Genomic DNA, 72,089 nt, shown 5'->3' on the forward strand with positions numbered 1-72,089 from the left:
TCCAGGACGAAGGCACACCTACTGGAGCAGAACAATGGACCAAGGGACGAGAGCAGCGGGTCAAAAACCACAGGAGTTCCCTACTGGAGGTCGTTGCCTCCGACAGGCTGCGAAAGACACGTGGACAAGGACAGATCCCGCACGTGAAGATTGCATTGTGTTTCAAGGACGCCAGCGACCCACCCGGGTGAACGGCAGAGTTGGGAAGGCAAGGCCAATCCTGTGGTACAAACCTTCACTAGTGAATTGGAAATAGCAAAAACAAGAAAGAGATGCATACAGCTGCTGAGTTGGCAAGTGACCTGAGAGACTGAAGTGTGTTAAAGCAAATGAAGTAGCAATATTATATCGCAAGTGGCGGCTGCACGCGTGTGGATGAGACACGAAGAACGGCAGACCTGTAAAGGAACGTCGAAGTCTTAGTTACTTACCTGTAACTGTATTTCTCCACCATTGGTATCTTTCATAGATTCAGATGCTTGAATAATTCCCGTCGTCAAACTGGGAATCCACAGTGATAAAAATAATTATTAAACATTTTTTTAATATACACACATTGCTACATAGCAATGCATGTACATAGCCCATTATGGCCTATGAGCCATTCCATTGTGTAGTCCCTCCCCCCTCACTTTGGTCCTTTATGGCCCCAACCAATGAGGTGGCAGGGCTTAAGCTCTCTCCCCGGCAGCCATCCTCGGATTTTGAACCATAGAGACTACAGTATGATGGATGCTGAGCATAGGAGCAGCTTCTCAGGGGAGGTGGGTGGGCGCATGTGAATCTATTAAAGATACCAATGCTGGAGAAATACAGTTACAGGTAAGTAACTAAGACTTCTCCAGCATTGGATATTTCATAGATTCAGATGCTTGAATAGAATACCAAGCATTTATTTCAAAATACCAAGCAGTTAAAACATGCCACCATCATATACATATATGCATAAACACAGAAAAAAACATATTTCTGATCAAACCTTTACCATGCAGAAACACAACGGTTACATACTCCGGGAAAGGTGGAAAAAGGAGGCTGGTACTACCTTATGCAAAGAGATGGCGGAGCACTGCCTGTCCAACTGCAGTTTCTTTGTTGATGTCTTCAGCCAGACAGTAGTGTTTAGCGAAGGTGTGCAGAGTGCTCCACGTGTCAGCTCTGCATATGTCCTTCAAGGCCACCCCTGCGTGGAATGCTGTTGACGCCGCTTTCCCTCTGGTAGAGTGCGCTGAGGGTGGTTTGGGAAGGGGGTCGCCTTTCGTCTGATGGCAGTGGGTGATGCAAGAGGAGACCCAGCACGCCAGACCTTTTTTCGAAATATGCTGGCCCTTTGTACGGCCTGAGAAGGTGATGAACAGCCTATTTGAAGAACGGAACTCTCCAGCCCTTTGCATATAAAACTTTAAAACTCTTGCTATGTCCAGAGAATACCATGTTCGTTCTGCTTCCGAAGAATGATTCTGGAAGAAAGTTGGTAAGACAATGCATTCTGTGAGCGTCATTTCTGATACTACTTTTGGAAGGAACTTAGGGTGTGGTCTTAAAATGACATGGTCCTTATGGAACAAGGTGAAGGGAGGTTCAGAAGATAAGGCTTGTAACTCACTGATCCTCCTGGCCGAAGTAATGGCTATTAGGAAAGCTGTTTTCCATGACAAGAACTTTATGTCGCACCTGTGGAGGGGCTTGTAAGGAGACTCCATGAGGGCTGTTAGCACCGTGTTCAAGCTCCAGGTTGGGACCGGTGTGGGCGTAGGTGGGTATGTTCGCAAAAGTCCTTTAAGGAAGACCTTAATGGCCAGAAGGGAGAGTAAGGACTGCGTCTCCGGGGCCGTCATGTATGCCGTAATGGCTGACAGGTGGACCTTGATTGAAGACAGCAAAAGACATGCTTTGGCTAAGTGTAATAAGTAGGGAAGTACTTGATCAACCGAAGCTGTGAGAGGATCAATAGCACATGTCTCACACCACTTGGAAAAACGAGTCCATTTCCTAGTGTATGTGCTGCGTGTAGAAGGCGCCCTTGAGGTCCTGATTATATCCCAGCATTCCACAGGCAGATTGAGATTCATCAGTCTACGCTGCTCAGGAACCAGGCCTTGAGAGACAGGCTCGCTGGATCGTGGTGGAGGACTTTGCGGTTCTGCTGCGTCAATAGATACTGATGCGCCTTGAGGCGAATTGGGGGCCATTGGGGCAGTTGCCGCAGGGTCGTGTACCAGACCTGCCATGCCCCATCCGGTGCAATTAGGATCATAGAACATTTCTGCTCTCTCAGTCTGCATAGTATCCTGGAGATGAGGGGAAAGGGGGGAAAGGCATATAGGAATTTCCCTGTCCAATCCACTGAGAACGCATCTGCTAGAGACTGACTCTCTGGGTACCTGGAGGCGAACCTTTTGCATTTCTTGTTGGCTTTGTTGGCAAAAAGATTGAGATGTGGATGGCCACATAAGGCGAAAATCTGTTGGGCTTCCTTCTCGTCCAGCTCCCATTTGTGAGAAGACGTGTCAGCTTGTCCGCTAGGACATTGTCCACTCCCGGAAGATGTTCCGCCTTGATTTGGACTCTGTGGTGCAGGGCCCATGCCCATAGTAGTTGAGCTTCTTGAGACAATATCTCGGACCTCGTGCCTCCTTGCTTGTTTGTGTAGTGCATGGAGGTTGTGCTGTCTGTCTGTACAGTGAGTACCTGCCCCGCTACTACTGGAAGGAAAGCTTTCAATGCCCACTGAATGGCCCTGAGTTCCAGCACGTTGATGTGGCGTTGTGACTCTTGGGGTGACCAGGAGCCCTTGGTTTGTAAGTCCGCAAGATGAGCGCCCCAACCCGAAAGAGACACGTCCGTCCTCAAGAGAAGGGTCGCCGTTGGTGCCTGAAACGGCATTCCCTGTAAAAGGTTCTGCAGAGTGTTCCACCATCAAAGAGCCCTCTGCAGGGACGTAGGAATCTGGATGATGTCCTCCCACGAACCGAGAGCTAGTTTCCATTGCTGGTCCAGTGCCTCCTGAACAGGTCTCATGCGAAGCCTGCAATTTGGTATGAGGAATATACATGAGGACATCATGCCCAGGAGGGACTTGTAAGAGCGCACCAATGTTGTTTCTCTCTTTAAGAAACAAGAAGTCACGTGGAGAATTTCTGATGCTCTTTCTGCCGACGGTCTCACTCTGGGAATGTTGGTGTCCAGATCGGCTCCCAGGAAAGAAACTGTCTTGCTGGGAACTGGACAGGACTTTGCTTCGTTTATGGTGAAACCAAACTCTCTTAGGAGATTTGTTGTCCTTGAAACTGCCAAGCGCATGCTTGAGGCAGAACTCGCTCTTATCAACCAGTCGTCCAGATATGGAAAGACTTCTGTTCCTGTCCTCCTGAGTTTTGCAGCCACTGGTGCTAGGCATTTTGTAAACACCCTTGGTGCTGATCTCAGACCGAATGGGAGCACTCGGAACTGAAAATGAAGATCGCCCACAGTGAACCTGAGGAATTTTCTTTGTGCTGGATGGATCGGTACGTGGAAGTATGCAGAGTTGTCATCTTGAATTTGATGCGCTTGATATATTTGTTTAGCGCTCTCAGGTCCAAGATGGGTCGCCATTGACCATTCTTCTTTTTGACGAGGAAGAAACGGGAGTAGAAACCCTTCCCCTTTAGAGAGTAAGGTACTGGCTCTATCGCTGCTTTGTGCAGCAGTTTCTGGATTTCGGACATTACTTGCTTTAACATATGTACCCTGCGCGGAGCCGGGGGAAACGTAGGGGGCTGGTCTAGAAATTCCAACGTGTGTCCCTCATGCACCACCTGTAACACCCATTTGTCTGATGTTATTGATTGCCAGCGTTGGTAGAACTGGCTCACCCTTCCCATCTCCGGGGTGTGACCTTGAGGGGGAGGAGCTAGACTGTCAGTTTTGCTTGCTGTGCGACTTCTTTTGAGTGGCGCCCCGCCTTCCTCTCTGGGCGTATCTATTAGAAGATTGGTATTTGGGGTCCTGGTATGGACTACCTTGCGACTTCTGGCCATAGGAAGGGCGGTTGAAACCTCTGTACTTCGAGGATGAACCTCGAAAGGGAAGAAACGACCGGCAATCTTTGTCTTTCTCTTTGAAGGAGCTGATGGCACGTGCCGTGTCCATATCCATTTCAATTCCCTTGCGGTGGTCATCGATCTTTTTACCAAAAGAGTTTTTGGCCATCAAAGAGCATATCCAAAATCTGCGCTTGGACCTCAGGTCTGAAATTGGTAGCCTTCATCCAGGCCTGTCTTCTCAGCACTGTACCGTGGGCCATCTGCCGGAAACCTAACTCCGCCACATCGACTGCAGCGTCAATCATGTTATCCAAAGCTACTTCCCCATCGGCAATAATCAACCTGGCTTCCTCCTGGAGTTCTACAGATAGCTGTTTAGCCAGCTTGGACATACAGAGCCATGGCCAGCGCATTGCCCACCCTGATGGTAAGCGATGCTGATGCGGACACTTTCCTGCCCATAGCCTCTAGTTTGCGACCGTCCTTGTCCGGTGGGGCTGATAGAGGTGATGCTGGATTGGCCAACTTTTTCCTACCTGCTACTGTGATAACCAAATCTGGTTTTGTATGACCTCGAAGACAAAGAGGAGCACACTTCGGAACCTTGTACTTTTTCTCTGGCCTGGAAACTAGAGCCAGAGTGGATAAGGGTTTAGCCAATATCTTGGAACCGGACTCCCAAATGGTGTCGAGGAGAGGAATGGTAGTAACAGTTCTCCTACGCTTGTCCCTGTGCTCATAGAGCACCGACTTCTGTGATTGGAACAATTCTGCGGCTTTGCCGATGATAGTATGAAAAGAAACTAGATCATCCGGTGGTGAAGAACCACCTGGAGAATCTTTCTTTCTGGGTTTTTCGGCAATGTAATTGTCCCATTCACTAGTGTCCGGTTCTTGCGTGATCTCGCCTTCTTCTGATTCAGAAAACTCTCTGAAAGGATCTTCTTGCCAGTCTGAGACCGAGACAGAGGATGGTACAACGTTTGGATCTCTAGCTGGAGACCTTCTTCTGTGCGATGATGCCAGGGAAGGGACCCTTGTCGGTGAAGCACTGAGTGTCCTGCTCCTAGACCTGCGCGGTGGCTCGGGTGAATGCACCCTTTTCTGTGGCCTACTCCTGGAAGGCGAATGTGTTGGCGTGCTTTGTCAAGGTGAAAACTCCCTCTGCGGAAGGTTAGACTCTCTCGGTACAGTTGTCTTGCTTTTTTCATTTTGCCGTCTTTTGGACTCTTCAATGATCCTTTGCATTGATAACATTAGCACAGGATCATAAGGATCAGCAGGCATCTCTGTAGTAGGTTGCCAAGGAGGACTGTGTTTCTTAGGTGTAAGACAGTGTTGTTCTTCAACAAACTCAGTGTCTGAAAGTTCCTCTTGCAGGATGATGTCAGGCAGCTCTGTCATTTCTCCTAAGGGAGATAATTGCGTTCCCTGTGGTTCAAGAGCGTCCACAAACTGAGGCGGCGCTTCTAAAGACTCAGGGAGACTGTCTTCATTGGTTGGCGTAACAGTGGCGTCAGCGAGGGGCGTTTTGGGCCCTACTTCCTCCGTCTGTAACGTAATTCGCGGTGCCATCGACAGAGCCGTGGTCAAAGTTTTTGTCGACGGTGGATCCGTGGGCGAGGATCTCGTGGACGGTGGCTTGCCCTTATCCATCGAAGAGTGCAAGGAATAAGATTTTGTGGACAGTAACTTCTCCGTCGACGAGTGCATCGTGGACGAATGTCTCGTGGATGATAAACTCGCTCTGACGAAGACTTAGTCGTGGACGATGCAGTTTGCCTGGTGGTCATTGATGAGGATGTGGTCAATGGCTTGGTGGACGACGGGCCTCTACCTTTACTGCCGCTCGTAGGCGGCCTCTCCGTGGACGACTGCCAACCCCCCATTTTTTTGCAAACTCCTCCTTACCTTTGAAGGTAGTTTTTGCCATAGAATGCTTCATCTTATGGCTTGTAGAGTCCAGGGAAGGAAGGAAAGGTATAATTTCCAGCTTCCTCTTGCTCTTGGGATTGGAATGGGAGAGGAGCTACTTTCCACTGAAGAAGCCCTTCTTTTAGAAGTTCGGTTCTCAGCCAACTTGCTAGACTGAACAGGGGCTGTCTTCGCAGATTCCTCATCAGAAGAAAGTCCCTTAGCTTCCAAATGTAGGAGAAGTCTTCTATGCCTGTCTTGTAGGGTTTTAGTTGAAAAAGACTTGCAAATGTGACATTTTTGGATGTCATGAGGATAAAGACAGTATATACAATGATCATGGGGATCTTTCATGTAAACCACATTTCTCTTGCACCTCGTGCAATCCCTGAAGAGGGAAGGCTTCTTGGTAGTCTGATGGTCAGCCATCTGAAGAGAAAGTTCACTTGACGAATTCTGGGTCAAAACAAGGTTTTTTTAACACTGCAAAAAGTAATGGTGATAGCCCATAGCCAGGGGAATGTGGTAGACTATATAAAAATCTACACTACTGTGAAATTTGAAGTATATTCGAAAAAAGCTCAGAGAGCTTGAGGATTCCCTGTGTCAATTAGACTGCGGTGAAAAATATGAGGATGGCTGCCGGGGGCGTAGCTTAAGCCCTGCCACCTCATTGGTTGGGGCTATAAAGGACCAAAGTGAGGTGGAGGGACTACACAATGGAATGGCTCATAGGCCATAATGGGCTATGTACATGCATTGCTATGTAGCAATGTGTGCATATTAAAAAAAAAAATAGAATTATTGTTATCACCGAGGATTCCCAGTCTAACGATGGGGACTATTCAAGCATCTGAATCTATGAAAGAGCCAATGCTGGAGAAGTAAGGACAGCTGTGAGATCAGTGATACTAAGTAACAGAGTGGTCTGGCTAAAGGAAGTAGCCCACTTGAAAGTCTCCATGAAAGGTACATTGTTTGAAGAAATAAAGCAAATGAACAGCAAAAGTGAAGTAAGCAAGAGTGAATGTGAACTTTGAGTTGAAGTGGTCCTGTGGTGATCTGTAAAGAAAGCCACGCACATTCGAAAGTCTTGTCATCAAAGCAGTCTGAGCCCGACAGAGGGAGACCCGAAGTATAATAAGGTTGGATAAGGGAGCCCCCTTGCAAGTTTGTGTTGAACTTTGACATGAGTCGAATAGGACACAAGTGACACCCTTGAGAACAGGAATCACCATCCCTAGTTAACTCAATGCCAACAACCTCCCCCACCCCATAATCGCTACCAAGTATCATACTTGTATAGAGTTGTGTGAATGTTAGCACTTGCTACACTTGAACTAAGTTGTGGGCATTGGCACGGGCACTGAACGTATTGAGTCGTGAATGAAAGCAGGTGCCGCCCCCGGACGTAATTGCAAGCGATGGCATGTGCCACGTTTCGAAGGGGATGGGAGCGATAGCCTGCAAAAATCAACTGAATAAGATGACAAATGCCAACCACCCGCCACATATGGATGGAGTAGCCTTGGCTAGTCAATGCCGTGCACTGACTGAATTGGGAATGCTCTTTGGGCCAGATTGTAAGGGACGCACAAACGCCTGCCTGCCCCGCATACAGTCAGGTGTCAAGTAGGTGGTCCAGGCCGAACTTGAGTAGGGGTATGAATGCGAGTGGATGCCATGTGTGAAAGGGACTGGGAAGACAGCCCAGATCAGGACAGAAGACGCAGAGAAGCTCCCACACCCCACCTGGAGAGAACATGGAAACTCAGCACCTCACTTCCGGAGAGCAATGCCAAGTAACCAATCTACTAACAATTTCACCCCTCTGCATACACCTCTCAAACTCTAACCAAACACAACCACAAGCCTACAACACAACAATCCGCACAAACTTCACTACGCTGCAACAACAAAACAAATCACACATAGCACACAACGATTTCTGACCGTAAAACACCCCAAGCCCAGCCAACGAACCCACCGGGCTGAGGCCACCAACAGCACCTCACTGCTCTCTTGCACTTTTCCAGCTTTTGCCCACTAACTCACCCACCACCCCTTTTTCAGAGCTACCAAAGTGCCAGGAGCCCTCTCCGGTGGTGATAGTGCGCGGTACAAATATCCTTTAACATTAACATGAGAGTTCTGAGCCTGACAGAGGGGGACCTACACGAACTGTGTGGTGAAAGGTCTGAGTCCGGCAGAGGGGGACCTTTGTGAACTTTGTGTTGAAGTACTATTTTGAAAGTCAAGAAAAGAGACTTTAACGTAGAAGGCCTGACGAGCCTCAATCCACGTTTTGGAACAGTTTATAGTGCTGGAAACCGAGCCAGAGTGTGTCATCCTGCCTACAGGGACAGCCTACTCCGTGAGGTCTAACATGGGCAGAAGAGCTGGTTCAACCACATTTATTCTTTTGAACACTGATTTTTCCTTTGCATACATTTCTCCTTTTTACACCTTTTGGACAAGAGATAGGGCAGGCATTACGTTTTATTAGCATAGGCCATTTTGATTTGACGGACTCCACCAGGACTGTTTTGTTTACCCTTTGATGGTTACTCCCATTTTAGTTACAGGACAAAGTACTAGTTTCTCCAGCGCCAACATTTTCAATGAACGTTTTACAAATTGTATCCATTGTGTCAGTGTCATACTTGTGATACCATGCCTCCCCTACAGTAGGCAGCATCTGAAACAGAAATAATAAACGCGGGAGCACATTCATCTTTAAAATCGTCATGCTACCGACGAGCAAGAACATCTGCACCAACCACCTCTTCAGGTCTCCCCTAATTGCTGCTACCAGTCGGGTATAATTCTCCGTAAACAACCTGTTGAGAGTTCCAGGTATTACAATCCCCAAATATTGTATCTTGTCCGCTACCAGTCGGATAACACAACACTCCTCCCCCCTCTAGCCTCTCCTGTGGGGGCATCCCTATGGGCATTAAAAAAAAAGACTTTGAATGTTTCAGTTTCAGCCCTTCTAGGGCTCCGTACGTTCCCAACACCTGACTAAGAACCGCAAGAGACTCCCCCGGGTCAGTTAGATAACACAGAACGTCATCCGCAGAAAGGGAAACCTTGAACTCCACCCCGTCACAACTCAAACTCAGCCCCTTCACCCTCTCGTCCATTCTAATGGCCATCGCCAGCAGCTCTATTCCCAGGGCGAATAGTAGCAGTGATAAGGGACACCCCTGTCGCGTTCCCCTATTTAACGGAAATTACCTCAACAACCCCCCATTAACTGCCACTTCCGCCATATGGCCTCTACATGTGGCTCTCAACCAGGCTCTAAAGTCCGAAACCAAATCTCTGCAGGATCACATGGAGAAACCTCCATTCCACTCTGTGAAAGGCTTTATCAGAGTCTAGCAAAATCAGGTAGGTCCCCACTCCTGTCCTAGATGCACGGTCAATAATGTTCAGAGTCTTCCTAACATTGTCCGCCCCCTGCCTTCCCCTGACAAACTCCACTTGGTCCCCATGGATGAGCGCCGGGAGGCACTTGTCCAACCTATTTGTCAACACCTTCACATCTACGCTAAGGAGTAATATTGTCCTGTAGGACGCACACCTCCTCTGGTCTTTTCCCTCCTCACGGATAACTGATAGAAGGGCCTTGAACATTATTGAGGGTAATATGCCACCCTGTAACACCTCATTGAATACTCGCACAATCACATGAGCCAAGAGCAGTTGGAACATTTTATAAAACCGGACTGTAAGCCCATCTTCCTCAGTGACTTTCCACTCTTCATTTCCTTAATTGTGGAAATCACCTCCTCCACCGTAATCGAGACATCCAATGCCTCCACGTTTGCCCTCTGCAGCCTTGGGAGCTCCAACCCCACCCCCCCCCCCGAGATAGTTCTTACCATCCTCACCTTCTCCTACCGCCGCTGAGGAATATAGTGCGGCATAGTAGTCGCCAAATTCCTCTATCATTTCCTTATTGCTCTTTAGAAGCGTTTATCCTCCCTTTCCAACACATTAACCACCCTTGAGCCAACCTGAACCCGCAGCCTCCATGCCAGTAGCTTATGCGCTTTTTCACATAGCAGCATTGTTTCAGGTGTTTCAAAGCCCAGTCCGTTTTAGGTGCCAGGAGGGCTTTAAGCTCTGCCCTACATACCCTCAGGTCCTTCAACCTCTCTGCGCTCAGTGCCCTTCCTCCACCCACCGTTGGTTGCAATTCCTCGATCCTCCTCCAGTGGGTTTTCTCCTTTCTGGGCCTCTCCTTCTTTACCCGAGACCCCCACCCAATCAATTCCCCTCTTACTGTTGCCTTAAAACCGTCCCACAGGGTCCCTATGCCTACCTCCCCTGTATTGTTGAATCAGAAATATTCATTCATTTTGTGAAGGAGGAACTCCCACACTGCCCTCTCCTTGAGCCGGAAGTAGTTGCAGCACCATCTCTCCATTCTAACCGGTTCCCTCACTCCCACCACTGCCGTCACCATATCGTGGTCTGAACATGGGACCACCCTAACCTCCACCCCCTCCACCTCCTTAAGAGAGGGCTGATCCGTCTATCCTGGAGAATGAGGCATGTACCGCCGAGTAGTATGTGAACGGTACCTGGGAAGGGGTCCTCCCCTGCCCCCAGGAGACCCCACCCGACCAAACATCCACCACCCCTAAACTTGCGTTGCTGTTTCTAAATTTGGCTGACTTCCCCCGCCCCCCAGTCCGCCTTCCCCTCTCCCTCTCTTGTCCATACCCTGTCTACTCGGGGTTCCAGCACCATGTTAAAATCACCCCCTATCACTAGAGCCCCCTCTGCAAACCATTTGAGCCATCTACTAACCTCCTCACAAAATGCTGCCTGGCCCGTATTAGGGCAATAGATTGATGCCACTGAGTTTTGCCGTATCAAAAAAAAATGTTGCTGTTACGCGCAGGGTTGGTTCACCTAGGTAAAATTATTTAGAGAAAAACTTCCTAGTCCAGCCCGTCATTGGAAAATCATTTACACATTCAGTCACATAAAACCACCTTGTCAAACACAAGTATCAAAAAATATGTGTATATATTTGTTTAAACAGCAAAACAGTGCAAAAGCGTTCAACACATCAACATAACAACAGGAGAAAAAAAGGACCAAATAAATTGTAGACACAGTAACTTGTGACAAAATCTACATACACATATGCATATTAATGAAAACTATTAGGAAACATCAAAGAAGTGAAAGAAAAATAATTATTCAAAGGAAAATTTGGCAAAAAACCCCACAACAATTCAAAAAGTGATTAAACATAAACATAAACGGCACAGACGGCACATAACCATAAGCAACCTAACCTGGCCACTTTTCAGGCCCAAAACCTGTGGTACCTATGTGTTATGCCTATTCGCCTTCCAACTATTATGAAGGCAGTCTTGTGCCAAGCCAATGTTATTGGTTCAAAGGATTGGTTTAAAGAAAAAAGAAGGGATCAAGTCCTTCTAAATGTCCCAGAATGAAAACTCCTATCCAGGATAGGGTCTGCCAATGAGTTTTGCCACCTGAACCAGACCCTTGAGAAAGAGAAACATCCCCTCTCTGTCATACTCCTTAGTCTGAATCTCAAACCTACAAGCCTCCCCCACCAGAACAGCCGCCCCACACTTTTTCCTGGGCCCGAAGTGTAAAAAATACCCCCAGGATCCTCCTCCCCATCTTCAGTTTTTCCTCAACCCTGGCGAAATGCGTTTCCTGTATTAGCAATATGTCCAAACGCGAATCCTTAAATTCCCTCACCACCACCGACCTTTTGTAGGGAGAGTTGAGGCCTCTAATGTTAACTGTCCCCACTTTCAGGACGATCCCCCATCACCTTAGCGTCCCTCACCGGTAGTCCTCTCTCTCCCTCCCTCCCTCCCTGTATACTCTCCCCGCCCGTTCTCCCTGACGGCCAGCTCGCTCTTACTCCCCCTGGAAACACAAGGAAAGGAAAAGACACAACAAAAGGACACCCCAACCCCCCTCCCATTGCCCAACAAACTCCCCAACCCTGGAGGGCTAACCATGCCCCCCTTAACAACCCCTGAGGCGTTCGACCATCAGACCATGTGTCCCCCCTGAACGGTCAAACCATCAGGCCCTCCTCCCCAGGAACAGCAAACCCCCATACCCAACTTAGTGAACTACTAAACAAACCTCAACTCCTTCCCACTTAGTCCTCTTTCCCCCCATAATCCCTCCACTCCCCCCTCCCACACTCCCCTCGACCTTCCATTCCCCACTCTCCCCCGGAAGCGTCTCTTCAGAGATCCTCACCTCACCCACCACCCCCCTTGGCTGGGCCCTGGCCCAACACCCATCCCTCCAATTTTCGATCACAAGAGCCAGTCTGTCTCTACCCCTGTCACGAGTTTGGTTTCTTTGGCGAGGGCATGTTGAGACGTCAAAATGTTCTCGCCCCCTGGACTCGCCAATGTTCAGACGTCTACTGCCCTCTAACCACCCCCTTATCCCTGCAACCCGAGGGGCAGCCAAGTCTTCATGGCCCTCCACCATTTCCTTTGTGGCCCTCAAAATATTCTCCTCTGTTACCAGGTTTTACTTCACTCCTTCCCACTCAAAAACCAAGGCAAAGGGGAATCACGTCTATATTTTGCTCCTTGTCCTACAACCATCTTATTTTATTTATTTATTTATTTATTCAGATTTATTTAAAGCGCACATCAGCCCAGGGGCATCGTGGCGCTGTTACATGAATACATACATAGTCTGGTTACAATGGAAGGAAGATGGTTACAAAGCAATTTTCATTACAGGAAGCATTTCGTATCGAACACTTTTCCTATCAGATGTGTGCGAGTTTAGGTGGGTGAAGGGAAGGTGGAGTTAGTTGAATAGCGTGGTTTTGAGGGATTTGCGAAAGAGATACAGAGATGGTTCTGCTCTAAGCGCGTTGGGGAGGGCATTCCATAGCTTAGGTGCTATGTGAGGGAAGCCAATGCCGCCGGCTTTGGCTCTTTTTACAGTGGGTACTTGGAGTTGGTTGGCGTGGTGACTTCTTCTGGGGCGGATGGAGGAGTTCTTGGTTATAGTCTCAGATAGGTAGGGGGTGCTGTGTGGTTAATGCATTTGTGTGTGAGGGTGAGGATTTTAAAGTTGATCCTTTCCTTGACTGGGAGCCAATGGACGCGTCTTCTGGCCTGTGAGATATGGTCAGTTTTGGGCATGTGTAGTGCAGCACGGAGGGCATTGTTTTGCACTATTTGGAGCTTGTTTAGGTTTTTTGATGAGGTGCCTGCCAGGAGGGCGTTACAGTAGTCCAGTCTGGCTCCTATAGTAGCTCTGGCTATGGAGAGGCAGTTGGGCGTGGTGAGGTAGGGTTTTATGGCGTAGATGAGTTTGGTAGTCAGAGCAGAAGCTGAGGCAATGGCGCTGGTTTGTCTTGTCATTGAGAGTGTCGCGTCAATGTAGACTCCTAAGGTCTTGACGGCAGAGGAGACAGGTATGCTAATACTGTCGATGATCAAGTGTGAGTAATTGGGGCTCAGTTTGGTTAGAGTTTCGTTAGGGGCTAGGATGATGATTTCGGTTTTGTCTCCGTTTAGGCAGAGGCCATTGATAGCCATCCATGTTTGGATAGTTGAGTAGATTTTGAGGAGGGCTTCTGAGTCAAGGTCGTAGTCTCCAGAGAGGGGGAGGAGGACCTGCGTGTCATCAGCGTAGTTGGTGTACTCTATGTTGAGGGAGTCCAGTAGGTCAAAGAGGGGTTTGGTGAATAGGTTGTAGAGGGTCGGTGCGGTGCAGGACCCTTGTGGGACTCCACAATTGATAGTGGTGGGGGGGCGCTATCCTGGTCAGAGTACACTTTCATGGCCCTGCCTTCAAGGAAGGATGTGATCCATGTGGTAGCCTTGTGAGAGAAGTGTGCAGCATTGGAGAGGTGCGTTGTGAGAATGCTGTGGTTGACCAAATCGAATGCTGCAGAAAGGTCGAGTAGGAGGAGGAGGGCAGGTTTGCCTGTGTCCATTATTTTAGTAATCTGATTTTTTAAATCTAGAAGAGCAGTTTCAGTCCCATGGCCTTTGCGGAAACCTGACTGTCTTTTGCCTAGGATGGTGTTTGTTTCCAGGAAGTGTTGGATTTGATTGTGTGCAGCTTTGTCCAAGATTTTAAGGAGAAAGGGGACGGTGGTGATGGGGCTGTAGTTGTTAGGGGAGGAAGGATCAAGGGAGGGTTTTTTTAGGAGCGGGCGGACCCAGGCTTCTTTTAGGCATTGTGGTACACTTCCAGATGTGAAAGAGGCATTGATAAAAGCCGTGATGATGGGGGTGAGGTATTCTGCGCTCTCTTTGATTACGGAGGGTGGGCAGGGCACACTTCTTCCTTCTGGCCAAGGTGAAGATGGACACGACCTGGTAAATAATACTGACAGAGGATAAATGGGAGAGTGGGCACAGCTTGTTTAAAATCGTTCTGTTTTATTGTGTGCTTTTATCTTGGATTTGATGATAATTAGTAGGGTGCAGCCCACTATATAGTGCCACCGTGCCGGGCACTTGAATATGTCTGAAATGAGGGAAAACCTAGCCTAAATAGCCTTTGGTGTGGGCAGCACACCCGAAAATCCCACTCAGGGTTAATTATTTCTTGACTTAATCTTGGAAATCAATGTGAGCCAACTCTGGAGTATTTCATATGAACGTGTTTTTTAATATTCTTTTGCTTATTCAAAATAATTGGTTATTCATCACCAATTTGGCTATAACTGAATTTATAGCAAACAATGACTGTCTGTCCAATGCATTTAGGATATCATCCTTCATCAGAGCCAAGTCTTAGCTTAATAATTTTCTGTTAAAGTATGTCATAATTACAATTGCCATAACATCGTATAATTCAAAACAGGTTACTCTGTTGAGAACAAACACATCACATGAAAGAAGGAACATATTTGATGTGAATAGCTTATATACAAGCATTCCTCATGACTTGGGCCAAGAAGCAGTATAGTGGCTTCTCTTGCAAGAAGATGAAATAGGATCAGTAAAGGAATTCATTTTATCATTATTGATCTTTATTTCAACAAACTCCTACTTTAAGTATAAGAATGAGTACTACATTAAAACATCTGGTACAGCCATGGGCGCGACTATGGAACCGGTATACACAAATGCTTTTATGTACCGATTTGAGACAAGCCACATGCTACACAAAGCACAATGGAAGGACAAGCTAAAAATGTGGGTACGCTACATCGATGATATTTTCGGTATATGGCAAGACACAAGAGAAACACTTGACTAATTTCTTTCATATATAAACAGCATCGACCAACAAATCCAATTTCCCTCAGAAATAGGAGATCCTGGCATACACTATTTGGATATTAAGGTAAATGTACACAACCAGCCGATCACAAATTCCTTGTTTACCAAACCCACAGACAGAAATCATTTGCTGCACCACATGAGTTTTCACCCTCAAAATACTCTGAGGAACCTACCATATGGGCAAATGTTACGTCTAAAAAGGATCATTAGTGATCAAGGAGAGTTTGAGCAAGAATTGGTAAAATTGAGCAAAAAGTTAAAAGAACGTTGGTATCCAGAAGATCTCAAAGCGGCATCGGACAAAGTGGCAACAAAGACTAGAGCAAGCACTCTGGTATCAAAAAGCAAACCAGAAGCACCAGCATTAGTATACGTGTCGAAGTTTTCGACTTAAAGCATGCAAATTAAGAGGTGCATCAACAAACAATGACCAATACTTACTAATGATGAGAGAACTAACATTTTGTTCACCGATCTATGGATTTTTGCATATCAGAGGTCAAGCAATTTGAGAGATTTACTTGTGAACACTAGAGATGATAAACCAAGGAAAACCAAATCAAAAAAGATTGGGACACACCCCTGTTTGAACTGCAGTAACTGCAAAAATGTAACGAAAGGTGGAATGGTTTTGCATCCGCAATAAGAAGCTATGCGACATGCAACACTGAGAACTGTATCTACTGCATACGTGTCATGCCCACGCCGCTGGCGCACGCATTGGCAAACATCATGGACTACTTGGTACACATTTATCCTCCTAATACTCCTTGAACAACTCCTTTTCACGCCTTGGTCTTTTATTTCCATTTGCTCAACTTTGGTTCTTTCTTATTTTATTCAGTTAACTACATTTACCATAATGCACCTGGCTGCAGTCCTCAATTCCTGGCTATTCTCATTCATCGTTATTGGGACCACAATCCCCAGAAGCCCTAGCGGCCAGTGCTGCTTCCACCTGCTCAGGACCAGAGAGGGAGGAGGCAGATTGTCTTCAGGTGTGCTGCTACTGGTGCTGTCAATTAGCCTGCCTCAGAACAGGGCAGGGCTGTATATAAGCAGCTGCCTGCAGGAGCACAGTGCCTTGCATCTTGAGATCTCCCTGCTCCTGTTTGCCTTGACCCTCTACTTTGTTTGCTGTTCCTGTTGCTGCATTTCCCTGTTTTGGATCCAGTGCCCTGCCGGGCTCTCTACTTTGCAGCTGATCACGCTCTGCTGCCTTCCAGCCTCCGCCCTTGCCCTGCCGGGCTCTCTACTTTGCAGCTGATCACGCTCTGCTGCCTTCCAGCCTCCGCCCTTGCCCTGCCGGGCTCTCTACTTTGCAGCTGATCACGCTCTGCTGTTTTCCGGCCCCCACCTGTGCCCTTTGGGGTTTCCTACCTAGCAGCCGATCACGCTCCGCTGCTTGCTACCTACCTTTTTCCGCTGGGTTCTCAGCCTGGCAGCCTACTACAGTCAGCGGCCCTGCTCCTCTGGGCTCACTCCTTGCTGCCCTGCTCTTCTTGGCTCCTTGTCTTGCAGCCTGCCTCACTCCGGCTGCCTATAGTCCTCTGCAGCCCTCTACAGTCAGCGGCCCTGCTCCTCTGGGCTCACTCCCTGCTGCCCTGCTCTTCTGGGCTCCTTGTCTTGCAGCCTGCCTCACTCCGGCTGCCTACAGTCCTTGTCCTCTGGGCTCCCTGCCCTGCAGCCTGCACCTCTTCGCTGCCTACAGCCCTTGTCCTCTGGGCTCCTTCCTTGCAGCCTGCTCCCTCCGCTGCGTACAGCCCTTGTCCTCTGGGCTACACTCCTCTGCCTTACAGCCTGATTTACACTTAGCTGTCTACAGCCCTGATCCTCTGGGCTCCCTAACTCGCTGCCCTATTCTTTTGGGCTCTCTGTCTGTCGCCTACTACTAATCTCTCTCTGTCCTGTTCTTCTAGACTCCCTGCCTTGCAGCCTACTACAGTCCTCCGCTGTCAACTACAGTTTGCCTGTACCTAGTGCCACTCTTGACTTCAGACCTGCTTCCTACTTTGCAGCCCTTCTGTTTTCCTGAATGCTGCTCCCTTGTTCTCTTCCTTGAGTCCTCTGTACTCCACCTTAGGTTATCTACTTCAGTCTAACTGCCTTTCCTTCATTTCCTTCTGCTAGATTGCTCATTGACTTCCTTTTCGCTGGATATTTCTGTTCGTGTCTTCTTATGTGTCTTATGTAATCCCTTTGTACAGAGCTTGCCCGTTGGTTTCCGGCAGGCAACCTCTGCCCCTTGTTGCGTTTTCAGTGTTACAGACACCCACTGCTGTTGTTCCCAGACATGAGCATACAGCGCGGGCCTCTGTTATAGCAATCTGTGCAGAAGGCTGGAGTTTCCTAAGGTTCGTGGAGCACTCTTTCCCATTTCAGCATACACTCCAAGAGGGAATCCAGTTTGTTTGTACCTTTGTATCTTTTGCCCCTTTTGGCTCCCAGCTACAGTTTCCTACTCTTCTTTCTTGTTGAACTTCCTGCTGTGTGTGCTTATCTGCTACCTTACTTCAGCACAGTCACCCAAGCCCTACCGGGGTGCCCTGTGCCACTCTTGACAGAGTGCCATTCCTGACAATACGTTGCCCTTGTGGCTTATACTATGTGGGAGAGTTAGGCTGGAACTCGCGAAAACGTATGAATGAGCATAAATCATGCATACGAAATAACAGCAATTCAGCTGTAGCGAGACACTTTAATGAAAAGAAGCACAACTTATCACAAGTGAAATTCCAGGCCTTAGAAACCCTCGAGACTTTGGCAACCCATATCGATATGAAAAAAATAAGATAACAAAGAGAAGCCTATTGGATCGATCGATTGGAAGCGTTATCACCACAAGGAATTAACGAGGAGTTTGACTTAAATTGCTTCTTATGATGTAATTCTATTTGATCTATGTGACCAGTATGGAGTTTGATTCAAATTATTTGTTATGATGTAATGAAGTGGCAAATGCGACTAATGTGTTGCTTCACAAGAAAATTGTGATAAGAAGTGTACTGCATTTCAACAAACCGGCCCGAAAGCAAAATACATAAAGCTAGACCTTATATAATTAACAGGTGATGCAAGTTGATGAGCAGAACTGTTTTCTGTTTAAACAAATGAGTTATGTGGGGATTATGGATATATCAGTTTAGATGTTACCTAATGCATAAGAATGGAATGAGATGTATAATAGTGGAAGACTTTATAGACCCAGCACTCTGGATCTAGTGGAACGACACTAATTAATTTCAGATAACCACAGACAATTAAGCAGCGAACAGGACAACACATAGCAATTGAGTCCATTAAATAACACTATCAACATATGCCACTAAGCTAATGTCTACATCCCCATATGTACTGATAACTAAGACAGAATTTGTAATAATAGAGGTTCGATTCAAGTTTTAGAGCTTGATTATGACTTAAGTGTACAGTATTATGATGAAAGTAAGAACCGCCTATATTTGTTTACAGAATAGAAAACTTGTGAACTACAGCTGCATTGTGTGCAGTTCTCGAGCAGGGAAGTTCCCTGCTGTCAGGTCAGTCATACAGACACGGTGCAGGGGGGTGAAAAGCTGATAATCATAATAGTGCAACACATCAAGCCACAGATTAAATGCATGCTTCTAACAGCTATGCACAGCAACTATTAATACTGAGTGCCATGAGCGAGTGCACAAGTCGAGTTGTAAACACTTGGACACTATACATCAGGCACTGGCAACCACACAAGTTTACAGCACATGGACTAAGTATCCTATACTATGGGTTAGCGGTTAAATGCACATGATATAATGACTCCACTGAGATACTTGAATGAAAGACACAGGATGCATGCAAATAGGCAGGAAAGAAACTTAAGAAAGTTTAAGCATTTTGGAAATTATGCTGATCATGTCAAATATGTTCTCTCTTTCATGTTATGTGTTTGTTCTCATACGTAGGTACCCTGTTTTGAATTATATGATGTTATGGGAATTGTAATTATGACATAATTTAACAGAAAATTATTGAGCTAAGACTTGGCTCTGATGAAGGAAGATATCCGAAATGCATTGGCCAGGCAGTCATTGTTTGCTATAAATTCAGTTATAGCCAAACTGGTGATGAATAACCAATTATTTTGAATAAGCAAAAGCATATTAAAAAACACGTTCATATGAAATACTCCAGAGTTGGCTCACATTGATTTCCAAGATTAAGTCAAGAAATAATTAACCCCGAGTGCGATTTAAGGGTGCGCGCCCCACACCGAAGGCTATTTAGCCTAGGGACCTCATTTTACGAGTTTGGAGGTAGCCATGGTGCTATTAGCGCCATGGCTGCCTCCAAACTCAGTCCAGGTCTGGGTTCCTTGAATGAGGAATTACTGGGCCATTCCAACCTTGGAGGACCCAGTAATTCCTCATTCAAAATACCCATCCCCATTCGAGCCCCCATAGAGCCCGTTACTAGCTCCTTGGTTGTTTAGCGGCTCCCACTAAGGGCGGCTGGTAAAACCAGCCGCCCTTAGCGGGACCCGCTAAGGGATCTCGTAATGTGCTGGTAAGGGGTTAACGGCACCAGCATCCTTACCGGTGCCGTTAACCCCTTACCGCTGCACTCATAACGAGGCCCAAGGTCTTTTTCTCATTTAAATCCTGGTAAATAGCCACACTTGAGTGCCCATAGTCAAAGGAGCCCAGCCTTTTAGCCTTCTCCAGGATCCTCGATTTTTTCTTGTAATAATGGAAATGCAACAACACAGAGCAGGGCCCTCTGTCCCCTCCTCCCGCCTGGTGCACTCTGTCAATCTCAATGCGTGGACTATCTGTGTCTCCGAGGACCTGCTTAAGTATCCCCTGTATGGACAGTTCCAAGCTCACCACTGAATCTCCCTCCTTTTCCCTTAGGCCAAAAAACCTCAGGTTATTACGCCACTCACTGCTCTCCATATCGTCCATTTTTAAGGCTTAATCCCTCCTCCCACCATTCCACCTCGAAGAGCCGAACTTTCATTTGCTTACCCAGCGTATCCACCAATGTCTGTCTGGCCTCCACCACCACCAGCCTCTCTTCCATCGTGTCCACCTTATTTGAGAGATCCACCACCTTGGCCCCAATGTCTGTCCGCATACCCCTGATCTCTTCCAGGATGGCCTGAATAGCAGTCTTTATTGTGCCAATTTCCGCAGTCATCGCTGAGACCCCTGGGCCCTCCCTTGCCTTCGCCATCTGCTCACTGTCTTGGTATTGGAATCTAGCTAACAAGTCCCTGCTGTTCATCCAGCTCTGCATGGGGGTCCCCTTCACCCCTGTCCCACGACCTCCCCTGAATGGGCCAGACTGTGCTTACTTCCTCTGCCTGCGATGTCCCCCAACCAGATGCAGACTCTCTACTCTCCATTTGCAAAGCTTCAAGCGCCTCCGTCACCTCCTTGCTCCCACTCCATGATGTTGTACACCCCAGGTGTCCTCCTGCAGGACATGTCCCAGTCTCCGGGGTGTCTCTGCAGTCCAGCCCAATGCTGATCACGGCAGCTCCACTGGAAACTTCCACCTCCACTCCTAGGCACCTCTGCGCCTCTCCTGATCTCGCTTGGCAGGGGTGTGGGGGCAGACCCTCCTCCTGCTTTTCACACTGCAGCCTGCGCCTCGCCAGCACCACTGTGCACCCTGACTGCCGACTGTACCTTCAGTCTTGCCCCCGTTTCCACTCCTGTACACCACCAATCTCTCGGGCAGCTGTTGTCCCTTACACTCACTGCTGGGCCTGCCAGGGCCTTGGGCATCAGGACTCCTTTGTGGTTCCCTGGGTCTCTCCACAGCCAAGGTGAAAAGCGGGACGGAGGGGCACCTTAGCCCCAGCAACGCCTTTCCCCAGTTTCAAAACCGCTCTGTTGATCTCCTTTTCCCTCCATGTTTGCCCGCTCTCTGAGCCCCTTCAGTGAAGCGCTGCTGCATGGCTCACCCTGTCTTCAGCCCTGTGTGCTTGGGCTCTGAATCGTCTCACTGCAGCTCCCTCCTTTCACCAGAGTGCGGCCGCCCAGCCACCCATGACGTTCTCTCCACTGCACCACAGCCCCGAGGTGGTATTTCTCACAGCTGTGGGTCAGGACCCCCGTCCTGGATCAACACGCTGCCGTCTTCCAGGAGTCTTTCTCTGCAGTTCCACTGCAGCCCTTGCAGCTATGCCTCACTCAGCCGCAGTCTGGGCCGCACTCCACTTTTGGCAGGCTCGCTCCAAACCTCACGGGGATCTCGCCTCCCGTGGAACATCGGGCCCCAAAACCATCGGGCAGTCCACCACTCCTTCACAATCAACTTGTGGGTTTTCTTGACCCGTTCAGCTTCGGTATCTCCATGTTATCTCTGCCAGGCCCTGGGGAAGGGGACAGAGCTATAAGCTCAGACTGCTATTTAGCCTGCACCCCCTGGTGGCCTCACAGAATTTCGCTTTTAAAGAACAAGTTACTTTCTTACCTGGTAACGTTCTTTCGATGGGATGTTCTGATGACATATTCCACATCTATGACAGGTAATCACCACAGCTGTGCTGCTTCAGAAAATTTTCGGCGACTGCAGACTGCGTCCTGCGTCTATGACGTCGATACGCTGTTGAGGGCCTCCGTCGAGCCGACGTCACCAGATATTATAAGTATGATGCACGACGCCTGTAGCCTCAGTTGTAGTTTTTTCCCCAGAACGTGTGGCACCAATCTTCTGCCAGAATGACTACAGAAAGCCTTGCGAAAACGAAAGCTACAATCGCATAAGAAATTCTGTAGAGGGGCAGTTAGGGAGGGAGCGATGTGGAATACGTCGTCGGAACATCCCATCGAAAGAACGTTACCAGGTAAGAAAGTAACTTGTTCTTCGAAGGGATTGGTTCCTCCGATGTATTCCACATCTATGACAGACTCCCAAAGTAAGGAGGTGGGAAAATAATTTAGAATTTTAGAATCCCCAATTAAATTGCAGAATAGAGGACCGCCTTTCCAAAGGCCAAATCTTGCCCATGGATAGAATCCAGGGAGTAGTGTTTTACAAAAGTATGGACAGAGGCCCATGTGGCTGCTTCACAAATGTTACGAATGGGAACACCCCTCTGCAGGGCAGTAGAGGCAGCCACACGCCTAGTAGAATGGGCCCTTAAGCCTACCGGAGGGTCCTTACCCACCAAGCAGTAACATTCAGAAATTGTCAAGATAATCCATCTAGACAAAGTCTGTTTAGTAACAGCTTGTTCCAAACGCCTTCCAGCGTATCCTACAAAGAGCTGATCGTCCACTCTAAACCGGGACATGCGTGAGATGTAGAAACTTAAAGCTCTCCTAGGATCCAACCTATGGAGCCTCTCCTCTTCCTTACCAGGATGCGGAGGAGGATAGAACGCCGGAAGAATGACCTTCTGGCTTAAATGACATTCCGACACAACTTACAGAAGAAAAGAAGGACGAACCCTGAGGACAACCCTGTCCTTATGGAACACTGTGAAGGGTGGCTTAACGGAAAGTGCCTGCAACTCACTCACTCTGCGAGCGGAAGTAACCGCAACTAAAAATACAGTCTTCAAGGTCAACAGTCTCAAAGGGCAAGAATGTAAAGGCTCAAACGGAGCTCCCATGAGGAATTTTAAAACCAGGTTCAAATCCCAACCGGGCACCTGGAAAGGAGACGGTGGGAACACATTAGTGAGCCCTTTCAGAAACTGAGAAATCAAAGGAATTTTAAAATAAGAACACTCCTCAGGCGAGCGCTTAAATATGGACAGCGCTGCCAGGTAACCTTTAATGGTACCCACTTGCAGGCCCTTGTGGGCTAACGAAAGCAAAAAAGACAGAACCACAGGAATTGCACATGAAAAAGGATCATCATTATTAACCCTGCACCAGTCGCAGAACTTTCTCCAATGGCAATGGTACAGGGACTTCGTTGCAGGCCTTCTGGCCGAAAGCAACACCTCCATTGCGTCTTCAGGGTGGACCCAATCCTTATACCTCAACCTTTCAGAAGCCAAGCATGAAGGTTGAGGGACTTGACCTCTGGATGGAGAACCTGACCCCCCTCCCCTGAGAGCAGATCGTCTTGGTAGGGAAGACGGCGTGGCGGGCAGACGGCGTGGAAGGCAGATGGACATGTTGAGAAGGTCCGGGTACCACGTTCTCCTGGCCCATGCCGGAGCAATGAGGATCATTAGGGAACCGAACCTTCGTAACCTCCGCAGCACTTGTGGAATGACAGGGACTGGAGGAAATGCGTACAGCAGTGGGAAGGGTCCCTTCACACCACGAACGCATCCCCTAAGGCTCCTTTTGGAGGAAATTCCTGCAAGCAGAATCATTCGCACTTCCGGTTGACACTGGTGGTGAAGAGATCCACTTGCAGAGTCCCCCAAAGGGCAAAGATCTCCAGGAGAATCTCCTGAGCCAGCTCCCACTCGTGAGAGACCAAGCTCTGCCTGCTCAGATCGTCCGCCGCCGCGTTTTCGTCTCCGGCCAGATGAACTGCCAAGATCGAAATTTCCTGCTGGATGGCCCAGAACCAGAGCTGCATCACCTCTCTGCACAGAGGGAGAGACCCTGCCCCCACTTTTTGTTGAGGTAGTGCATGGCCACTGTATTGTCCATCAGAATCAGGACAGTCTTCCCACGCACAGACGGCAGCAAAGCCTTCAGGGCTAGCCTGACGGCCCTCAGCTCCAACAGATTGATATGAAGTCTGGACTCCGATGGAGACCAACGACCGTTGACTGTCAACTCATTGGCATGAGCTCCCCATCCCGTGAGGGATGCATCCGTCACGATCGTCACCTCCGGCCAGGGTAGCCAAAATGGAGCCCCCTTCATCAGATTGCCTTCGACGGCCCACCACAGAAGATCCTGGGCGACCGAGGGCGGCACCTGAATGGGATCCGACATCTTGCCGGAGGACTGTGACCACTGCATCTTGAGAGCCCACTGCAGAGACCTCATCCACAGCCTGGCCTCTGGCACCAGGAGAATACAGGATGCCATGAGGCCGAGCAACCTCAAGAACTCGAACGCCGGGAGACTCTGGGCATGTTGAAACTTGTTCATCATCTGAAGAATGTGATGAACCCTCACCTGGGGAGGGAAACACAGCCCCAGGGATGTGTCGAACACTGCTCCGATGTACTGGAGCCGCTGGGTAGGTGACAAGTGGGACTTCTTTAAGTTGAGGGAGAAACCCAGCCTGTGAAGGGAGTGGCAGGTGACTGACAGATGATCCAGGACTTTCTCGGGAGAGCGTGCCCTGATCAACCAATCGTCCAGGTAGGGGTAGACGTGAATCCCCCCTTTCCTGAGATATGCTGCCACCACCACCATGAGCTTGGTGAAGACCCTCGGGTGGAGGTCAATCCGAATGGCAGGACCCGAAACTGAAAATGCGAGTCACCAACCGCGAACCTCAGGTACTTTGTGTGTTTGGGATGAATCGGTACATGAAAGTAAGCGTCCTTGAGGTCTAGAGACACCAACCGGTCCTGAAGTTGAAGGGCCTGGAGGACTTGAGAGAGAGTAACCATCTTGAACTTGCCCTTCCTGAGGAGCTTGTTCAAACTACGCAAGTCCATGATGGGTCTCAATCCCCCCATCTTTTTTCGGGATCAAAAAATATGGGGAATACCATCCCTTGTTCCTCTCTGCTACAGGCACCAGTTCTATGGCGCCTTTCTCCAGCAGGGATTTGATTTCCTGCGCAAGGAGCAGATCCAGACTCTTCAAAGAGAGATTCCCTGGTGTCGTGAGGCCTCTGCCGGAAAGGAAGACAGTAGCCGTGGGCTATGATCTCCAGAACCCACACATCTGAAGTGATGGCACACCATTCTACAAGATGCTGCACCAGCCTTCCCCCAACCGGCGAACCATGGGACATGGCCTCATGACTGAGCTGAAGCAGCTGCGGCAGTGCCTGAGGGCAAAGAGGCAACTGCCTGAGCGGCCTTGGCACCTCGAGTACCTTGCTTTCCACCTCTAGTACTCCTACGATGGCCACTTTGACTTTCAGCTCCCCTCGATCTATCAAAGGAAGAGTAGTATCGAAAGGAACCTCCCCTCCTTTGCTGTCCCCTAGGACGAAGAGGCGGAGGTTGGCGAACTGCAGCGCTCAACAACTTTGCTGCAGCTTTGGAGGTCTGCAACCTCCCAAGGCTCTCGTCAGCCTTGCTGCCAAAAAGATGGATACCATCAAAGGGCATGTTGAGAAGCCGGGCTTATATGTCAGGAGCAAACCCTGACTTCCGCAACCACGCACATCTGTGCATCAAAGTGCTCGACCGCCATGGACCGGCTGACACAGTCTGCCATGTCCAGACCTGACTGAACGGATTCACACATGGCATCCTTGCCATCCTGAACGAGGGCAAGAAAACCATCCGGTTCCTCTCCTTCGGGAATATGTTCAGTCACCAACAACACATAATTCCACAGAGTGTGAGTGAAACGTGCTAAGGCACACACTGAGTTGGCTGCCTGTAAAGCCATACCCCCTGAAGAAAACACTTTCTTCGCCATCAAAACGTTTGTCGTCCCTATCAGGAGGGATGGTTGGGTACGACGCCTGCTTTGCTGGGGCCGTAGCCACCTGCACCACCAAACTCTCCGGAGTAGGGTGGGTAGTCAAGTAGCAGGGGTTGCTACTGGCTGGACGGTATTTTTTCGGCAACGACTTGCTTACCGCTGGGAGACTCTCCGAAGCAGTCCAAGCCGCTGCCACCCTTCTCTGAAAAGCCATATGAAATGGCAGCACCGGGTCAGTGGGTGGACCTTGGTCAAGGATATCTGCCAGGTCATCCTGCAGAAAATCCACTGGTGGAGCAGACCACCCCAAGTACTCCATCACCCTCGACATGAGTCGCCTGTGCGAAGATTCAGCATGCGTACCAGGCTCAGGCCTGCCAAACTCAACCTCCGGGGAGGTATCAAGACCACTGGCGTCGTGCAAAGACTGACGCAGGTGTTCCAACTGGCTATGACCAGATAACAGCTCATCAGGAACCTCATCAGGAACCAAACCTTCCTCAGACCCTTCATCCACCTCAGAGATGTAATCCAGAGGCTGGAATAAATCCCTGGATGAGGGCACAGAAAAAGTCTCAAATACAGGCCTTACTGACTTCTTCAGGGCCTTCCTCGGAGTTTCCACTGACACACGGGGTACCTCCGGTAAAGCCTCCACAAAAGGCTTCGACAGAATCGGCATCAATGTCGAGCGTGGCGCCAATGGCTCCGATGACTTCCTCAGAGGCAGAGCCTCGAGAGTCCCTCGACGGACATGGCACCGATGGCGTCAACGTCTTCTTCGAAGACCTCACAGGCTCCGACAGTCTTGAGGGCATCGAGGACCTGGAGCGGGCATTGCAAGAGCGATCCACCTTGTCCGATCGGGACCTTGATGGTGCCGACCAACCGAGCCCGAAGGCGTGCGAGCGGCGGCCCTAGCGTGTTCCCTGCCGGCTTCTTTCAAAGCCGCGGACGGAACAGAGCCCTGCGATTGGAAAACCGCCATCATCTCTGTACGAAATGCCTCCCATTTCGCAGGAGAAGAATGCTTGTTGGGACAAGCAACCCGCCGATGGGCCGAGTCCTCGGACGAGGACGGGAAAGGCGACCGATGATGGCGCTTCCGCGAGTGCCTTGAAGAGGCAGAGGAATGGCGGGACCAATTCCGGGAGCGAGACCCCCTGGACTTACACAGACGACGTGGAGAGTCGCCTCTCGAATCGTCGGTCGAAAGCCCAGCGGTTTTCGACTTCCGGGGCTTGGACACCCTACTGACAGAAAGCTTCTTCTTCCGCTCCCGCAAGGCCTTGTCAACGACTGGCAATCGTCACAATTATCCATGGCGTGGTCCTCATCGAGGCACCAGCAGAGGCAGGCGTCGTGTGGGTCCGTCAGCGACATCTTGGAACCGCAGACCCGACACTTCTTGAAACCCGGCCGCGGGGTAGACAAAGACATGATATCTTCATAAACAAACAAGTTTGAAGAACCGATAGAAGTACTCAGAAAAACCCAGGCGCGCAGAGATCTCCGAAGCGAACATGTTTGCGGAAAAAACGGAAGTGGGGCTACGGGCGTCGTGCGTCCTACTTATAACATCTGGTGACGTCGGCTCGACGGAGGCCCTCGAGGACAGCGTATTTTCCAAAAGCAGCACAGCTGTGGTGATTACCTGTCATAGATGTGGAATACGTCAGAGGAACCAATCCCTTCGAATCATTTTTATGTCTATTACTTTAAAAAAATGCTTTTAAAATATTGTATGTTGATTTATTGTGTATTAAGGCAATCGTTGCAGGGTTAATCTGTTAGACGAATTGTAGGCTTTGGAACCGCATCAGAACTTGTCTGAGTGGCAGGCTCCATTCCCGAAGTCTTTCCCCCATTCCCTCTGTCGCGTCACGTTCCTGTGGTGACTGCCTGCATAGAACTGCAGGCTGGAGGGAAGTGTTGTGTGTCACCCCCCCTGGGAGCATGGTATCCCCCAGGGCTTCTGCGAGGGTCACATGTTGGTGACCATGTGACTGGATGATAATAAAAGGGACGAGCCAGGTCTGGCTTGTCAGTTGCTGTAACAGAGCCCTGTCTGCTGTGTATGATTATTGCAGCACAATGCTGGTGCTGCGTAGCAGGTGGAGGGCCTGCTGCTACAGGACCGTGCCCCTGCTGGGCAACACTGTCTGTGATGGGACCCCCCCTATGTCTGTAGAGCGCCCCTGATGGACAACGCTGGCACCAGTCTTTGGTGTTGGCATGGGTGCCCCCAGGCCATGGAAGAGCCTGTGTGCTCACAGGCTGGCAGGGTGCCCCCTGTCAATCTGCATCAGCATGTTAACTGGGTGACCCCAGCCTTGGTCTGCCAAGCGTGCGTGACCGCAGGCCAGGACATACCATTGGGGATGAGGAGGTCGGGCCCCCGTGCCCTGTGGTGAATACAGTGTTCGTCGCTCGGGGAGGAGGAGCCTGCGAGACCGCTGTGGCTGTCCGGCGTCTAGTGCTGGGCCCTGCGAGGGGTCTACGTGGTGTTTTCTCCCCCCCAGAAGAAAAGGAGAGGTGGATCTGGTTTCCTCCACCAAGCAGAAAGAAAAGGTGCCTAGCGGCCTCTGCGGTGTGTGGTGGAGGGATAGCGGGATGCCGGCGGCGCTGCCATACGAACTGAGGAAACCTCCCGCTTGGGAGGTCAAGGAGGTAAGGTGCTGGCCGGCCCACATTGCCCCAGGCCCCGTGCGGCACAAAGTGCGGCACGATAGAGGGCCTGGGGGGTTAGGCGCGGGGTGGGGGAACCAAACGGCGCAAATAGCAAGGGGAGGGGCAGCCAAGCGGAGCCCTCACCCGCGGCGTAGCCAAGACAACGCAAACATTCAGGGGGAAAGGTGTGAGAAAAAACAACAGGGGGGCAGGAGGAAGTCCTGCCCCCAGCAGTCACAACAATGGGCCAAAGGGGTATAAGTACCCCTACGAAAGAAGTACAACCACAAACAGGTAAGGAGCTCACCTACTACGGGTAGGTCCCCAGGGCCTGGAACAGGGGGAGAAGGAAACGTTTTGCGTCTTGCCTCTACGGGCTTTTCAAGGTTTCGGTTTCTCCCCCCTCTGCAGTGGCACTCCAGCTGACCACCGCCGGAGCAACGTAGTGAAGAGGGCCACGAGCGGACAGCAGAGCATTGCCGGAGCCGCGTGGAGAAGACTGGCGTTGCCGGAGCCGTGGGGAGAAGATTGCCAGGAGGGGACAGCTGCGCGTCGTTGGAGCCGTGTGGAGTTCCCAAGGAGCCGCGGGTTTCCCAGGAGCCACGGACAGGATTCGGAGGGCTGAGAGCGCCGACGGAGCGACAGGAGCAGCTGCAGGAAGTCATCGAAGTTACGCCAGCCGTAGCAGAAGCCGGCGGCAGCGGCCGTGGAGGTGCGGAGAGCGGGAACAGCAGGCGGGCAACAGGACGAGCCGCGTCGGAGGACGCGAATACAAGCACATCACAAAGCCCGCAAACGGAGAGGCGGCAAGGAGAGTGGCCCATACGGGGCAGGCAGCAGTGGATAGAGGCTGTAAAGACCTTGTGGTACAAGCAAGGGTTTGCGAATCCAGATCGGAAGGCGGCGTGCACAAAGCACGTCAGGGTCATATTGTCTAAATACAGATTATTTAAAGAGACAGGCACAAGGCACGATTGGCGAGGGGCCGACAAGGTTGTGAAAGGCCACCCGGAGCACGCTTTCTATGCTGGGAACCCTTTTTTGCAAAGTGCAGATACCCAGTACAGTTAGAAGAAAAACAGCTATTTTGTTAGGCACGCTGGGAGCCGGAATTACAGGGCAAAAGGCCAAATAGCATATTGACCAGCAGCCCGGGGACACAGGCTGCACCTGGAAGAAAGAAAGAGTTTACACATCTTGGTACAACCATCAGTCATACTGACAATGGTAAGTTGCATATTGTGTATGGAAAATCGCATGTGCAATGTCATCACCTGGCAATTGACGAAATGTCAGCTTGTCTTGACAGTGCTACGTGTTCTGCTGGAAACTGAAAAAATACTACAAAAATTCCAAAATGAAGAAATAAAATTTAAATTAAATGAAATGGAAAACTATGTGCTAGTAGCTCCCTGGTCAAATTGTCTATCCCTTAAACTATAATGGCAATAATGAGGTAAAGAGAAAATAACTTTACCTGGCTGATCTTAATGTATGATACCAAGGAAATAAACATAACTAGCATAAAGGTAATAACAATGAGGTTAGTGGAACTTAAATTGTAGCCAGGAGTGACAACAGGTGTCATTGAAAGGGACTCCTCGCGTCCCAGACCTAAAGAAAAGTCTGGGACAGGCCTCCTGGGTGCACATTTATTCAGTGTTAGTACAACATAAATTACCAACCAGGAGTGGCAAAAGGTGTCGCATAAGGCAAAACCTCACGTCCCAGACCAAAGAGTCCAGGAAAAGCCTCATGGGTGTACATTCGCAATACTAATTGAAGTCAATTAAACAAATAGAATGACCATAATAAAGCTTCAAACCACAATTGCTCATATCATTCTGACCTGACTGGTATGTATGCAAGTACATTACATATATTATCAACAGAGAGATGCAACATTGAACATGTAAACCATTCAACTTTTTTAGATGAAACAGTGGAAATTGATCTCCTCATTGAGTCCATTTGGAGTTAGAGTTCCCAATTTGTCAATCCAAAATGTCTCTCTCCTGTTTAGTCGTAGGCCTGAGTCTTCATGAGGGTTATTTTTAGAAACAACTTCCAGAATCTGGAACCTAATATGTGTTAAGCTGTATCCTTTGTTGACCCAATGTCAGGCTACTGCAGAGTTCACATTCCCATTGCGGATGCATGAACGGTGTTCATTCCACCGTGTTTTGGCTGATCGTGTAGATTGTCCTACATAATAATCGGCCGATATTTTAAAAATCAACTGATCCCTAGAGGTTTACGTATACAACTTCGCCCTACCCTATGCAAAGAGAGCAAAGAATTAATTAGTAAATGGGAAGCAATCTTAGACAAATGCTCTTTGGACTTGATTCTCTTAACCATCCAAGAATTATCAAAAATGTAACAACTCTCAGCACTGAGATTACGGAAATGACAAAGAACTAGTAGAGTCACTGGGGAAAGAGGAATATGATATCATCCTGGCAGACATTAATACCAAATTAGAAGATTACAAAACAGAATTGGAGCAGAAAAGAGTCAAGAAGTTCAAACGTGACACTTACGATCATATAAACGAGGAAGTATACACCTGGATGGATAGGTATAGACCAACTATACCTAGAAAACCGCATAAATATACATCAGACAATACATCAAGCTCCGACTCAGAAGTACCAAGAGATTCTGAACCTACTTCAGACAGACCAACGAATACAGAGAATCAGACTAATAACTTAACAGCCCAAACACCATCAACTTCAGCTTTTTTAGGCGCACGCCCAAAAGAACCCACACGGGGAGGAGGAAACCAAAAGGGCAAACCGCAGACAAGATAGCAACTAAGGAAAACTTAGTAATTAATATTTCACAAAGACCATTGACCAGAGAAGAAGAAGAGACGCTTCAGAAGGGCCTTGGCTTTGTACCAATTTACGGAACCACCTTATTTGACACCAAAATAGTACTATACAAATTTGTCAGGAAATTAAAGCTGAAAGTTTTCTTTGATGAACTGGACACACATGCACAGGAAGGATCTACTACAACTAGTCCTGATTACAAAGAATTCCGTGCCATGAGTCGTTTTATACCTCTGATTATGGTACCATCTATAGACATATTCTAAAAACTTGTCACTAAAGATCTAGAGAAAATAAGTTATAAATCATCATCTCATAAAAATCTCAAACCACATGAGATGAAACTCATCAAAGATCTGTATAGCACAAAGGACATCACAATACACCCTGCTGAAAAAGGGGGGGGAAATGGTTATCATGAACACTGTTGACTATGATGCTGAATGTACTAGGCAACTACAGGACCGCACCGTCTATGCTCCTTTGGATCAAGATCCGACTATGTCTATCAAATCGAATTTAGAGATGTTACTTGAAAAAGCAGTAGAACTTGAATGGGTCAATGAACACACTCTTACATTTTTAAATAACCAACATCCTAGGATTCCAAATTTTTACACCATATCAAAGATACATAAGAATTTACAGCAACTACCAGAAAGACCTATTGTGGCAGGTATGATTCGCATTAATCAAACATTGGGCATTTATATCGATTTTTTCTTGCAACCATTGATTCAAAATACAGATACATACATTTGTGACACCACACACTTTCTACAGAAATTGAAGTCTACTCTTTTTCAACAGGATAATTTACTGGTCACCATTGATGTCAAAAGTTTGTACGCATCCATACCTCATGATTTAGGAATGGAATCAGTTGAATGGATACTACTGGGAGCACCTGAGATCTGAGCAAGGAAAGAATTCATACTCACACTTCTTCAATTTATAGCAGAGAATTCGTGTTTCCAATATAAAGATCAGTTTTTCCTGCAACTCTCTGGCACATCAATGGGTGCCACTATGGCCCCCCCATAAGCTAACTGCTTCATGCACAAATACGAGATGGGCCAAGTACTTAGCAAATTAGAATGGAGCAAGAACATTCACTTATGGTTGCGATACAACATAGACAGCAGAATCCAATTTAGTAAAGACATTTCCAGCACCAAGATTAATTTTCTGGATGTGAAAATAGAGACGAGAGAAGGAGCCTACAACACCACTCTGTTCCGTAAACCCACAGACCGGAACAATCTGTTACATCTTTAAGTTTCCACTAACCAAGTTTGATCAAGAATTTACCATACAGTCAGCTACTACGTGTAAAGAGAATTGTGAGTGATCCTAATGACTATTTGCTGCAACAAACAGAGATGAAAGACACATTTTTGGCAAGAGGGTACAAAAAGGATGAAATGGACTCAAACATTCAGAGGGTTGATGAGTTGGATCGTGAAACATTACTGGCATGTACAATGAAACAGAAGAGAGAATTAAAATCTCCAGTATATGTTTCGAAGTTTTCTATTCAAAGCAATAGAATTAAAAACACCATCAAGAAACATTGGGGCATCTTTAAGAATGATATTAGGGTACCGCATTTGTTCGAAGAGTTTCCAGTTTCTGCTTTTCAGAGAAGCCGTAATTTACACGATGAGTTGGTAAGAACGAGACCACCACCAAAAGAACCAATGACACATCGCACTGGAACATTTCCTTGTTTACACTGTATTAATTGTAATTTTGTAATCAAGGGCAACGTGGTACACCATCCCCGCACAGACAAGAAAATCTTTCTCAAAACATATGGTACATGTGACAGCATCAACATTATCTATGGAATCAAATGTCCCTGGGGGCAATATTATGTAGGACAATTGTCATGATGCCTACCCCCGGGGATCCAGATCAAGTCCAGCAACCCCGGAAGCAGGCATCAAGTTATTCCAAGCAAGCCCAACAACCCCTGCTAGGGGCTATTTGGGTGCAGTCCTGGCGTCTATGGCGCCAGGCTCATATGGAGAGTCAGTCCTGGTGCCATAGGCACCAGGCTCATACATTAGAATTTACCTGATGCAGACCATGCTGCAAACTTACCTGATGCAGACCATGCTGCAAGAGCTCCAAGCCAAAAGAGGCTTGGAAGGGACTACTTTACCTAGGGACTATTTTTTACTCGGGTGAGGTCGAGGAGAAATACTTACCTGGGACTACTTTGGAGGCTATTTAAACCATGCCCGAAGAGCAGCACACGCTTTGCATTATTCTGCATCCAGCAGCGTAACGCTCACTGTGCCTGCAAGTCTGCATCCAGTCTTCTGCCACGCCTGCCTCGAGTCTGGAGCTCCTAGAAAGAGGGAGAAAAAAGGAGAAAAGGTTAGAACAAGAGCAATACCTTTAATCCTTACCTGAATGCCCGATCCACCGTGCCTTCGAGCTGGAAGAAAGAAGTTATTTTATGCGCGTAGCCTCGCCTGCTACACCGCCGCGCTGAACTCACCGCCCTTCGCAGCTTCTTCACTATCCACCGCATCCTTCTGCATGTTCCCGCCGCACTCCGGCACCTAGGGGGAACACAAGAACAGCAAGGTGAGCCAAGGGAAGAAACGGAGGCAATATTAGTTACCCCCCCACAGACTTACCTGACTTTACCGCCGGGGGTACTATTCCTCTTCACGGGTCAGCGCAGCCTCCACCGCATCTTCGCCGCAACCCGGCCCCTTAAGGGGAACAAAAGGACAGCAAGGTGAAACAAAGGGACAAACAAGGGGAATCCTTCTCACCACAATAGACTTACCTAATTTTACCACCGGAGGCATTATTCCCCGAGACTTCATGATTTCTCTCAGCACCTGAATAAGGGAGAAAGCAACAGGTTACATATTGACATTATTTTATCGAACTATGTTGGATAATACAAATCCTTACCTGAATGTTACCGGTTGCCACGAGGAACTCTTTGCTAGGGTCAAGCTGCAACCTGCAAGTAATCTGACAAGAGTGAAAGTCAGACATTTGAACTCTTACGAACTATATACTTACGGCGTCTCGCCGGAAATCTCAGAGTCAATATTGTTCTGGAACTCACCAATTCCTTCGAACCAGTGAAGCAACTGGTTATCTACACGCCCCTGCGCTCAATGCAGGATGGAGAGCTCATCTTTCCAAACCATCAGGTGAGACTATAAGAGGGGACATTAAAGGTGATCAGTGGGGAGAACAGTGGGGGTTAACACTCAAATCCACGGGTGGTTAATTCCCTTTCTCCATTTGCAGAAGAATACTCCTACGGGCCAAGCAAACGAAGCTAGGTGGGCCAGTCCAGTCTGTCATCTTGGCACTACGCGTCACATTGGTGGAGACCGCAGCTGTCCTGTTCAGATCGACGTCCCTGTGGGAGCCAGGTGAGCGTAACAGAACGCGAAGCCTACCCACAAATTCCCACCCGGGCGTTATGGATACCTCAGAAACTGACCAATTGGCCCAATTAGTAAGGGAACTGAGGGCTGAAGTGCATTCCGCCCGTCAAGAAACTAATGCTCTTAGGAGAGAATTGATTTTGTCAAAGGAGCGAACTGATGACCTTGCTAGGCAACTACTGCAAAGCCAGGCTGGACAAACACCCCTACCAGGACTCGGGGGAAATCCAGCTCCTGTGTCATCGAGTAACCCTGTGCAAATAAATCTACCAGGAACTATTCCATTAGCTCCACCCGAACGCTTTGCCGGGGACCCCAAAATGTTCACCGTGTTTATGAACCAATGCCACTTGCACTTTTTATGCAGACCTGGAGCCTTCCCAAACGATCAAGCCAAGGTAGCCTTTGTATTGTCATATCTCAGCGGCAGTGCAGCTGATTGGTCAATTCCACTAGTTAATCAGGATGACCCAATTCTTCAGTATTTTCAGGGCTTTCAAATGAGCATGGAAAGACTATTTGCCCGGCACTCCCAAGGACAGTCTCTGGATAACAAACTTTTGTCCCTACGACAGGGTAGCCAGGACCTTCTATCCTACATCGCGACCTTTAATAGGTTGATAGTGGAAACTGGATGGCCCGAGGTAAAACGAATCACGTTATTTCATCGAGGGATTCGAGGAGAACTCAAGGATGTCTTGGCTCAAGCTGTGAACTCACCTCAAGACTGCGCTGAATATATAGACTTAGTTGTCCAGTTAGATCACAGACTTCAGAACAGAAAGGCTGATCGAGCCAAGTTTGAGAAACGGGTGTTGGTCAAAGCCCACGCTAACCCCAAAGGAGCAGATGCTTCAGAACCCATGCAAATCGGAGGGGTTAAAGGACCCTTAACCCAGAAGGAAAGAGAAAGGAGACGGCAAATGCAATTGTGTCTATATTGTGGAACTTCTAGGCATTTTCTACGGGATTGCCCTGTAAAACCACCCAAGAAAGTGGTAGGAGCTGCTGATAAAAGCCATATGGAGTCAGACTCGGGAAACAACCACGCCCGACAAGCATAGAGGTCCGCTTGCCGAGCTTGAAGAAGGATACTCAGACCTCGCATTTCATCATACCAATGGTCCTTGTAGATCCAAGGCAGCCATCACGTATGCACGCAGTAAGGGCATACATTGATAGCGGGGCCATAGGAAACTATGTGGACTACGAATTGGCTTCCAGGATGAATCTACCTCTCTGCCGAAAGACCACCTCCGATGTCATCACCACAGGCGATGGAACTGAAATTGCCTCTGGGCCTGTAACTCATTCGACCGTAGAGATGACACTTTTGGGTCAGGATGGGTGTCGAGAGACTATTGTGTTTGATCTAATCAAAGCCCCACAGTTCCAAATAATACTGGGGATACCTTGGTTTGAAACACATAATCCTTGTATTGATTGGCAAGAGAAGAGAATAACCTTCCCGGATTGTGCACAAACCTGTTACCCAAAGAAAAACCTGAACGCAGGCCTGGCCACAGTACCACATCAGTCGTGCAATTACCTCCGGAATATCAAGAATTCCAGGATGTCTTCCAAAAAGAACAGGCAAACACCTTACCACCTCACAGATCGTACGATTGTCAAATCGATCTCATACCCGGTGCACAACCCCCTTGTAGCAGGATCTACGCCCTAACAGAACCTGAGAACCTTCACCTACGGCAATGCCTAGACCAGTACCTTGCTAATTACTTCATTCGCCCATCCAAGTCCCCTGCATCTTCAGTTTTGTTCTTCGTGCCCAAAAAAGAAGATGACCTCAGAACGTGCATAGGCTACGGCGCATTGAACCAGATCACTGTTAAGAACCGATACCCATTGCCTCTGATCCCCGAACTACTAGACCAAGTAAAGGATGCTTGCATATACACTAAGTTGGATCTCTGAGGGGCATACCATCTGGTACGTGTGAAAGAGGGCGACGAATGGAAGTCTGCTTTTCGCACTAAGTATGGGTTATTCGAATACCAGGTGATGCCCTACGGGTTGTGCAATGCACCAGCCGCCTTCCAATACTTAATGAACGATGTCCTTCGTGAACTCATTGACGTTTGTGTTGTCGTATATATCGATGATATTCTAGTGTACTCCTCTTCAGAATCTGACCATGTGAAGCACGTCCGAGCAGTCCTTGAGAAATTGCGCCAGCACAAACTATATGCAAAATTGGAAAAATGCATTTTTCATGCCACAGAAGTTGAATTCCTTGGGTTTATCCTGAGTCCAAAAGGAGTCCGAATGGACTCACGAAAGGTGGACGCAATTCTTAAGTGGCCATCACCAAGTTCAGTTAAAGGAGTACAAAGCATGCTCGGCTTTGCCAATTTATACCACAGATTCATCCCGGATTTCTCACATGTTGTACATCCCATCACAGCACTCTTGCGAAAAAACAAACGCTTTATGTGGACTGAAGAAGCTGAAAATGCCTACCAAGAGCTGAAAGCGAAATTCACGTCTGCACCTGTACTAAAGCACCCACGCCCTGAACTTCCATACATAGTGGAAACTGATGCATCCAATTTAGCCATGGGAGCTGCCCTGTCCCAAAAGGACCCTGAAACTGGCCAGCTTCACCTAGTAGCATTTTGGTCCAGAAAGTTCTCGGCACCCGAGTTAAACTATGCTGTTACCGACAAGGAGTTATTAGCCATTAAACCCGCCTTCAAGGCTTGGCGGCACTATCTTCTCGGTGCCAGGCATACCTTTACTGTGATCACCGAAACTTGCAGTATTTAAAGACAGCCAAGGCCCAATCGTCACGCCAACTCCGATGGGCATTGTTCTTGGCAGAGTTTGATTTCGTGATAACTTATCGAGCAGGTTGCAAGAATAGTAAAGCAGACGCCTTATCCCGAATAGGGATGGGAGAGGCAGAAGTGAACCCAGAACCAGTACCTATAATTTCCGAACAAAGGATTCGTGGCATGACTACTCTACAGACACTAGAGGACATTCAGGTAAAGATCCAGCAACTCTTTGATCCTACAGCCCTGCAGGACTGGGTAAAGAAAGGTCCGGACTACTCTCTCACCAATGACCTGCCTTATTCACAAGGGTGGCTATTTCTGCCACACAAGGATCTACAAGAGCTAGTTATTTTCCATTATCATGTGCGACGAGTGTGTTATTTGTGTTTGTATCACTGAGGAGCTGCAGCGACCAGTCTTTCTATGCTGTTCTTTGTTTCTGGAGGCGGACCTCTAATTATAAAAACCCCGGTCACACGCGGAGCGTCGCGGAGTGCGGCGAGTGTGTTATTTGTGTTTGTATCACTGAGGAGCTGCAGCGACCAGTCTTTCTACGCTGTTCTTTGTTTCTGGAGGCGGACCTCTAATTATAAAAACCCCGGACACACGCGGAGCTTCGCGGAGTGCGGCGAGTGTGTTATTTGTGTTTGTATCACTGAGGAGCTGCAGCGACCAGTCTTTCTACGCTGTTCTTTGTTTCTGGAGGCGGACCTCTAATTATAAAAACCCCGGACACACGCGGAGCGTCGCGGAGTGCGCCGAGTGTGTTATTTGTGTTTGTATCACTGAGGAGCTACAGCGACCAGTCTTTCTACGCTGTTCTTTGTTTCTGGAGGCGGACCTCTAATTATAAAAACCCCGGACACACGCGGAGCATCGCGGAGTGCGGCGAGTGTGTTATTTGTGTTTGTATCACTGAGGAGCTGCAGCGACCAGTCTTTCTACGCTGTTCTTTGTTTCTGGAGGCGGACCTCTAATTATAAAAACCCCGGACACACGCGGAGCGTCGCAGAGTGCGGCGAGTGTGTTATTTGTGTTTGTATCACTGAGGAGCTGCAGCGACCAGTCTTTCTACGCTGTTCTTTGTTTCTGGAGGCGGACCTCTAATTATAAAACATCTAAGGTGCCGCCAAGAATCATACACCACCCTTTTACCCGTCTGCAGTCGAAGCGCGCAGAAGAAGGATCTGAAGGAACTTTACCTGTATCCTGGAACAGCTTTGTCGTGTCTACTACCACAGTGGGGAGCAATCAAGTAAGGAAATCTAAATCCTACTCTTCCCCATCTGCACGCATAATATCACTGCCGCGCATGTCAATGTCAATGGAAGACACGAGTGCTTGTGCTAGCGTTTGTGCTAGCGACGTGCGAACTACGCACGATGTTGATTACTGTGTAAATCGTTTGCACAGTGAGCCAGACTGCTATCTTTCTCCCAAAAGCCTATCAAGCTTAAAAATAACAGGAAATGTTTCTACTGACTCTGCTTGCAGAGAGAACGAAGGGGAGCCTCGTGTCATTGAAGTATGGAGAGAAGGTAATGGTATTCCACTAACTAATATGAACACGAGTGCAAGTCATCTTCCTGAGAGTGGTGCACAAGCGCAGGGAGAGCCCTCACTTGTAGATGATGTCGTCAGCTCTGATGGAGCCCAACTCCCAGGTATACAATCTGCTGACTTGGCTGGGCCTGAACGCTTACCGGGAGATATAGTGCAGGCTGGTGATAATCGAGGCCTAACAATCCGCAAACCGCAACGGCTAACCTCGGAAGCTACTGGCTTATGGTTGAATGTACTTCTGATACTACTCCCCTGACAACCATGACACCTATGACTTCCCATATGGGGAGCTCCTCACTGTCCCCCAAGCCTTGTCTCACTCAACCACTGTCAGATGCCATTAGGCTCTCGTCTCCCAATAAAACTTCCTCCAACATGGAGAAAAGCGTCCACACCAGTGGAGCACCGAGAAATAACTTGGCTGAAACTGCGACAGAACTAGAGGAACGAGGCGCCAGAGAAGTTAAATGCAATTATCCCTCTCCTAACTGTACCAACCCTAATGTCTTGAAAATTCATTACAACGAAAAAACTAACTCCTTGGCCATAGCGAATAAACTCCTATTGGATCTGACAAAAATGAACAGCTCATTGAACAGCTCATTGAATGCCAAATCAACATCAAATGACATTGATCCAAATAGTGGACTGTCCACCTTTGAAACCTGTTCGATGGGAAATGACCCGGAGGTTAACGCACGACCGAGTATTGAATGGCCAACGGGCCTTAGAAAAAGAAGACGAATAGCTTCCAGCGTATCTCCCCCCATACCATGCTCCCAAAACAGAAACCAACGGAAAGGAATTTCTCTGCCTCAAACCTCTCCAGCGACACCTAGAGGTCACATGAAAACCATCACAAAGATACCCAGATCTTCATGTAATGAGGAGTTGTCTGACTTCTCATCTCTGGATGAATCTCTGAATGACTCTCCTATTAGACTTCAGCCTCTTAAAGGGAAATCATTTAACTACAGAAAATCGGCTTCCCAAACATTGAAAGATCTCAAGCTGCAGAAGATGGTGGAAGAAGCTCTAAATGATCTTAGACCGTTTGTTTTGTCTTCACTGACCATAGCAATGGCTCCAATGCTCAAACTGTATGAGCAACTGAATGATAATATCAAAGACCTAACTACACTTGCAGCATTGACAAACTCTAAACTTGCAACAGCAGAATTATCGCATAATGGAGGTAATATCAAAATACAGGATTTTATCCAAAGATTTGAAACCATAACTAAGGACCTAGCGGATCAGAAACGCTCAAATGTTGATGAGAAACGCCTAATGTCTGAAATAACATTGGAAGTGTTAAGTCTGCTGAAACAGGCTCAACCACAAAAGAGAATGTACGACGAGCTCCAACTAGCTTCTCGGGAGCCTGACTCAGACACACCAATGGCAGACACCTTATCAACTGTGCGGGAAGCTGGTGCCTTTCGCAAAAATGATCCAGAACAGTCATTGAGGACAATTGCTCCATCCTCAACAATGAATGGACGAGAAGAGGCAAATACTTCTAGGCCTCAAATAACGCACCCGAATGTGAGTATCCCCCAGAGCGTTCCCTTGGGGGTTGAAAGATCCACGAGTAAGGGAGCTGATCCCCCGGATGTGTCTTACTCAGACCCGTCACAGAAGATACCACCGACCATCCGGGTTGCGGATGACGTTATCTGTCCACCAGACGTAAACATCATATTATCTCATATCGAGCAATCAGAAACCCCAATGAAATCTCACTCATGTACTCTAGCTACTCAATCTGAAAACAACCTATTGGATGCAAGTATCGCTCTGCCGTCTACGTCTGCCAATTCTGAAGGAATTACTAGACCCTTAGAACATGAAGCAAGCCACTGTCCCGACTTAAAAGATAAAACTTATGAAATATTCCAGAAAGCACATATTGCCGATGTAAGTAAACTGCAGGAAAAAAAACCAAAGAACCAAAAATGTAAACGAAAAGGCAATAACATGGGATCAAGGAAATTTCTAAGAAACCTAAAATCAGTCAATGTATTTGTTAATACAGAAAAAGCAAACGAACTACCTAAAAACAACAATACAGAGGTCTTTCAAAAGTGCCCGGACGATCCTGAACCGACAACTGCGATAGATGAAAGCATCGAAATTGTTGAGCAAGAGCTCTTAAACCTATCAGTCTATGAAGATGTGATAAATGCTGAAATAGATGATGAGGAGATGGCACACAAAGCTATAAGTTCTGAGGCCTTGGCAAAAATTGATCGGTTAAACTCTTTGAATGGGGCACCCCGAGCCAGCAATAGGCGAGTTTGCGAACTAATACCCCCGCCAACAGAAGCGATCCCGTTGGCTCCTACCGAAAACTCTAACAAATTTGAAACTATGGCGGAAAAAAGAAGCCGCCTGGCCGCACGGAAAGAAGCCCCAAACTCTGGAATTGAAAATAGCTTAGTTTGCTGGAATGATCATAGCAAAATGCAGACTGAAGAAATTGACGAACCAAAATTTAACATGACAGACATGGCTATTACAATTCAGCCTATCCTGAAAGATCCCAAAACACTTAGAACATCAATTGTAGCTAATAAAAACCAACGAAGATCGCAACAAAACCTTTTCGAAAATAAAGACAAATCGGCAAATACTGCAAAGTATATGCTAATACTAGAAAGAATATTAGACACTAATGATGGCCTAACTTTGAATCGAAACAACGTCCTTAGACTCTTACATCATGTTCCTGGACTCCGGTCAATTGAGTCCAATGACATTCAAACAGTGGCCTTCATCAACGATCATCAGAACGACAAAGTTGCACTGCATATAAATTCCAGAATTGTCTGTGATTCACTCCTAAATGCAGTCTCGTTTCTGTTATCTTTAGGCTTTGACATCCATGAGGTCTTCCAAAATAATTCTGCAGACCCTTGTTCCACAAAGGTAACGGTAGCACTAGATAACAATTCACCCTTAACCCACAAGGCTACTTCTGGAAACAATGTTAAACTAAATCCTCCTACCAAAGCTGTCATTAAGACACCGAACAACAAGTTAGAAATCAACAAGGAATTAATTAGCATCCCACAAGAAGGAAAATTTTGCAACTTGGGAGAAAACATCAAAATCACAATTTCTGGAACAAATTCTGTAGCTGTAAGTGAGCAAAACATTGACTCGCAAACCTTGGATGATAACACCACGTCAAAAAACTGGAATTGGCTAGCTGGCATCCTGGGGAAGCAATCTAGCTAATGCCATCAGGGACGCAGTAGCCCCCACATGAACGTACTCTCATGGAACACACGAGGGTTCATGCATCTATTTAATGAATCAAAAAAAAATCCATTGAATCAAACAGTGATTTGTCTGCAGGAAACGTGGCTGACTGTGTGCCCATTATCAGATGAATATGAAGTAGTCATGAACCCAGCCATAGCGAGAAAAAAAGGTCGCCCATCTGCGGGTTTAATAACAATGGTGAAAAAAAACTCAGGTTGGGCAGTGAAAAGTGCCTGCAATCACAATTGTAGAGGCCAATTCAATAAATCCCGAGAAAAAAATCCAGCTCAATATAATCAACTTATACTGGCATCATAAAGAAGCTGGCACATACAAATTTTTGAATACAGTATTGGATCTAATTGACGCAATCAATAGCGAGCAACAAGCGCCCAACGTAATTTGCTGCGGTGATTTCAATCTATCATGCTTGAGAGACGTGCAAGACTACGCAGCACCAACCACAACGCAAAAGTTGGCAGCAAAATGGTGCTCGGCCCTACAAGAAAGAAACATATCAATGGCAAATGGGAACACTAATGGAGACATTCCAGCACAAACAACATGGAAAAGTGGAAAGGCATCTTCCACTATAGACTATTTCTTTATCTCAAACAATCTAAGCCAACGAGCAGTGGAACTAACGATATTAGAAGACCAAAATAGTGACCACAGTAAGTTAACACTTACTTTGCTTTCTCCGATCGTAGTGAAACCAAACAGTTGGAGGAATCAGGTTGAAGTAAAATCCAACAGAACCCGTCTGAAAATAAAGCCATCTGAGGTGAAACGAATTACAGACCTATACTATAACCTTACAACAAATTCAACAGACGCCAGTCTTGAATATACCGCTGTATTGGAACAGTTTATGACTATTCATAATGGTTAAAAAAAACCAGACTTTGTTCCTAAACACTGTTACAATTACGAAACTGCAGTAAGAAAGAGGCAATTAAGGAAAGAGCTAAGACACCACGCACAACTTGATATTGATCAGCGACAGCTCGCAAAAAAAGCCTCTATGCAGAAATACAAAAACTGGCTAATTTCGCATAAATCTATCCAATACCAACAGGATAGCGAAGCCATGTTAGCGGTGCTTAGTAATAAGAACTCAGCCGACTTTTGGAATCTGATCAACAACATGAACTGTCAACAAAGCGCAATCCAAACAAACATGGTCCCACAAGCGGAATGGGTCACTCATTTCGTTTCGGTTTACAGAAAAAACAGCTCAACAATTAAACCTAAATTTCCGAAGCTCACCAAGTGGGATCTAAGGTTTGACAAGGAAAGTATAACACAGAGCATCCTACGAGCTTCCTCCTCAAGAGCACCGGGTCCTGATGGACTAACCAACCACTTGATAAAACAAAACCCAGAGGATTGGTCTGAGTTCCTTATGCTACTGTTCACACAGATCACGGAAGAAGCCACTATACCATCTAGCTGGAAATCAGCTATTATAATTCCCATCTTCAAGAATGGAAACAGAGCAGATCCGAAAAACTATAGGCCCATAGCATTATTAGATGTCTTAGGAAAAATCTTTGCTACCCAACTACAAAATCAATTAATGAAATGGATTGAACACACAAAACATCTGGACCTCCGTCAAACTGGTTTTGTCCGAGGTGTTGGTTGCGGCTTAAATCTGCTATTGTTAAACATTTTGAAAATGGATGCCATAAGATCAAACAAGAAAATCTATCTTGCATTCGTGGACCTATCCCAGGCATTTGACAGCATTGACCGGGAATTATTATGGAGGAAAATGGCGACCTGGAATTGTCCGCTCAGTTTACTCTTGGCCATTAAAGCACTTCACACCGACACAGTGATAAGGGTGAGACTGAATCAACAAGGACTCCTCTCTGAGCCAATAAATACTTATAGAGGAGTTAAACAGGGTTGTCCACTTGCTGCCATAATATTTAATCTGTTCATCTCAGACCTGGGGGCTGCCTTTGAAAATATCAACGCCTTTGCCCCAAAAATAAACGGAAACGAAGTAAATTGGCTCCTGTATGCGGATGACCTAGTCCTACTGGACTTAACCCCTATAGGACTGCAACGGAAATTACAGATTCTAGATCAATACGTTACGCAAAACGGATTAATTGTGAATTCTAAAAAATCTGTAATTTTAACCCTGCAAGATCTTCAAAAAAATAAAAAGAGAGAGGGGCTGAAAAAATTCAAATGGAGAATCGGGAAGGAGGCCTTACAACACGTTGACCAAACCATGTACCTTGGCATGTGCTTTAGCTCAAGTATCAACGAGTTTCCTTGGGTTGCGAAAACAAAGGATAAATGTAAACAACTAACAACACAGGCCTGCATACTTAATAAGAAGTTCGGAAAACATTCATTAAAACCTGTCATGGACTTTTATAAAATGAAATTCATTCCGGCATTAACACATGGAGCCAACAGTGCTCTGGGATGTCCAGACACTCTATGGTCATCGCTTGAACATCACTTCTGGTCAAAAGTTTTGCGCCTTCCAACAGGGGTACCAACAGCTTGCATAAGATACGAGCTAAGTCTCTTGTCAATTAATGCAATAATAACGTGGACCACTCTAAATGAATTTAGAAAAATAACCTCCGATTCAACTGCTCCTCAATACAAAATTCTAACCAGTACAGACACAGGACCGACAAACTATATCTTGTCCCAATGGATAACACGCTGTGATACCATCCTCAGTGACTTATCCACCAACAGAGAGTTACTCCAGATGAATCCTGTCAAAGTAAAATTACTATTGTGGCAGCAAGACTGGATTGACACAGGGGACACAAGAGGAACCCATAGAATCATGAAAACATGTCCGGCCGAAGCAAGAAAACTAAATGATCCCCAATCCTACTTGCTTAAGTTCCCAGACACCGCCCGTAGACTCCTTTATATGAAATTCTGCTTGAACCAATTTCCTACAAGAGAAATATTGGCAATTCGCCACAAAGGTGGAGCTCCAATATTGACCTGTCGCTTATGCGGGGAAGAAAATGAAACATTGAAACATCTTATTTTGTATTGCACACAATTGCGACAGGAACGATCTAATCATCTAAGAAAATATATTGAGGCAAGGCCAACTCTGTCTGCTGAGGATTGGTGGGTCTTGATGCACCAAGACATGGAACGCAGCCTAACAATCGAATTGACTTTCCTTCTTGAAAAGATGATCGGAAAGCTGGAAAAATATGAAAACGACATCAAAGTCATTACAAATTCAGCTTGATCATTGGAAACTTAAGAGTGTTTTTGACTGCAATGCTTCCTATTTAGTCTTATGCTTCTCGTACATGTCTTCCTCTAGCCTCCTTGACCATCTTTGCCATTATCTTTTGATTGGAGCTCCTTCTGTAAATCTGTCTTTTACAAGAATGAATTTTCTAATGCTCTTTGAGATTTTCTTTTCCTCTTTTTCTTTTGTTTTCTTTTTTTCTCTCTCTTATTCTCTTTACATTTTCTCTTTTCCCTTGTTATTTTTAAAGGTTTGTAACAAACCAATAAAAAAAAAAAAAAAAAAAAAAAAATTATCATGACACCCTAATGGAGGGGCACCCAGGTATCGCAAAGACTGAAGCTAAAATTAAGAGACAATTCTGGTGGCCCGCCTGGCGAAAGGATATTAAATCATTTGTAATGTCTTGTGGCATTTGCGCCCAAAACAAAAGTCAGAAAAGAAAACCAGCTGGACTCTTACAACCTTTAGACATTCCGCCTACTCCATGGCACACCTTATCGTTAGACTTTATTACTGATCTACCTCCATGAAATGGATTTAACACCATTCTAGTTATTGTGGATCTTTTTTCCAAGATGGCCCACTTTATTCCTTTAAAGGGATTACCTTCAGCTTCAATCCTGGCCAAGGAGTTCCTCGAAAACATTGTTCGCATACACAGATTTCCGTCCGTATTGGTCTCTGACCGGGGCAGTCAATTCATTTCAAATTTTTGGAAGAAATGTCAATTGGCGCAAATCGATGTGAGGTTATCGACCAGTCACCACCCCCAAACCGATGGTCAAACGGAGAGGACCAACCAGACTCTTGAACAATACCTGCGTTGCATGTTACATCAGACTGAGAGTAATTGGAAAGACATTCTTCGGATCGCCGAATATGCATACAATAATTCCGTACATTCTGGAACTGGACAAAGCCCCTTTTATACTTTATATGGGCACCATCCTCGAACCTCAGACCTTGACTCACCCCAACACTTAGAAATGCCCGCAGTGGACCATCTGCACGCTACGATTACACAAGCCTTTAAGGAAGCAACTGCACATTTAAAACAAGCGAAAGAAAAATACAAGAAAAATGCTGATCGGCATAGAAGTGATACTCCACAATACCAGATAGGGGACCAAGTATGGTTGGCCACAAAACACATACCTCTAAAGGGAACACAGACCTTTAACCCCAGATATTTGGGACCTTACTCTATTAAGGCCATTATCAACCCAGTGGCCGTCAAGTTGGACTTACCTGCTAATATGCGAATTCACCCTGTCTTTCATGTGTCACTTTTGAAGCCAGTGCAACCAGGGACAAGACTAACCAAGCCACCAGATCCCATACTTATAGACGGGGACCCCGAATTTGAGGTTAAGAACATCCTGGACTCCAAGCTGGTGAAGTCGAAGCTTTTTTATTTAATCGACTGGAAAGGTTACGGACCACAGGAAAGGTCATGGGAACCTAGTGACCACGTTCATGCATCCTGATTGGTGAAAAAATTCCACCGAAATTTCCCAGACAAACCAAAACCACAGGGAAGAATGACTTTAGGAAGGGCCTTGGGGGGGAGTGCTGTCATGATGCCTACCCCCGGGGATTCAGACCACAACCAGCAACCCCGGAAGCAGGCATCAAGTTATTCCAAGCAAGCCCAACAACCCCTGCTAGGGGCTATTTGGGTGCAATCCTGGCGTCTATGGCGCCAGGCTCATATGGAGAGCCAGTCCTGGCGCCATAGGCGCCAGGCTCATAGATTAAAATGTACCTGATGCAGACCATGCTGCAAACTTATCTGATGCAGACCATGCTGCAAGAGCTCCAAGCCAAAAGAGGCTTGGAAGGGACTACTTTACATAGGGACTATTTTTTACTCGGGTGAGGTCGAGGAGAAATACTTATCTGGGACTACTTTGGAGGCTATTTAAACCATGCCCGAAGAGCAGCACACGCTTTGTGTTATTCTGCATCCAGCAGCGTAACGCTCACCGTGCCTGCAAGTCTGCATCCAGTCTTCTGCCACGCCCGCCACTAGACTGGAGCTCCTAGAAAGAGGGAGAAAGAAGGAGAAAAGGTTAGAACAAGAGCAATACCTTTAATCCTTACCTGAATTCGCGATCCACCGCGCCTTCGAGCTAGAAGAAAGAAGTTATTTTATGCGCGTCGCCTCGCCTGCTGCAGCGCCGCGCTGAACTCACCGGCCTTGGCAGCATCTTCACTATCCACCGCATCCTTCTGCATGTTCCCACCGCACTCCGGCACCTAAGGGGAACACAAGAACAGCAAAGTGAGCCAAGGGAATAAACAGAGGCAATATTAGTTACCCCCCACAGACTTACCTGATTTTACCACCAGGGGTACTATTCCTCTTCACAGGTCAGCGCAGCCTCCACCGCATCTTCGCCGCACCCCGGCCCCTAAGGGGAACAAAAGGACAGCAAGGTGAAACAAAGGGACAAACAAGGGGAATCCTTCTCACCACAATAGACTTACTTAATTTTACCACCGGAGGCATTATTCCCCGAGACTTCATAATTTCTCTCAGCACCTGAATAAGGGAGAAAGCAACAGGTTACATACTGACATTATTTTATCGAACTGTGTTGGATAATGCAAATCCTTACCTGAATGTTACCGGTTGCCACGAGGAACTCTTCGCTAGGGTCAAGCTGCAACCTGCAAGGAATTGGACAAGAGTGAAAGTCAGACATTTGAACTCTTACGAACTATATACTTACGGCGTCTCGCTGGAAATCTCAGAGTCAATATTGTTCTGGAACTCACCAATTCCTTCGAACCAGTGAAGCAACTGGTTAGCTACATGCCCCTGCGCTCAATGCAGGATGGAGAGCTCATCTTTCCAAACCATCAGGTGAGACTATAAGAGGGGACATTAAAGGTGATCAGTGGGGAGAACAGTGGGGGTTAACACTCAAATCCACGGGTGGTTAATTCCCTTTCTCCATTTGCAGAAGAATACTCCTACGGGCCAAGCAAACGAAGCTAGGTGGGCCAGTCCAGTCTGTCATCTCGGCACTACTTGTCACATTAGTGATGACCGCAGCTGTCCAGTTCAGATCGACGTCCCTGTGGGAGCCAGGTGAGCGTAACAACAATCTACACGATCAGCCAAAACACGGTGGAATGAACACCATTCATGCATCCGCAATGTGAATGTGAACTCTGCAGTAGCTCGACATTGGGTCAACAAAGGACACATCTAAACACAGATTAGGTTCCAGATTCTGGAAGTTGTTTCTAAGAATAACCCTCATGAAGCCTCAGGCCTACGACTAAACAGGAGAGAGACATTTTGGATTGACAAATTGGGAACTCTAACTCCAAATGGACTCAATGAGGAGATTCATTTCCACCGTTTCATCTAAAAAAGCTGAATGGTTTACATGTTCAATGTTGCATCACTATGTTGATAATATATGTAATGTACTTGCATACTTACCAGTCTGGTCAGAATGATATGAGCAATTGTGGTTTGAAGGTTTATTATGGTCATTCTATTTGTTTAATTGACTTCAATTAGTATTGCGAATGTACACCCATGAGGCTTTTCCCAGACTCTTTGGTCTGGGACGTGAGGTTTCGCCTTATGCAACACCTTTTGCCACTCCTGGTTGGTAATTTATGTTGTACTAACACTGAATAATGGAATTTACCATGTGAATGTGCACAGAGGAGGACTGTCCCGGACTTTTGTTTTAGGTCTGGGACGCGAGGTGTCACTTTCAATGACACCTGTTGTCACTCCTGGCTACAATTTAAGTTCCACTAACCTCCTTATTATTACCTTTATGCTAGTTAATTTCATTTCCTTGGTATCATACATTAAGATCAGGCAGGTTAAGTTATTTTCTCTTTACCTCATTATTTGCATTATAGTTTAAGGGATACGACAGTTTGACCAGGGAGCAACTAACACATAGTTTTCCATTTAATTTAATTTTAATTTTATTTCTTCATTCTGGAACCACGACTATTTTTGTAGTATTTTTTCAGTTTCCAGCAGAACACGAAGCATTGTCAAGACAAGCTGACATTTCGTCAATTGCCAGGCGATGACATCTCGCTATTTATAATATTGCACACACGATTTTACATTTCATACACAATATGCAACTTACAATTTTCAGTATGACTGATGGTTGTACCAAGATGTGTAAACTCGAATGGTTACCCGCTTCGTGTACGCCTTTGCGTGCGCAACGCGGTTAAGAGCACACAAAGTAGTTCCATTGCCATGATAACGGAACTACAGAATGAATGCTACGCGCATTCAGGGCTCACATCAAGCTCGGAAGGGAGGTGAAAGGAGAAGCAACCCTTGCCGGCAGGTGGGTCCATATACATACTTAAAAACAGGTAAATATCAACCTTTATGTAGAGCACTAACTGGTAATTTCTCTGCAACACAGATTGAAATCATTGAGACGTTTCCTGCCATATTAGCGAGTCCCATACGGCAATCATGCTGTTTAGCAAACATCAGGACACGCTGTTTAGCAAACATCAGGACTGGATCCTGCATCCTACACAGTTCACCACTCACACAGGTAATCAGCTTAGAGAAGCATTTCTTTTTGACTTCAGACAGTTACCAAGTTTATTGTTTTCTTGACCAACTCATGGATATCTTTTACTATTGTTATATCATTGATTGAATTGTGTCAAATAAGATTCGGCCTGATGAAGGAGGAAACTTTGAAATGCATTGGCAAAAGAATCAGATATAGTGGATATGTTGACTGCTTCCTCACTAAGAAATGATTAGTGAATTCAATTTGAATACAAATCTTATGTATAAATACTATTGTGATGAAGAATTATGGCTCTGATTTTTTCGATTTTTTGATTACACAGAGTACACTTGAGTACAATGTTTTGACCTGCTTTCTATGAATTATGAACTCACACAACCCAGGTTGGGTGCAAATAGAGAGCGAATGTGTGGCTCGGTATGGTTACCCAGCGTCTTGCTCGAGTCTGGGTGTCTCTAGACTCTTCACAGTCAGCTCCTGAATATTTTTGAATAATTTTGAATTAACACATTTGCACTACTTCTGAACCTTATGAAAAGATTTTGACAGTGTGGTGCCCACTTTTTTCGCTTTGCTTCATGTAGGTAACTACCTGAATCCCAATGTATGTGATTATTGTTTGCACCCATGAGCCCAAATCTGTTGTTTGTGACTGTTAATTGACTTAATTTGCAGTGGTGTGTTCCATTTGTTTGTTATGGATAAGGAGGAGTGTGGTGTGTCACCCCCCCTGGGAGCATGGCATCTCCAAGGGCTCGTGCGAGGGTCACATGTTGGCGACCATGTAACTGGAGGATAAGAAAAGGGATGAGCCAGGTCTGGCTCGTTAGTTGCTGTAACAGAGCCCTGCCTGCTGTGTGTGATTATTGTAGCGCGATGCTGGTGCTGCGTAGCAGGTGGAGGGCCTGCTGCAGGACCTTCCACACGGACCGTGCCCCTGCTGGGCAACACTGTCCGTGATGGGCCCCCCTATGTCTGTAGAGCCCCTGCTGGGCAACTCTACATGGTGCTGCTGCAGAGCCCCTGCTGGGCAACCCTGCATGTAGGCGCCAGTGTGCCTGCTGGGCAACGCCGGCGCCAGTCTTTGGTGTTGGCCTGGGTGCCCCTAGGCCATGGAAGAGCCTGTGTGCTCATGGGCTGGCAGGGTGCCCCCTGTCAATCTGCGTCAGCTGGGTGCCCCCAGTCTTGGTCTGCCTGGCATGCGTGGGCGCAGGCCAGGATATAACAGGGAGATGCAGTGGACTCTGGTGAGGCTGCTCTGGCATACTCACGCTGAGGTGCTATTAAAAGAATTTCGTTTTAAATCATTTGTATATCTAATAGTTTTAAAAAATTGCTTTTAAAATATTGTATGTTGATTTATTGTGTACACATTTATAAATAATGTATAAGCAACACCCATCTCCCACCCAGACCCAAAGTTCACATCTTACAATTGTCCGGTTCAATACATTGAAAGAAAATCCCCCAGATCTTCTCAAATATCGTATTTTGCCCTGTTTTCTGTATAATATTCTTTCCATACCTACTAGGCTATGTTTGTCATTGATCCATACATCCTTTTGTAAGGTAGCAGCAGATTTCCATTTACTTAGGATGATTTTCTTCCCAATCATGGCACCTCTAAACAACCACTTCTTTTGACATTGAGTAAGTTCTTCCAAGATTTCATCACTCCACAGCACCAATGTTTTAAAATCAAACACAATCCTTTCATTTCAAACCCTATCGCAAACCGCACCTATGTCTGTCCAGAATCCTCGCATGTTTCTACAATCCCACAGCATATGCTCCAGTATTCCGGCATCATAAACACAAGCCCAACAATCTGGATTATCCTTCAGACCGCTCTTCCATAACCTTTCGGGGGTCCAATATATCCGGTTTAGGATCTTAATTTGTTGTGTTCTCTCAGTCAATCCCAAAGAACATAGTTGAACATTTGCACACATTCGTGTCCACAACTCCACTGTAATGTCAGAGCCAATTCTTCGACTCCACTCCTCTCTCAGCAAGTCATTGTCTTTATATTCCTTCACAATCAATTTGTACACTCGGCTAGCTAGACCGCCTTCCCCAAACTTTGACTCTCGTGTGAATATATCAAGATTCATTCTAGCCTTCAAGTCAACCACACCAATAGCACTCCTTAGCTTCCTGTAGTCCGAGACCCTAAAATTTTCAATACTAAATTGCTCTTGTAATTCTCTAGCAGTCATCCACTTCCATTCCTTAACGAGATTATCAATCCATCTGACACCTCCCAGAAACCATTCTGGCCAAAATATAGTTTTACTTTCTAATTTAATGGATGGATTCATCCATATTGATGCACCAGGGTCTTTATACACATTCATCCTCTGCAATCCAGTCAATTTTCTCCATGAATTTCTCAGACAAACAGTCAACGGGTCTTTTACACATCTCATTCTTGAGTCTGTGGTTAACATCGCCCTCGGTGTCAGTGGTCCACTCTAGCTTGTCTCTGCAAGCACCCATTCATCAGGTGAAGGTGCAAGGAATTTGACCATAAAATCACAAATAACAGCAAGATGATAAGCCCTAAAGTTTGGTACTCCTAGCCCACCCTTCTCCAATGGTAATTGCAACTTCCATAACTTCAATCTGGGTGGTTTCTTATCCCAGAGGAAAGCTCGATGTAGCCTGTCCAGCTCATTCCAGTATTTTGAGTCTATATTTAACAGGACCATACTCAAGACATAGTTGATCTTATGGGTTGAGGCCATTTTCAAAGCTATACTTTTCCCCACAGTGAAAGATTTAGTAAACCCCAATGCTCCACAATGTTACACAAATCGTATTCATGTTTTCCTTCACCAAATCACTGATCTCAGGAGTAATCCAGATCCCTAGATGCATAATTTTTTCTGAACACCACCTAAACCCCAGATTAGTTATAAACTGTTTATTACAGCATGGTAATAGGGGCAACACTTCTGACTTTGTCCAATTTATTTTGTAGCCCGAGGATATATGAAATAACGTTAAGATGTCCATGAATGCTGGTAAAGATTGTTCCAAGTCCCTGAGGACCAGAAGTAAGTCATCTGCAAATAGCCACAGTTTTTGTTGTAGCCCCCAGCATGACAATCCTTGTATCTTTGGGTCATCTCTAAGTGCAGCAGCCAGGGGTTCGATCACAATAACAAACAACAATGGGAAGAGGGGGCACCCCTGCCTCGTCCCTCTTTTCAGCTTGAATGGATCTGAACGCAAGCCGTTGGTGTTGACATCAGCTGTTGGCTCTCTGTAAAGTAGTTTAATCCATGACCTAAATTTCTCCCCAAATCCCATTCTCTCGAGGACTAAGAAGAGGAAATCCCAGTTTACCCAATCAAATGCCTTTTCTGCATCGAGTGAAAAGACAGCAGTACCATCTAATGGGTCAGTCACCTTTGAAATCGTGTAGATTAGCCTCCTAATGTTACTCGAGGTTTTCCTTTCTCTCACAAAACCAGATTGGTTCTCCTGGATCAAAGCTGGGAGAAGATTTTCCAGTCTAATTGCCAAAACTTTTGCCAAGATCTTATTGTCTGTGTTAACTAGAATGATTGGCATGTAGCTCGCAGGGAGCATATCATCTTTCCCTTTCTTAGGAAAGACAGAAATCATTGCATGTCTTGTAGTTGGTGGCAATAGACCATTCACCAAAGAGGCCACATACATGTCCTTCAGTAGTACTAGAACCGAGTTTGGTAACAACCTATAGAATTCCATCGGAAAGCCATCCGGACATGGTGACTTCCCTACATTCAATCTGTTAATTGCCCTTTTGATCTCATCCAATGCTATTGCCTCTTCAAGTAGTTGTGAGTCACACTCTGTAGTTTTGAAATCTTTGTATTCTCAAGAAAATCATTTCCCCTGCCAGCTGTTTTTAATTCATTTTGGTATAAATCCACATAATCCCAAAAGACTTTATTAATCTCCTCCGGATGAAAGGTGATCTGTCCATCTTTGCCTTGAATAGACGTAATAGACCGTTCCGACTCCCTCTTCTTGAGCCTATATGCCAACCACTGGTCACATTTCTCCCCCTTCTCAAAATACACACATTTCTGGTAATGGTATTTCCGTTCAGCCCGTTCTTCGATTATACTTTTCAATTCTCTGTTCAGTCTCAACAGCTCTGGAGTACTATCCGAATTTCGTGGGTCTGTCGTCGTTCTCCTTGACAAATCACACATTTTCTTCTCGAGCTCTTTTTGTCTTGTGTCACACTTTCTCTTTACTCCACACGCTAGACTAATTAGATAACCTTTCATGGTACACTTGAAACCCTCCCATACAATCTCTGGCCTCATCTCTCCCCTGTGGTTTTCTGTCACAAAAAAATCGATTTCTGGCCGCAGCTGCTCCAACTCATCTTCACTTTGTAAGATTGCACTCTTCATCCTCCAAGTATATTGTTTTCTTAGGTCACAATCCAATTTTAAGCGCATAGTTACATGAGTGTGATCCGTTAACAAAATGTTGCCTATTTCACTTGTCTTATAGTTCTCGGTCATTTTCCGACTCGGCTGGTAACAACATGTCAAGTCTAGAATAAACAGAGTGTGCACCTGAATAGAAACTTTATTCTCTAGCGTATGGGTGCTCCAGCCTCCAACAGTCTTTCAAAGTGTGATCCTTAAGCAGGCTTTCCAATGATAGATAGTGACGATCATTCTGCTTACAATTCATAGATACACTTCTATCCAATCCCTTGTTCATAACAACATTAAAATCTCCACCAAGAATGATGTTGTTGGTTCCCAAATCTTGTAATGTCTGAGCCACTTTCCTGAAAAAAGACCCATCATCCACTGACGGGGCATATACATTACATAATGCAATTTCACAACCTTGAATGTTGACCAGTAATGCCACCATTCTCCCTTCACGGTCTGATATTTCTTTCAAAACTTTTACTGGCACATTTCTCCTAATCAAAATTGTGTATTTGTGGTATAACACCATAGGGGACTGGCAATAGAATGGGGAATATTAAGACCTCATAATAACAGTAATGTAAGGATTACACTTTGATGCATATAAAGTATGTGCATTATGTACATGATGTTAATTTCTGCAGTACAACCAAGGGATTAACCCGTGATTGACACCGCTGAAAACTTTTTTACCAGGTTGCATGAGGCAAATTCACAACCTTTTGGGGTGATTACCACGTTAGCAGCAATGACTGCTTAGCATTGTAGTTGGTGAAAGAATCATGTATCGTTAAATTGATGCGTTATGAGAATTATGTGAACTATGATTATTTTGCACGTGATGTTCATATTTATTATAATTTTTCAAATCTCTCGTTGCTATTTATTTTATCTAGTTGCAAGTAGAAAATTCATTTATTTTTGGGGAGAATATAATTTTTGGAGTAATGATTGCCTAGATTGTAGCTTTTAGTTGGTTTAAATATCATGCATAGAACATTTGTGATACATATTCAAGTATAAAAATAGTGGGGGTGATGATTATGTAAAGTCTTGTTTACGCTTCTGTTGCTCCCATTAGTTTTCTAAAAAACGTATCATAGTTTCTTTCTGATTTTTAATTTTTCCAAAACCTTACAATCCTCCCCAGTTCCAACACTTTTTTTCTCTGTCTTGCTCATATACATTTGTTTGTTGTTTAATGTTTGTGGTTATTTAGCTTATGTCCGGTTTTGAAAAGGGGCCGATGGCCAAAACATGTGTAAACTGAAGGGCATAATCAACAATAAGAACCAAAAATAAAACATGAATGGCGCATTCTGAGAAGTGTCAATTATTATTTAAAATATTTTATGATGATTTATTGTGTATTAGGGCAATCGTTGCAGGGCTAATCTGTTAGACGAATTGTGGGCTATGGAACCGCTCAGAACTAGTCTGGGCGGCATATTCCATTCAGGAAGGATTTCCCCCATTTCCTCCGTCGCGTCAAGCTTCCGTGTTCACTGCCTGCATATAAAAGGCAAGTGCGTCTGGGTGCATCTGGACAACACACGGGCCTCAGGCCATTGACCTATGTCAAAATAAAGATTTTTTCCAACCGCTTCCAATGGTGGATGCGGATGCGGCTCAAAAAAGGTATACGCGCATTGAACTCCTCACGCTGGCTCTGCCCAACTTCTCACTGCCTCTAGTAACTCTGAAAAGAGATCAGATGCCTCCAGTTATGCCTGTCAATATGAAGGCCACAAGGAATGGAGGGAATACAAACACACTGGAAATGGATAAAGCCCAGTGGGGGAAGGTGCTTCTTCCAACGCCCATATGGGATTTCTAATCAATGCCTAGAGCAGCGGGGGCACATCGTACTGATATTCGTTTCTTGTTGGAGGAAATGTCCCCTGACTTTCTGTATCATACTGAGACATGGTTTTCCTCCAGCTCGGAGGCTATTTTACAGAAGCTGACTGATTCTTACAATATAGGACGTCTTGGTAGATCCCCTCCCGCTCTGGGAGGTGGCTTAGCCGTAATCCATTTGGCTTATATCAAATGCTCCCTTGTTCCCATTGCTCACTCTTTGCACTGTGAACTTTTGCTTGTTTGGGCAGAGCTGACTCCTAATACATCCGTTCACATTGTACTTGTATACCGAACACCTTCTCAAGGATTATCTAATTTTGCAAATAACTTCTCACAAATTACTGCGGATTTGCCCCTTATCCTCCTTAATTTGATTCTTATGGGGGATTTGAATGTTCACCCCAATGATCGTACTGACTTACATGCAAAAAGTTTGGTACTAGCCTTAGAGACTCCTCTTTTATTCTGCAGAACCATCTTCCCGCACATTGTGGGGGGAATACGCTTGATCTCATTTTTTCTGATGAAACACGGCTACGTTCAGCCCTCTCCCAGTGCTATGGTCTGTTCATTTCTTGATATCTTAAATCACTGCTCTATCAGCCTGCCACTGCAAGCCTTCTAATTGTGTTCAAACACTGCGCTTCTGGAGTGGGGTGCAACCCTTAATACTGGCAGGCCATCTAGTGGCTACTACTAATCACTCAGTAGTATGTGATGGCCAGGAGCAATGTACTGCTTTACTTAATGCTGGCTTTTTTGCCCCGGTAGAAACATGGTTTGGACGGTCTAAACGGTCCGTGCCCTGGTTTACTCCTAGTATGCAAACGCAGGTGGCACGTAAACTACTATCAGTAAGTCCGAAAAGCTTATAAACAGGCAGTGACACACTATCATAATATGATTTATTGAGGCAAAATCACAGTTCTATGCTAATGGTATTAATACTGCAGCATGGGATTCAATGGGATACTATTAGTACTTTTTTTGCAGAGAAGATTGATCTGATTTGTCAATCTATTGCTGATGATAGCCAGACTCTAGCTAACCCTGATCAACGGGTAGGGCCCCCTGTCTTATCGAAAAAACCATCTTGATTTAAACCATTTCCATTTGAACCGGTCGATGATATGATCGTGTCTAGGGCTTTGAGTCAGCTCTGATCAGCATCTCCAATGGATTCTGTATCTCTATTCATTCTTCACGCACTTCCTCAGAAAGATAATCCCTAGTTTACTGCGGCTCTTCTTTATTCCTTTTCATCTGGGGTGATTCCTATCCCATTGAAGCAAGCGCTGGTTACTCTGCCTTTGAAGAAGCTTCAGCTTGATCCATCGGTGGCAGGTAACTACTGGCCTATATCTTTATTGCCCGTTTTAATGAAGCTTATGGAGGTTATTAGAACCCCGCAAATGTCCTGCTTTTTGCAAACTAATAATTGTTTGCACCCACATCAATCGGGTTTTAGGCCTTTGATGGGCACAGAGTCTGTCATGATCTCATTTTGGATGATCAAGCAATGCTACAGGACCACACAGGGGTTGGAGTGTTGATTCGTTTTGACCTGTGCACAGCGTTTTATACAGTGGATCATAGCATTCTTCTGGGCCGCCTTGAGCAAGCAGGGATCTCTGGTGTTCTGTTGGCGTGATTTACATCTTTTATTGCAGAACATACACAAACTGTCTCTTTTCAGTCCTGTCGCTCCAATTCTTCTTCTCTTTCTTGTGGCCTGCCCCAAGGATCCACCTTGTCGCTGCTGCTTTTTAATCTTTATCTACGTCTGTTGGCGGACCTCATTTCTGACCTTGGGGCTCACTTTTATACGTACACTGACAACACACAGTTAGTGTTCCACATTGTTTCCCCTACAGCGGAACCCGCAGGCAAATTGAGAGATTGTTTATCAGCAAAAGGTAGTTGGATGTCATCTAACTGGTTGAAACTCAACGTGGAGAAAACAGAGGTCCTGTTGTTTTGCCCCCAGATGGCTAAAGCCACCTGGAGCTCTGAGTACTGGCCAAACACCCTAGGCCCATGTCCTCCTCCTATTGCTTCTGCAAAGGTCTTGGTGTGAGGCTTCTCCCTCTCGCTTAAAGGTAGTTACTTCAGCAATCATGGGATCGCTTGTTTATTGTAATGGAGTTTACCTAGGACAGCTGGCGTATCAGTTTCAGCGATTGCAAGTTCTTCAAAATTCTGCTGCGTGGCTTGCTTTAGATGCACCAAGACTCACTCCCTCTACAGTTATGTTGCAGCAGATTCAGTGGCTACATGTGAAAGCTCGAGCCGAGTTTGAGATTTTATGCATTTCTCACCGGGCTCTTCACAACACTGGGGCAGCATATTTGAAGACTAAATTGGAATAATATCAACTTACCAGATGCTTTCGTTCATTTTCGAAAGTGTTTCTCAAAATTCCACACTTTCAGAAAGCCCGGATGGGGGGCAGTTCCTTTTCAGTTCTTGCCCCCACTTTGTGGAATGCTTTACATGCCTCCAAGTTCGAGATGGTGGGTTACCTTCAGTTTCAAAAAGTGATGAAAACACACCTTTTCTAAATCTTTTTATGATGTAGCACATCAGGGTTGTCTTTTTTCAGCACCTAGAGGCCTTCGCCCCATAGTCTGCAATCTAAAAGTATTGCACATATAATTATAATTGTTCTCATATAACATGCTTAATACCAGAGACTAGTTTCTAAGTGCAAGACCGGGATTCAAACCTGTGTTGATATGAGTTGTCTTGCTTCCAAGACAAACGTGGTGCCTCTGAGCTATCCTCCCGGCCCTAAACTCAATACATTACATGCAAAATGTATTGAAGTTAAATTGTTTTGTCATGTCCAGGGTGCTGCACCATTTTGTACATTAAGAGCATTTTGGGAGTGAGTCAAGTATTTGAAATATTTTACAGACCTGCGTTTCTATGTAACCTGGGTGGAAATAACCAAGACGGAAAACTGTGTATGTTGTTGGGTTAAAGAGTCAGTGATCTGTGTTAGCCAAAACCAACTAGTATTTTCAATTAGTGTGAAAAGTGAGTTATTAGGTAACAAAAGCATTGAGGTGGCATGATTTGTGATTTTGTACAAACATACATTTTCCTATTCATTAATAAATATATATTCTTTTGACACACCAGCCTTATTCTTGGTAACCTATGGCACAGGGATGAGGGATCTACGGGGTATGATATGGTTTATAGACAGGGCTAGATTGAATAATATAAAGAGGTATATTGGTGTGGTGCTTTTGATTGGAGGGGAACCACTCCCTGCATTCATGGTTGCCCCATAGATATCCCCTACAGAATGGGGCCTCCTTCAACAGGAAGCATTCGAAGGGATGAAATGTGATTGGCAGGTGACACAACCATGTCATATTTCAATCCCCGAAGACGGAAAGAATTTGTTGTAGATGCCCGCCCACATGGTTTGGGAGCCATCCTGATGCAGGCGATGGAGGAAGGAGAGGTATTACCAGTTGTATTCTCGAGCCATGCCCTGACACCCCCTGATCACAATACTCACAATTTGTGAAGGAGGTGGACGGATTACAAGCCTCTTATCCCCATCTTAAACTCTATAGCCTCCCCCACGCATTGAGAAGTGGACACTGCAGCTTCAGGAATTGGATTTCTTGATAGAACACTGGCCTGGGGCAAATAATCCGGCAGATTTCTTGTTGCATCGTCTAAGAGCTGCGATGCCTAGTGAGTCTAAGGCTGCTGTCAGGCTCGAGGAACATGTCAATCTAGTGACTGAAGATCACCTCCCGAAAACTGCAACATAGTCTGAGATTCAAGATGCCTCTGCCTGTGACAAATTCTTCTAAGCAATCAGATTGAGCCTGGCACCAGGAAAATGGAAGAATTTCCCGAATGAACACCACCAAAGGTTGAAAGCAGCTTAGCAGCGTCTGGCCAGCCTGTTCTGCAGGAGAGATGAACTGTCCGTAGCATCCATCGGGAACACATCATCATTCACGCATCGCTCCCCAACAAGGTAGTGCTCCTGTTGCAGGCAGGGCATCAAGGAATCAGCAAGACCAAGTCTCACCTGCAGGAGAAGGTTTGGTTCCCGGGACTGGAAACAGCAGTCGAAGCAATGTCCCAAACAGTGGCGGCCGCTTTCATAGGGCGGGGGGGCGCCGCCCCCCCACTCAGGGCCAGGAGAGTGGGAGTGTACAAACAGTGTGTGCCAAGCTGAAGTTGTGCAGAACAGATTCAGAAGTTCTTCTGAAATCTGTTCTGCATAATTTGTGAAATGGACGTGCAGCACAAATTCGTACTGCAAATAAGAAATATATAAATATCTGCCGCCTGCCACTCTTTTTACATCTTCATGGGCCGGCTGCCACAGGGGCGCGTCCCATTTTACACAACTTTTTTCTGTGTAGAGTGCGTGGAGCTTGCAGTTCCACGCACTCTACGTAACCCCATCACAATTAGGAGGCCGGCGGGGCGCTAGAGCGGTGGCCCCGCCAGCATCATTATATGCGCAAACAGCGCACCAGTGTCAGTTGATGCACAGCAACAGAATGTTATTGGCTGTTTGCCAGCCAATGACATTGAGTGTGGGAGGGGCGATGGGCGCACGCTGCGTGCCTCCTTCACTTAGTCTTGAATCGGGCTGGTGTCCTGTTGAGTGGAAGAGCTGCCCAGCAGAGGCCAAGGCCCACGTGCACGGAGCACGGGCCTACCTTGGCATCTACTCAGTCCAGACCAGACCGCCACAGTAGACCTTTAAATCATTCCGGCAGCCGGCTGCCCTGGGGAATTCAGGGCCTTTGTGCTGGTGTCCTGTTGCGTGGAAGAGCTGCCCAGCAGAGGCCAACGCCCACGTGCACGGAGCACGGGCCTACCTTGCCATCTACTCAGTCTCGACCAGAACGCCACACAGTAAGCCTTTAAATCATTCTGGCAGCCAGCTGCCCTGGGGAATTCAGGGCCTAGTAGTTAGGTTCAGGACACAGGCAAATTGGTCTCCTTCACTGAGGAAAACTTGTGCGGAGTGCAGGCAAAGCATGCGGCCTCACATAAATTGTGAGTATGATAATCGTCGGCGTCTCTGGCCGGCCACGCAGCTGGTTCTGGGTATTTACTAAATGGCTCGACACTGGCTGCTGCGCTCATTAAGGGGCTCTGCTCGAGCCTATAGTCCGTTATAAATCACCGGATGGGGTTATCAAGGCCTCTGATCTTTAACTGTACGGGGCGTCCGACTGTCTGCTCTGAAGCGTTAGCGTGAGTAAACTGTTAAGGATTAGCTGCGGGGAGTGGGGACGTGTGTTTCTGTGAGGACTGTTTAATCAGACTGTGTACAGTAAGACAGTCCTTCAATTCCAGAGGCTTTATTACAGTGGTAACAAAATGGGATTTCTTGACCAGATAGGGCGTCTGAAACTAAAGTCTGGTAGGGTTTGGGATGGAGTCACTGAGGGATAAACAGGGTGCTTCTAGTATAGAAGCCCAAGATTGCAGAAACTTTGAGAAGTGGACAGCAATACGGGACAATGGGGACATTTCTAGACAAGCCAGTGCGTCTTAAAAGCTGCTAGGGCTGGGATAGCTCGACTTGCTCACACTGCAGTATTCAATTTCTCGCCCTTGGGAAAACAGCCCAGCGGAGTGTTGATGCAGGGCCTACCCGCCTGGCCTTGTGCAGGCGGGTGCAGGCTAGTGCCGACGAACTCGATTATTTTCAGATCAAGGGAAGGCCAAATTTCATTGGTCACTTGGCCTCTCCTTGATCTGAAAATCGAGTTAGTGTGGAATACTGATGAAGTGCCGGTGTCACGTCTGCTTAAAGTTGCTGATATTCGTTCTGCGTTACAGCTAAAGCAGAATGAATATCAGCAACTTTAAGCAGCCATTATTCCACTTTACGAGTTGTAAAGCGGAACGAATATCAGCAACTTTAAGCAGCCTGGGCCTACGGTGTGCCATAGCTACTTAAAGCTGCTGATATTCGTTCCGCTTTACACCTTTTAAAACGGAATTATGAATATCTGCATCGTCAAGCAGCCGTAGCCCCAGGGCGACCCACAGGCACTATTTTCAACAGTGCCAAGGAAGGCTCAGGCCAGGCCACCCACATCACCTCTTGTGCAGTAAGTGGTCACATGAGTGTGATTGGTGGCAGTTGCTAGACTTAACAGCCACTGCTGTAACAGGGGCATGAGGGCTAGAACTTCAGTGAAGTTCTAGCCCCCATGCCCCTGTTACACTGAAATAATAAATCCCTCTTTTCAAAATTACTGCAAATTATTTATGTGGCCTCTCAGGAGGACGGTCTTTTCAATTGAAGGGAAACATTGCCACTGGTTTGTTGACTTACCTCTCCAAAGACAGTATGAAGCAGCCTTCATTTTCGTAGTTAAAATTCTCTGTGGAAGATGTAATTGAATAGACACCACATGTATTTTAAATAGATGCCATCGTCCTCTGTACAGCGAGGTGAGGTCAAGTATTCTGCTCGATCTACTCCAAAACATGCCATCACAGGAAGAGATTATGGTTTTACAGAGGCTGTGAATCGATGGCTTATCTAAGACACTTTTCCATTCAAAACGCAGTATGACATTTGTATTGAGGATCTTTGGTAAAGCAAGTATGATACATGTCATTACAAAGCAAGGCTGGCTGTTTTATGCAACCAGACTAGCCATTTCTTATTGAGGTATGACATTTTGTATTTAGCATCTTTGATCAAGCATTTTAGTACAGCCAGTTTGCACATGTTTTCATACTGTGGCAGGGCATTTTTAATGGTAAATCTAACGGCAGTATGTTCTTATGAGGGGATACTGCCATATATTGGCAGAACAAACATGGACAGGTTTTCTTATAGTATTACTGGCATTATGCACAAAGCAAACAGTATGTTCTTATATGGGAATAATAGGGTATGGTGCAGTCTGCATGGAAATGTATGGGCACAGCCAGTGTGAAAATGTTTTATACTGGCACATATTGCGCAAAAAGGCATCGTGAAAATATGTTGCAGAAATGATCCTGTGCACTTTTGGTGACTTTAATTTATTGGATTTTTTTCATGAGTTACCCTACAAAAACAATTGCAAACTTTGGCTTTTTACCCAATTTTTCTAAAAAGTGTGCTCTAAAATGCACCATTTTCAACCCATTATTTTGGTGGGAGAACCCCCTCCACCCCCACAGCCCTCATTCATTGGTTCGGGCTCCCTCGCTACGCTCGCTCGCTGTGCCATATCGGGGAGAAATATTTACGCCCCCCCCAGTTAAAAAATGTACCGTCCGCCACTGGTCCCAAAGTGGGCTCTGTGGGGAAAAAGTGAGTGCAAACTTTGGTTTGTTTCCCAATGGAAAATACAGTTTGATGGTAGTGGATGAGTTTTCCCATTACCCCGACGTAGAAGTAGTTGATTCTATGGCAGCCGCGGCAGTGATCCCCAAACCAGAGAATATTGTTGCCACTCCTGGCCTGCCAGAAGTAAAGACAATGGATCTCGTTTCAGAGATCTGATATAAACACATTCTTGGAAAGGGTGGGCATACATCACTGTAGAATTGCGCCATGCTGGCCACAGGCAAATGGGGATGCAGAGAGGTTCATGAGAACATTGAACAAATCACTGAGAATTGCAGAAGAACCCCAAGTCAACAAGGAACAAGCAAATTATAAATTTCTGCTGGGAATATCGTCCCACGCCACATACAGCCACAGGAGCTGCTCCTGTGGCTATGTTAATAGGCAGAGCTCCAAGGACCACAATACCTATCATTCCGGGCCGGCGCCCCCTATTGTTCGACAACAAATCTCGACAAAACAAAGAAGGTGAATAAAAATGTGAGCATAAGGGGATTGGCACAGCAGCCGCCCATCGAAGTCAGAGATGAGGTACTGGTGAGGAAATCTCGGCCCCAATGCAAATTTGCTCCCAACTTCAATCCATCCCCAATAAGAGCTACAGCCAACAAAGGGAGCATGATCACTGCGAAGAGAGGATCATCATATATCATGCACAACGCATCACATTTTAAGGTGATACCGAGTACCCCAACAGAAGAGACCACCTGTAGTCAGCAAGGTGATACCACTCCTGTCTGCTCTGGGGGTGGGGGTATGACTGCCTGGAAGATGAGGGCTGAGTGTGGGAACTGCTTCATGAAGATGAAAGAGGAGTGAACAATAATCGTGAACAGTTCCCTCAGAGAGAGATGGACTGGCAGCGCCCAAGGAGAGCCATTCGTCCACCATAGAGGCCTAAAGACTATTCATGCGAGTGACTGTTGCAGGAGGGAATATTTTACAAGCGTATTGGTTTATTTGAAAGAAGACAGGATGTAAGAGCACATATCGCTCTAGTTTTTGGTGGGGCACCGCTGTGACAACGTGTACTGTGCACCTACATGCATGCATGCATAAAAGCACCTGGTTATGCAGAGGAGCGTCACCATGTTGATGTAAAAGAAGTCGACCCAGCGCGAATGCGGCACTCTATGGCACTCCCCATCACAGCTGTGAGTGTGTATTATTGGCAGCGGAGGCACTGGGGATAAGCACACGGAGGGGCCATCTACATAACAGCTACCAGGGACACCCTGGTGCCCAGGGAGACTACCCTATGCCCAGGGTAGACCCACAAGAGGTTTGCTGTAAACACCAGAAGGGCCCTCAGACAAAACAGAAAACATTCTCATAAATGGGCAGAGGGGGCATGTTGTCATGCTCCACCCTGCCCCAGAAGTGATCCTGTGAGACATGCATGGTAGCAAGAGACACAATCTCAAAAGTAACTGTTTGAAACGCTTTATTATAAAACTTTGTAGGGTTGGTGTAAAGCCTAACTGGCCCTAAATCTAATGGGGTTGTTCCCTCAAATGATGCTTCTAAGGGCTGTCGATGTCCATAAGTCCAAAACCAAAGTCTGTCTGTGTTAAAACATATGCTTGCCCTCACTCTTAAAACAAATGTGATGGGGGCGTGGCCTGGAGCGCCGACTATGCAGTTTCTCCTTTGATGGCCTCCGTGGGGTGCCCGTTGCCGTGACAATTTGGGGCCACGAATAGGCTAAGACGATGGACCCCGCTCTAACCAGGGCTCGATGAAAGCCTGCGGCAGTGGTGGCCGCGCTCCGGGAGCTTTCCAGGGCTTTGCCGCAAAGTTACAAATCTTTGAGTTCCCCGCCCGCTCCTCCCTCCAAGATGGCGGACGAGGGCCTAGGAAACAGCAGAAGCCGCGGCCAGCAGAAGCCGCGGCCTGGCATAGAGGAGGGGGAGGAGCTCCTACCTTTGGGAGCCCACCGAGAGTCTTCTCTCCAGCGCACTCGCAGCTCCCTCCTCCCGATCCCTACTGCCAGCGTGGAAGCCACGACATATCGCCCCTCCGATCCCAGCCGCGACCGGCGGAGTAGCATTGGGAGCTGGCGAGGGGGAGCTCCTACGGACATCCCAGCGACCTTATCTGCTGCCTCGCACCTGCCGCGGACGGCCGGAGGTAGTGGTGGGGACTTTGCGCAGTGCAGTCGACGAGTGAAGAGGCCCCGGCTCGGGGTGGAGGTGAGCCGGGGGAGGAGTTGGAGCTTTGACGGCACCGACCGGGTGCCTCCGTTTGCGGGATCATCGAGGCCACCCCCCCTCAACAACTTGGAGGTCCCAGCGGGGCCCACTTGCCCCTTCCCCATTCACCGGACACACAAGAAGATCTTCCTGGGGCGCACCGGCCCACCCTCTCCAACTCCCCCCCCCCTCTGCCTGCTGTGCTAACGCTCCAACATTCCTCCCTCCCGGCTCCGGAGCACATTGATCCCCTGCTTTGCCCAGACAACCCAAAGCCGGCAAAAATACAGATATTACAACGATGCTGTTGGTGTCTGAGAAGCCCAAAAGACAAGACCCCCCCGATCCTCCCTCAATGTGGACTCCAGAAGACAAGGGCTCCCTCGCCTCGAAAAAATGACATCAAAGCTTTCATGGCGGACATTAAATCGGAATTCAAATCATGCATGCTGGAGCTCTCTACCAAACTAGAGAACATCGACCAAAGGGTAACAACTGCTGAACAGAGGCTAGGAGAAGTGGAAGACCGGACCCAGGACCAAGCATCTACCCTGATGGAGATCCAACGCTCAATTAGATTCCTCCAGGACAAATGTGAAACAATGTAATTTAAACAGGAGGACCTAGAAAACAGGGCCCGACGTAACAATCCTCCACATTCGAGGGGTCCCAACCTCTATTCCAGATAAAAACCTGGCAGAATACGTGGGGGACCTCTTTCAAGCTCTTCTCCCGGACTTTGAGAAGTCACAGCTCCTCCTGGACCGCAATCATAGGATGCACCCTCGCCGGGGAGTGGATACAGACCCCCCCACCCGAAGTCATTAGCAGGGTTCATTTCTTCACAACAAAAAGCTATCTCCGCAATCAGCTGATCCCGTGATCTAATAACTTTCCAAGGCACCCCAATCCAAATTTATCAAGCCTTGTCCGTTCTCACGCTCCAGAGGCGACGAGCTCTCCGACCTTTAGCAGCCTTCCTACAAGATCAACAAATTTGCTACCGGTGGCTCTTCCCCACGGCTCTCCAGTTTGCCTACAAAGGCACCCAGAGAAGAATCAGCCACTTGGAGGATGCTGACCAGATCATGAACCCAACCCCTGCTGAAGCGCGATCACCCGTGAACGTAGAGAGGGCCTCCGACCCAGACCTCCCGAAATTGGCCACCACCAAAGCAAACTCATGGTCCAGAGTCCCGAGATTCAGAAAGAGGAAATAGCTACACAAAGAATCCTACCATCTTTAAGGAACAAAATGACCCCACTGATCGTGGCAACGGGCCCCACCCCACGGCCCATGCCCGCTTCTGAGGACTAATCCATCTGCGTCCTTGGAAGACGATACCCACAAGTTTAGCCATGTTGGCTATGGACAGTTACATGGCCACATTGGCCAAGAGGGGGTGCTGGACACACAAACCTGCCCCCCTCCAGTTAATTCGCCACCTCCCCGTTGGGGGTTGGAGCAAAAAACTCAATGGCATGGAAACACGCAGATGCAAGATACAAGAGATGTTGGCTGATACAACCCCCTTCCCCGTTCCCCCACAAGTAGTGCCAACCCCCACCCCCAGCGGCTCAAACCATTTGACTTTGAATTTCATCTCAATGAATGTCAGAGGCCTAAATTCCCCAGCTAAACGCAAATCTATATTACAGAAACTTCACAATGATGGGGCCACGGTGGCCATGCTGCAGGAAACACACCTATTGCCAGCCGACTTCGGACGTCTACACTCCCGTCTCTTCCCAAAACAATTTGGCGCATCTGGAAATGCCAAAAAAGGTGGTACAGCTATTCTTTTCAGGGAAGGGGTGGATCCTCAGATTCTTGACACAAAGCTTTGTCCGGAGGGCCGGTTTGTTGCCGTCAAGTGCCTGCTGCTTGGGGAACTATACTCCTTTGTGTCGATATATGCCCCCAACTCAGCTCAAGCCACCTTCTACGAGGCCCTATCCACCACTCTCCCCGCCTTTCTGGAAGGCCAAGTCATTATCGGCGGCGACTTCAATGGTGTCCCGGATCCTACAGTTGACAAGTCCCATCCCCCATCATCCGGGGACCTCACCTTGGCCCTGGCACTGCTACGCTTATTCAGAAATTCAGAACCCTGGAAGTGGTGGATGCATGGAGGGTCTTACACCACTCTGAAAGAGACTACTCATTCTATTCCCACGTCCACAGAACATTTTCGAGGATCGAAATCCTTATGGTTTCTCCCCAACTGCTTTCGTTCACCAACGAGGTCTCCATAGGCCCACGGATTCTGTCGGATCATGGGCCAGTGTCCTTGGAAATCCGAGCTCAGGTCCCTCCTCACCCAGCCAGACGCAGATGGACGCTCTATGGTCCTATTCTCAACGATATGCCGCTTAGGGACTCGATTGCCACCACAATCAAGAACTTCTTTCTGGAGAACCCCGTAACAGACACATCGCCCGCCAACACATAGGACACGATGAAGGCGGTTGTGAGGGGGTAGCTGATAGCACGAGGTGTCGCCTTCCATAAAACTAGACGTCAGATCCGCTTGACCCTCGAGGATGACCTCCGGAAAGCAGAGCGGACCCACAAAGAAAAAGGGTGGTCCCCGAAGTCCGAACGAGCCCTCCGCATGGCACGGCAGAAGATTGAGGCTCACTACGCCGAACATACAGCACATCAAATGGCCAAGGCGAAGCAATTTTATTACGCCAAAAACAATAAAGCTAACAGGCTACTGGTGGCCAAACTAGCCAAAGCAAAACAAAACAATACAATCGTTGGGCTTCGGGACACACAAGGCCGAATCCACTATGCAGAGCAGGACAAACAACGCCTGGCAGCTGAACACCTGACACAGGTAATGACCGCTCCACCACGGGATCTGAAAGAACAAAGGGAATACCTTCATGGAGCAGCACTCCCCCGTATCCCGGACGCTAAGCGGGACCTCCTAGAGGCACCAATCTCCTCGGAGGAGGTGGATGAAGCTATACAATCACTGAAATCCCATGCGCCAGGCCCGGATGGCTACACAACCAGGTTCTACAGAGTCTTCAACCTCCAGCTACTAGCCCCACTGGTACAGCTATTCAATTCCTTTAGAGAGACCGGTGCAATAACTTCATCTATGCAAGAGCCCATCACCATCCTGCTTCCCAAACCCGGAGGCGACCCGAGATGCCCAGCCTCGTATAGGCCCATCGCTCTCCTCAACATTGATGCCAATATTTACTCCAAGATCCTGGCGACTCGCCTAGCCCGCATCCTCCCAGACATAATTCAGCCCGACCAATGCGGCTTCCTGAAGAACCGATCTAAGGCAGACAACATCCGCAGAGCTCTGAATTTGGTGGAACTAGCCACACGTGGAGACAAAAAGATGGCGCTTATAGCGCTAGACGCAACCAAGGCATTCGACAAAGTGGACTGGACATTTATGAGGCTCACCCTGGAGTCGTTTGGTTTTGGCCCGGAATTCCGCACGATGATTCTAGACAATTATGAATCCCCCAGAACCCTACTCCGAATCAATGGCAATCTCTCGACCCCCATCTCGCTGACCTGCGGAATGAGACAGGGATGCCCGCTGTCCCCACTCCTATTTGCCCTGATCATGGAACCCTTCGCTCAACGAATTAGGCTGAACCACGCAATCAAGGGTCTCCAAGTAGGGCCTTCGCACCATGAACTGGCTTTCTACGCGGACGTTGTCTTGCTAACGATCACCGACCCCCACAGATTTTTAACCCACGCCCTGGCCGAACTGAACGACTATGGAAAGGTCACAGTCTTTTCTATCAACTTTAATAAATCAACAGCGCTGGGGGTCGGACTCTCTCTGAGAGAGCGAGAAGACTTGATACCAATATGCCCAATCCAATGGAAGACGAAGGCTATCAACTACCTGGGGGTCCAGATCCCTGCCAAACCAACGGAGGTCTACCGAGTGAATTTTCCCCCGCTCTTTCAAGAACTGGAGACGGATTTGAAGTGCTGGGCTTCCCAGGAGATCTCCTTAATGGGAAAGATCACTGCATGTAAAATGAACCTGCTTCCAAGATGTTTGTATGCATGCTCAGCCCTCCCGGTGCTGATCTCGACCTCAGCACTTCAGAACCTACAGAGGAAGATGCTGCACTTTATTTGGAGGGGGAAAAAAGCAAGAATACCAAAGGACTCAATGATGGGGAACGCGAAACTTGGTGGCCTGGGAGTCCCAGACCTTCAGAAATACCAGGCGGCGGCTCAGTTAGCGTGCACCCAGGCATGGCAAACAATTACAAATCGTCCTAGGTGGGTGGACCTGGAACAGTCACGTCTAGCTCTACCCCTACGCTTTCTTCCCCACATCTCACCGGCGACCAGACGGCAATGGCAGGAGCTATTGCTGTCCACCAAACATACTGTGGCCATTTGGGATAGGACGCTGAAGAAGAAGAAAGTCCCCAGGGGACTCAGCCCCTCATCCCCGGTCTTTATGAATCCTGCCTTTTCCCCGGGCTTGGCCCCCAGGAACTTCAAAAACTGGTTTACGGGTGGCCTGGAGACCATAGGACAACTTTTCGAGGGAGGACAACTGCGCTCTTACGAACAATGTAAGGATAACTTCCACGTTCAAGAAACGGACAGATTCACTTACCTCCAACTGCGTCACTGGTGCTCCCACCCACAGATTCGTCAAGCAGCAACATGCCCACCCGAACCCATAGAACTCACTCTCAACGACCTTCCACTCCGAGGTAAGATCTCAACACTATACAAGCTCCTCCAAAAGGACTTTCTCACCTTCAAGTCCAGGGCCATGGCGCAATGGGAGGCAGACTTGGGACACCCCATAGAGGACCAGTCCTGGGTGGACATTTGGACCCATACCCAATCAGCCTCCTCCTGTGTTACAAATAGGTAATGCGCCCACAAAATCCTACTGAGATGGTACTATCCCCCCTTGAGATTGCACCACATGAATCAAGCGTTGGACCCGGCCTGCTGGAGAAGATGGACTAGGTAGGGTCCTTCTTCCACATGTGGTCGACCTGCCTCAAGGCCCAAACTTTCTGGAAAGAATGCCTGGCTGCCATTGCAGCAATGACACACATCACACTCCCACTAGAACCTGAACCTATCCTCTTAGGCGCCCCAATTCCAGGGAGTTACCCGCGCAAGGGCCCCAAAGCTAGACTCTTATCGCACTGCTTGCTGGCGGGCAGAATAGTGGTGGCCCGTACATGGAAGTCGGTGGAGGGCCCGCTCCTGCCCCTGTGGTGGATGAAACTGTGTGATGTACTCATTGCGGAGAAGGTGACTGCGGCCAGGGCGGGCATTCTCCATCGCTTCCAGAACATTTGGAACCCGATCCTCGAATTCAACCGTGACTTTCCAGCCGTAACATATAAACCCCAACTGGCCAGGAGGGTCTTGGAGAGCTGGCCCGCCCCGCAGGAGCGAGAACAAGAGGAGGGAGACTGATCTACTAAATGAACTCTGAGAGGGGAAGCAATATTTTTGTGTATTAATGCATGCTAAATGTCGATTACAAAGGTATGTAATGTTTCCTGCCTTGTTAAAAAATAAACATATTTAAAAAAAAAATTTTAAAAAACAAATGTGATGTTAGGTCGTCTTAAAGAAAAAATGGTGGTTCAAAAATATATGTAAACCAAGGCTGGTTTCAGGTAGCCTTAGGGTCAGGTTTAGTTCTGAGGGTGCCCGTGGGATCTTCCAGGTAAGGCTCTTGCAGCAGGACCATACAGTTTACTATGTGTCTGGATCTCTTGGGGTTCCCTTTCCCAAGCTCTGTCCCCTCAACAAAGAATCTTAGTTCCTTTTAGGCCGCTCATGGTTCCCTTCCCCAAGTCTAGGCCATTCAGTTTTCAACAATGTCTCTCGTAGTTTCCTTTGGGCCTCTCAGGATTCCCTTCCTCAAGCTCAGGCCTCTCTGGCTCAAAATGATTTGCACTTTCTTGCTTTGTAATTCATTTGGGCTCTATAAGGTTCTCTTCCCCCAAGCGTAGGCCGTTCATCTTTTAAATGAAGGTTCACAGTTCCTTTCAGGCGTCTCAGGGTTCCCTTCTCCAAGCCTCGGCCTTTCTCCCTACACCAATGTCTTT

The sequence above is a fragment of the Ambystoma mexicanum genome, chromosome 8, assembly GCF_040938575.1.
Source record: "Ambystoma mexicanum isolate Mex_15411 chromosome 8, UKY_AmexF1_1, whole genome shotgun sequence".
Classification (NCBI taxonomy): domain Eukaryota; kingdom Metazoa; phylum Chordata; class Amphibia; order Caudata; family Ambystomatidae; genus Ambystoma; species Ambystoma mexicanum.